We start from the raw sequence: 72,089 nt of genomic DNA on the forward strand, positions 1-72,089 counted from the left end.
GTTTAGTTTTCTGTTTCCTTTTAGGCACAGAGACCTTTGATTTAGAAATAACTGTTTTAATAAATCTATCTACCACATTGGACTTTTCGTTTTATTTTACTTCAAATACATATTTTCCTGATTTTTTTTTCTGATTTCTATTGAAGTCATTACTCTGAAAAACATATTTTTGCTGTTTTCCTGACAAGTCAGCCACTTGCGTCCCTGATATCATAGAACCATAAAATAACTTGGGTTGGAAGGGTCTTCAAGGATCATCAAGTACCAACGCTCCTGATGCACACAGGGCTGCCAATCTCCATATCTAATACTAGACCACGCTGCCCAGGGCCCCAACTAACCTGGCTTTGAACACATCTAGGTATGGGGCATCCACAACCTCTCTGGGCAGCCTGTTCCAGCACCTCACCACTCTCTCTGTAAAGAACTTCCCCCTGACATCCAACCTAAATCTTCCCTTCTTCAACTTAATACTGTTTCCCCATGTCCTGCCTTTATCTGCCCTTGTAAAGAGTTGACTGCCCTCCTGTCTATAGGCTCCCTTTAGGTAGTTAAAGGCTGCAGTGAGGTCACCCTTCAGCATTCTCTTCTCCAGGGTGGACAGGCACAGCTCCCTTAGCCTGCCTTTGTAGGAGAGGTGCTCCAGCCCTCTGATCTTCTTTGTGGCCCTCTTCTGGACTCTCTCCAACAGCTCCCTGTCTTATACTGGGGGTCACAGACCTGGACACAGTACTCCAGATGGGGCCTCACGAGGGCAGGGTAGAGTGGGATAATCACCTCCCAGTCCCTGCTGGCCACCCCTCTTCTGCTGGAGCCCAGGATGGCATTTGCTTTCCGAGCTGCAAAAGTACACTTGAAATCTTCTTACATTTTGGATATATTGCTGTTCTATCAGAGATACATTTTCCATTGTTTTCATAGTTTCCATTTTTTCCATTGTTTTGTAAGGTCATTAAAGCCAATTGAGAGTGAGGAAGAGAACAGAGACTAATCCGGGGACTGATGATCCCTCTCCTTTAATGTTTTCTGTTGGGTAAGGCATTGTAATGTAGAGGTCCTGCAGGTTTTCTAAATCAATGCCCTGTCACAAGAAACAAACAATAGGACTGTTGAGTTTCAGTGATGGTGTCCCCAGATAGTTATTTTCAAGGTTTTTGGCCATCAGTAACATCATTCCCAGCCCCTCACCTCCCCTCATGCTGACTGTGGGATCAAGTTGGTAAATTACTTCGTACTAGACTGACATACTACCATGTGCTGTGGTGCCAGCATTTTCTGTGGGTCATCATGAATGCAGTTTACCTTAGACTTTACCATGGACTTACCTTAGACTTACTATCTTTCAGCTAACCAGAAGCCTGAAGAAAATGGGAACTGTAAGGAGAGAAAACCAATTCAAGCTAATTCTGGAAGAGATCTGAAAGCTGTCAGCAAGAGGAAAACAATTTGAAGAAAGACAAGTATTTGCTGTCAAGAGCTGTTATACTTTAAGAGGGCTGCTCTCAGATACTTGCAATTTCTTGACAACTAAATGAAATCAGGAAGCCAGAATACTTATTTGGCAACTCAGAGATTTTTCCACTGTTTGATATCACCTCTGGACTCAAGCAGCATTATGATGTATGTTTTCTTGCTTCCAAGCACTAACATACCCAAGATTGCTTACAAAAGCCTGAGGAAACTCCTTTTCCTTTAACTTAAGAAAGCATTCCAAAGTCTAAAACTTTAAGGTGTTGGTTTCCCCCTGCTTCTATTTTTGTTTCAAGCTGACAATAAAAGGAAACAATACTGTATGAAAGTCTGAAGTCCATAGGCAGAATTGTTCATAAGCTACCCATGAACATGGAATCAAAAATAAATGTAACTTTAAAATAAATTGAATGCTTCCCTATACTGTATAGAAAAAAATAATAAAATTAATAAAATCAATTTTCAAAGCAGATGTTATCAAGTCAAATTTTATTTTGATAAATCTGAGCAACTTTTAAGATTTTTAAATATGATTCAGATACTTCACTGCTAATTACAGAATTAAGGTATTTTGTGAATTGGAACCCAATACAAAAAATGCAGCCTGTCCTTGTTTCTTACAAATTTTTTTCAGGTAATCTATTGCAGATAACACTGGAGTGTGATCTGAAATATTTCCATTTTAGGATTTGATCTTTAGAGAAATGTCTATATAAATGATTAAGTAAGAATTTTGCAATATATTTAATCTCGTGGCAGTACATATAATATGAGTATTTACAAATTCCACATTAGATTTATTTTCTCTAGGTTTATCATTCTTCAGGTATGCAAACAATGCATGAACTCATTAAAAATATTGCTTCACTTTTTAGGGAATGCTCAGTCTCTGAAGAAATTCCTGTTTCAGTTCCTGAGATTAAAAACATGAGGAATGCTCTGAAAGTGGTATGTCCTGTTTTATTATGTTGGACCATGACATCAGAGGTGGATGTTGGTGGTACGAAAGTAGAGGCTGTTACATTTTGTTGCCATGTAACAGATAGCAGCAGAGGGACAGTCTGACAAAATGGTGTCTGACATGAACTGGGTATGAAGCAGAAGTGTGTCACTGAATTCCTCTATGTGAAAAAAATGCATCCATTGAGAGCTTGTGTATAAGATCCAGTAAATTTAATTGTTAATAATAAAGAGATCTAAGATGTTTAGACTTGATACTAATGCTCTGAAGAGTAAAACAAGAAGTGCATTCACAATATTTTTGTTGCACAAGAAGTTTCATTTTAGGTTATTCTACATTTTACTGGTAGTAAGGGAGAAATTACAGAAACATAGGGGTTTGAAGGGACCTCTGAAGATCATGTTATCCAATTCCCCTGCTAAAGCATGTTCCCTAAAATAAGTTGCTCAGGAAAATGTTCAGATGGGTTTTGAATATCTCCAGAGAAGGAGATTCCGTAACCTCTCTGGACATCTTATTTCTAGTTTCTATGTTTTTCTTTTCTTTTCTTTTCTTTTCTTTTCTTTTCTTTTCTTTTCTTTTCTTTTCTTTTCTTTTCTTTTCTTTTCTCTTTTCTTTTCTTTTCTTTTCTTTTCTTTTCGTGTGTGTGTGTTGTAATTCACTAATTCACTTTGTAGGCAATTTCTAGCTCAAAAAGGCAAGCACGTACCTCCTATTTCTAAAATTTCTTCTGTGTGAGTAATCTCTGTAAATTTTCATACCAATCACCGCAAGTTGTTTTCTTCATGTATTCAGCATTGATTTATTAACACATGATTGGGCTAACTAATTCAAATCTTCGTCTTTGACATCTACCAAAACACTGAGCTGTGACCGGAATCAGTTTTTTGTCTTGTTTTGAATTGGTTTGTTTTCACTGTTTTGTTGTTGTTGATTTCTTTCTTAGCTCTTATTCTGATCTGTTCACAGATGTAGAGTTCTGCATTTTAGAAGTAAAATACTCAAATGTATTTAGATAAGAGGAGAAAATATACTATATGTCAATTTTGATTGCAGTGGAGTTAATACTGTTTTGAATACTGAAGATTCTATGGCAATTGCTTTGTGTAAAGTGACTGTTGTTTTAATTCTAAGCAAAGGGTCTAACAGAAAGTCAAATCTCATATTGTGTCAGATCATTTTAGATTGCCACAATGAATTAAGAAAATCATGCTTTAGCTCCAGAAGTTGTTACTAAGAAATGCTCCAAGATTTCTGAAACTTAGAATTTCTTTTTCCCTCTCCGTGTTCTACAGGAGTTTTAATACCTTCTTTTCCTGCTTATTCATCACTTCAGCTAAACCAATCTGCTTTACCTACAGTGCCTGTAGTTTAGCAACATCAGAGACAAGTAGAAATATTCTTATAATCCTGGCAAAACATCTCTCTCTTCAAGAAGCTTGTAGCTTCTTTCATATGTATTTTTTTCTTTCATTTTGTTACTTAGCCTAAGACATTTTTCAGGCTTTATGTTTTCATCAAAAAATTTTCCAGTCTAAAATCTCTGAAAGGAAAAAAAATCATGGTATGGCTCAAAACTGTAAGACTATCTTATATATGAACCTAATGGAACTGGAATCACTTCCTCGGAATTGATCGCCGAGGATCGCCGCTTCGGAGCTGTTTCAGCCAGAGCCGCAGCGGCTGATCGCGAAGAGCACGTGGATCTCGATCGGTTCCCTCTTCCGGGGGTCCCCGAGACAACAGAGAAGCCCGGCAGATCTCGCGAGAGCGGCTGACGCAGCGGGGGCGTTGCCAGGGCAACGGCGGGGGATTTAAACGGGCGCAAACCCCGAAGAAGCCCTTGATCGCCGAGGATCGCCACTTCGGAGCTGTTTCAGCCAGAGCCGCAGCGGCTGATCGCGAAGAGCACGTGGATCTCGATCGGTTCCCTCTTCCGGGGGTCCCCGAGCTGCCCACCAGGGCGGAGAGGAGAGGCGTTATCACTGTGAGGTAAGTGGCAGGTGCGGGATCACCCATTAACGACCTGGTAAGGGGGCGAGGGCAGAGCCAGCACTATCAGCAGCAGGGTAGGGCTTATCGGTCACGCCCTGTTAAGGCTATTCTAGTTGTGCTAATTAGTCTTCAGGTTCTCTATGGCTCCACCCCGGCGGAAGGCTACTGTCTCTAAAAATAATGTGGGGACCCAGACAGAGGCCCCCTGCACATGTGAAAGAAAGACTGCCAAGAAGAATGCAGAGGTGCAGACTGAGGTCCCAAAACAACATGCTAGTGTGCAGGTCACTGGCTGTGATGAGTGCCAGAACCTGGCCCTTGCAGTGCCAGGAGATGGAGGCAGCACTTGTGTAAGATGTGACCAGCTAAAGGACTTACTTTGCCTTGTGGTCAACCTGAAGGAGGAGGTGGAGAGGCTAAGGACCATAAAGGAATGTGAGAGGGAGATTGATTGGTGGTGCCAGTCCCTATCAGCCCCGAGATCTTGGCACACAGCTGAGGCTCTGCGTGGAGCGTGTCACCCCCTGCTGCCTTGCAAACAGGTAGTAGAGGGGAACCGGCAGGTAGACTGTGTTCCTGCTGCAGTGCAAGGCAATTTGAGAGCAGAGCAAGGCAATCTAAGGGAGGAGGAGGAGTGGAAAAGGATACCAGCTCAGCGAAGTGGGCGTCCTCCATCCCGACCATCCTCGGCTCCCCAGGTGCCTCTGCAAAATAGGTTTGAGGCCCTGAATCTCGAGGGAGAGGTGAGTGAGGGGGTGGAGGGAGGTCCACCCTCTGGAGGTCCCTTCCAACCCCTACGATTCTGTGATTCTGTGAACACCATTTACATCAGTGCATTTTTGTTAGGCTTGTGCCAGATTTTCAGATGTTCTTTTCTATATCCTTGTTCATATTGTCCTTTCTAGGTCTTCAAGCAATTAGTTTTCATTTGCATGCATCATTTCACTGCTCTGCTCCCAAGATAGAGTCCTTCCTGGCTGTACTATGATTTTATTCCCTTCAGTTTTTTCCATTTGGGCTTTTTATTCATTTTCTTCAGACTTTTCTTTGAGCTCTGTATCTTTGGGGCTTCTGGTTTACTTTCTCCTTTGTTAATTTTAGTTGCTGGCACATTGTGCTGCTTACAAATAGAAGAAGGCACAATATGGATTTTTATTTATTTATTTTTAGTTTCTGAACAATTACACCAGTCACTTAAGTCGATTTCCCTCCACAAACACTATCTATTATTGTTATTTATTTATATTATGATTTTGATTCTCTATTCCCCAAAATTCTGTATGAATAAACAAGTAATTTTCTCAGAAGGAATTTCTGAAATAAATTAATCAGTCAAAGGAGGCTTACATGTGAGAATCTATTACATACCAGATTTTATGTGTATACGTGTACATAGGTATATATAAAAAATAAGTACTCTTAATTGTTTACTGTTCAGTTGTGGGTTTTTTTTGTTTGTTTTGTTTCTAACTGTTTCACAATGGATCTTGGCATTTAAGTTATTAGAAATTAACCCTCTCACAAGACAATGAGGCCAATTAATCATGTTATAGTCATAGGCAAAACTCTTGAAAGTAAAACTAGAGAAGAAACAAAATATATTAGTCCTCATTTTTAAAAACTGATTGCCTTCTTTCAATATCTATTTTCAGTTATTTTTTGAGTTGTCTTTCACTAAATTCTTTGATTTTTTTTCCCTCACAATTACCTGAATCAAATTACAATCTATTCATATGTCTGATTTTAACTAAAAAATACTTAACACAATTTTTAATTACATGTATCTAGTAGCTTTTATTTTTTATATTTAACTTAAGTATTTATAACTTTAATAAAACATTATGTACTGTAGTATATTATATTTCCAAAGAATCATTTCAGCAATTATGTGAAAATTAATTATTTGTTTCCTGCTCAGCCACTCCGTTTAGGTATTCATGTGTATAAATAATGGAAATATTAAAACTGTCTTATATTTAGATATTAAAGGGTTTTGTTATAGGAAATTTTAGCCTCAAATGAGCAGATGTTGATTCCTGTGGGTTTACCATGTACAAGGATACGTTAATAATGGTTTGATTCTTTAATTGCAAACTTGTAAATTCATCACGACCCCCTTAAACTAAAACTTAAGGACTGTGCTCATTAATAAACTTCAGTATTTTAGTAAAGAAGAAAAAAAATGATAAAGTATTATTTAAAAAAAAAAAAAATTTCAGTTGTTTCTGGTAACTAATAGATTTGGTGCTAATAATGGTGACAATCAGTAAAACCAGTGGTATACATAGCTGTGAGAATAAACCTAGATAAAACAAAATATAGAGAGTGAATTCTTTTTTTTTTTTTTTTATCTTTTATCTGCCAAATTATTTACATTCAAGATTTTATTCGGCCTCAAAAGGTTTGTGGCCTTTGACATCTACAGTCTTCTGAACACTGGCTTGGATAAATAGATGTGGCAAAAAGAACTGGATGCAAGGAAAGAATAAGATGCTCTGGTATTGGGCTGTAGGACTTTCTTCAAGTATAAGTCAGATCTTAGATGGCACTAATGTTTTTCAGGTTAGTTTTGCAGTTTTTGTGACAAAAAGAAACTTCAGATACTGGAAAACAAACTTGGAAAACATTATTGTAACTGAAGATCTAATAACAATATAAAGTGAAGTGGTACTTAGAGTATTTGTGAAGATTGCCTTTAGATATTTAGAACAATCTAGACTAACTGGACGTAGACTATTGATCAACAGCTCATCTTTGCCCTGTACTTGATTTTCTGTTTCCATCAACATTATGTGCATAATTCCTTTCCTCTCACTGGTTTCTCATGAGCTGCAGCAGTGGGCAAAATAGGAGGATCAACATCATTAAAATTAAGAAAATTGAGTAATCAATGTAAATTAAATGGTCATTATCTTGCAAAGCTACAGCAGTGGCAAAATCTTTTTTTTTTTCCTGTATTTTAAATTAAGCAAAAATTGAGAATTGAAGCACTCTGGTATGCAATCATGTCCAAGTTAGAAGTGGCATTGGAAAACCTAACGCAAATTAGGACTACATTTTCTTTAAAAGGCATCAAATTGTATTCCTTCAGTTCCACTTGTGATTACAAGACTAATGCTCATTTTTGATTATTGATAATTTTCTTGAATATACTTTTTATTTTGAAAATAATAATCTTTTATCTTGCATTCAAGTACCCTCTCAGAGAGGCTATTCGTGAGATTACTAATTTCTCATCTCATTTGGGTTGTTTGTCTTAAACCACGTTGTTAAACATTTCTAAATACTATGCATGATAAAAATGCAGTGACCACGCGCTGATATTTAAGATTTTAGAAGTGCAAGGTAGCTTGCAGTAAGTACTTGAATTTGCAAAACTTTCATTCATATATGTAGGAGGTATTGAACTTTAGGACAATTTATTAGATAAAACTAGATTTGTCTAGTTTTGTTGTGTATATCATGGCATACTCTCTCTGCTTATTGCCCTGAAAGAGCTCTGGTGCAATGTGTTTTTGAGTTTTTTGACCTTTCTTAATGTGCTTAGTTTAGAGCACAGCTGGAGAGTGACAAATAATTACTAGGTTTTCTTATAGAGCAATTTCTTCAATCACTTATATGTGACTGGTAATACTATTTCTCCTCTTCTGTCATCAGATCCATGGTTCAGTCTGTATGCTTTATAGAATAGAGGAACAGCTCTTAGTCAAGCACCTGAATCACCTGGAGAAAAGTCTAACATATTATTGCTAATCACCAGCCAGTGTTTGGTTCTGCCAGTATCAACAACTCTTCTAAAACATCAAAAGGATATCTTCCATCCTTTGGCATCCCCCTCTCCTGGAAAGATTAGCAAGAATATCAGACCAAGAGACAGAAGTTTTTAAAGCCTGCAGTTAGAGCTTGTGTACTTTGTCCACGTTCATGTCTAATTTCATAGCATTACCCACAGATGATAACAACCACAGCCACTTAGCCTAATCATTCCTCTACGTCTTGGTAGCAAATTCAATAAAAATATGTCTATCATATGGTCATCAAGATTGTCATCAGGATTTCATATTTATTATTTTCTTAATTACTAAGATTTGGGGTGAAACTGATCAAGTTATTCTAGTGCCGCAGATTGCATGATCAGCAAAGGGTTCATCTTTATAGTATGTATATTATAATTAAGGATAAATTTACCTTTAGCTTACAAAGTCCGAACAACAGAACTAAATAAGCACAAATGGGTTAAAAGAAGTTACAAATCTGTTAACATATTTGGATGATATTTTGCTGAATAGGTTCACCAGGATGCTTAAATTCCTTTGCACACTGTATTCATAGTTAGGAGTAAAAAGTAGAAAACTCATTAAATCAAAGTAAATGGCCACTTGCACTCAGATATCCTAAACTGGGAAATAGTGAAAATTTTCAAGTTCATGGATTTATCTTATCCCAGATGACTTTTTTTTCTTCCTTAATTTCTATCCTACATTTTTTTTTTCTTTTTGTCAAAGAATTGCTTGAAGACTGACAAAATCTAGAAATAAAATCGAGTATATTAACATGTTAATGTGTAATATGGAAAGGCTTTTCCATTAATGTGCTGATAACAGCACATAATGTATTTTTTATAGAGTAGTCTGCTGACTTGAAGTACTGTAGCAGCCTTTGTGCTTGACAGCTTGGGAACTATAGAAATTACAGTGTATGTGGAGGCTCATTTACATACCTCAGTGCATCAGTTCAAATAGTTATTGTCACTTTAAAGCATTTGTAAAAAGGAATACATTTTCTGATATCTTGATTTTTTTATTATTACAAAATAATTAATATAGTTCTATGCTTTCTTAAAAAAAAAAAAATAGACATCTGTTCTGCATGAAAAGATATTTTTGTATGAGAAACTTTAACAAATAAAGTGGAAAAATCTTTAGGTAACTGCAAAATTGAACACCATAGATTTCTCCTCTTATCAGAGATTTGCTCTGTATTTTCACTCTTGCAATTTAATCTCCATTCATTCTTCATGCAGCAATTAAAAGGAACTGTTTCTTCAAAAAGCATCTTGACTTGTATTGTCTTTCTCTCTCTCTCTCTCTCTCTCTCTCTCTTTTTTTTCCTAGCTGGAAAAACTTGAAGAGTTAGACATCACTTTATTGCACTGTTTATTAACCAGAAAAATGAAACAGAACAAAACAAAGCAAAACAAACAAACAGAAAATCTATCAGACTAGGAGGAAGAATCCATCTGTGTATGTTTTGAGTTTTATTGAAGGGTGATGGTGGTGATTGTTTACAAAATCTATGGAACAAGCAAATAGATTTTAATATGGGATGGTCTGTTCATAAAGGGAAAGGTACAGACTTGAAATTTATCTTCTGTGAGTTTCTTATCATTCTGGGATTTTTTTCCACCATGTTTTTTGAGTATTCAGAAAGTATAAATATAGTTCTATAAATAACTCTTATTAGTTTGCTAAGTAAATCTCCATAATAAGCTGTAAATCATGCTTACAGATGAATGCCTAGGATGAAAGGTGGGAGAGTACACATACAGCCTGATTTACTTGACTGTGAGGAAATTAATATGTAGATAATACTAATGAGAAATCAAGGCTTACTGTTACTTTACAACTCTCTGTAGAAGAAAAAGTACATACAAGGCTTCCACTATGGTGCGTCTTATAAAATAGTTCTTACTTGCAACAGCAGGTTACCTACAGTTATCAATATGGATTATTAAATATTTAATCACAAATTATTTTAAATAGGCATACCAAGCTTTTAAAATTGCAGGAAAATAATGTGTTTCTTAACCAACATATTTCAGTTCTGATATTCATCAATAGTAATCTGATGGGGCAACTGATGAGAGTGCTTCATGTTTGTTGGTTCTGCAGTTATGAGACAAATCACCTAATGGTCATTCCTGTTGTCATGGTTTTATAATTTTTGTTATAAATATTCCACATCAAAGCATCATGTAAAGCACTGGGAATTAAAGAATTAATACTCCAATTCTGTGGACTTATGATTTTCTGGGTACCTGATTCTCTGAAGAGAAACACTACATACCCCAGAAGACTTTTGCACCCAAAGGGAAAGATTGCAAGTCACAAGATTCTCCCCTCTCTCTTGCTGCCTGGCAGTGTGTGGATGCTCCCCAGATGTTTCGCCTTCAATTTTAGAGTAAGGCGTTCGGTTTTGGACACTCTCTCTCATTTTATTTGATTTGTTGACCTCAATTCCAATTATATATTGTATTACATTGTGCTATCTTGCATTCTGATATCATATTTAGTAAATTAACTCCTCAGATCGTCGTGGCTGTTCTTAGTCTGATCTCCCGTTTTTTTTGCTCTTTTCTAAATCTCTCTCTCTTTCTTTCCCCCCCCCCCCCCCCCCCCCACAGTGTGCTTGGAATTTCTTACTGATGGGCATTTGTGAAACTGAACAAAGTTTATTTTCAACTCTTCCCCTTTTTTCCCTTTTTGCAGAGCCTGGGTCCAGGGGTCCCTTGCCCCATTAGTCACAGAACCAGTCTAAACCAGCCTGTAAACTCTCAACACCTGTCCCCGTCAAAGACACAGATAGATCTAGAGATAACAAGATAACTCCATGATACATGTAAATGTTTTTGTCCGTATTAACCTAGATATTTCCCTGGAGAGGTCTTCTAACAGTATTTTGAAAGTTCATTTTTTATCATCTTTTACCAGAGGCTTAATGAACAAAGATTATAATTTTATTAGCTTTTACCTTCTTCCTCCTTTCTTGCCAACTCCCTCTGGGGGAGTTTGTTTGAAGTTGCAGCAGCAACTTAAGATTTGAAAAGTTGTTCCTTCAAGAACTACTTTTTTCTTAGAATTCATTAATTTTATTCTGAATTCATCAGAAAAAATATTAGATGAAACAGACTTCTTTTTTATAGCTTCAGATTTTCTTTCTGACTTTACATGATGGTATTAGAACTATGAGTTCTTCACAGTAGAAAACATTTTTCTTCTTGAATAGAGAAAGATGTTGAATAGAAGATGTTGAATATTCTGATAGTTGATCAAGTTTTCATCTCTATTAAGTTGGTATTTTACAACTTAGAAAAATGAGAATATTTGATTTTGAACTTCAGACAGAGAAATAGCCGGCCTGTACGTTAGGTTAATAATTTCTTTGGTTTATTACTTTGTAATAAGAAACAAACAAAAAGAACAGTCAGGGGAACAAGGATTCTAGAGTCCTAGAAATAGCCCTGTATTGCACTCACAATTAGAATTGCAATAGTTTTACTCTGAAAGTTTGGACTCTTATAGACATATGAGAACTTATGCTTATTGTTTGGTCACTAATTCATAACATCATTTATAGAGACACATCTAACTTAAATTTAAGTATTTCTTTGATTAAATAATGATTAAAATAAATGATCCAAATAAAATTAGTAGTTTTGAGAAATGCTGGATCCTGCTGCATGATGGGTTTTACTTAATTCAATCTCTAATAGATGCTCAATATACTTAAATTATATTTCTCATTTTCCTGTTTTTTTTTTTTTTTTCATCACTAACTTGTTTCTGAGACTTTTCTGCCAGTCAGGTTAAATACATCTGCAAACTGCTTGCATTCCTGTTCCACATCATGTTCTAATTTCATTTTAGTTTTTTTGCTCTTTTCTAAATCTCTCTTTTTTTTTTTTTTTTTTCCCCACAGTGTGCTTGGAATTTCTTACTGATGGGAGTTTGTGAAACTGAACAAAGTTTATTTTCAAAATATATTCATCGAATCATTGCAGATGTAATTAAGTTCTTAAAAAGATAAATGCCAGGTTCTGAGTATAGTGTGTGGGGGTTCTTGCTCACTTCCTTCTGAAGTTGCTGTTCTTAACCATTACTTCTGCTTCTCTTACAAGGTGCCATGCATGACAAAGTCAACAGTAGTACTTATTTCTTCTTGAACCTACTTAGTAAGCATGCCCTTCAATACCAGTTTCCAGGTACCAAGAAAATGTCAGGAAAACAGTGGAATTTATAGAGTTCATAAGGCCACATGAGAATTTTGGTTCAGAATTCTTGCGTATTAAAATTAGTGTAAGGAAGATTATTTTTTGTTTCTAAGTGGATAATACCTTGGTAGTATTTTATTTTATTTTATTATTTTTATTATGTTACTGCACAGTAAGAGTCATTAGCTTGCATAAAGATTATATTTCTATAAAAAGAATATTGTTAATGCTTTAAGTAAACTTCCTACACCTTCTAATTCAGGGAAACATTAAGAGATTTTACTCTTAACAAGCAGCATTTTTCTCTTGGGATCAGCATTACGGAAAGCAAGCCAGCTCAGCTAATTTGTCCACTACAGTAGTTTAAGGCCAACACACTATATTAATGCAAAATAGCAACATTAAGAGAATTTATAATTCTCAGGCAGGTTTTCATACTGTTCAGAATGCAGAATGTGCAAATGTGCAATTGATTGTAATTTTTTTTTTGAGAGAGAGTGTAGTACATAATCTCTAGTGAATGTATTGACACGCTCTTCATTTCTTACTTTATTTTTCCTTACAGAAGCAAAATTCTTCTTTGAAATTGTAACCTAATTTCCAATGAAGTTTTGATAAAATAACTTCTAAATTAGTTCCCAGTGATGGATTTTATTATTTTCTTTCCTTCCACTTGTTAAAAGAAGCTTTATGTGTATTTTACTATTACATATGTGCTATCATTCATGTTTACTGCAATTCTGCAATAGCTGCTTCCACCGTGTAATTTACCATTCATTCATTTAGCTTCTGGAGAAGCTTTCACAAACTTCTAAATATTTATTTTGTGGTAGTTTCAGCTGCCAACTTGTACTCTGAGACTCTTGCTTGGTAACAGTTTCCCTGATTCTATGTTTTTTAAATAACTATCAGTGATGAGATTAGTCTGTGATATAAGGAGTTAATTTTCCATCTGTCTTGCAGGCATGACTTGCAGTGACTTCAAGAGGATCTATATCTCTGTAAATGGAATCAGAATTGCATCACAGAATAACAAATTATCTTTCTAGTTGTTTGTATCACCTACAATCATGGTTCTGGAAGCACTTACTAACAGAATTGTCCAAATTGTCATGCTTTTTTCTCCTTTTTTTTTTCCCCCCTTCTTGTTTCTTTTTTTTTTTGTTTTTTTGTTTTTTTTCTTTTTAAGTAGACGTAGATGTAGTCTTATGGGTTTTTTTTGTTGTTGTTTGTTTGTTTTAATTAGCCCATCTGTGCCAACTACCTAAAATGGTTGTCTTAGATATCTGTTCTTCTGATTGCAAGTCATTTGTTTTTAGTGTGTTATTTTCTTTTGGTTAGTTGCTGCTTTTAAAATTTTGTATGACATCGTCTTCATTTGAAAGAATTCTGGAGATCACATACCAACTGCAGAATCCCTCAGCCTGTCATATTTGTTGAGACATAATGGAGAATTTCTTCAAGAAATCAGTCAACTGCAGATAGTTTGGTCATAAGCAGTTCTTCATGACCAAACTTGTTTTATATTTTGAACTATGTTCTGAACCTGTGTTTACTTTCCGTATTGCTTTATAGAGAATAGAGGCTAATATTCCTCAAAACAATGAGAAATCTTAATAAATCTTAATTCTACACAAGGTCACATTACCAAGTTTTCAAAAGAGACAGCAATTTTTATTCCACTTACTGTGATGAAGTTCATGGCATGCAAGCTGAACCCTTACCCGTAAAATAGCAAAATCTATGACAGAAACTGAATGTACACATCTGGTTTGTGTAATATAGCTATGTGAGATTTAAACATACAGAAGTTCTGTTAAGGACTTCATTTAGTTGTCATAGAATCAGGAATATTTTGGGGATATTTACAGTGGTTTGTTTCCCTTAATGCAAATAATGAAGTCATAACTCAGAGCTGGATTTTCTTTTGAAGAATATTATCATTAATATGTATGCTTTTGAATTGCACTGTATATAACTTAGCTTGGAATTTAAATCAAAGTCTTAGACACTTTAATAGTTATTTCCATTACCTGCTTGTTCCCCTAGGTCTAACTTGCTGACAAATATTCTAAAAAAAAGTCTTTACCTTTAGTATTTCCCTATTGATATCAGAAATCTTAGTAGGTTAGAGACAGCAGCAAAATGTTCTTTCAGCTTTCTATCCTTCTGTTTTAAAGACGTTAAAATTCAGACATTTTGGAACTAATGAAAAAAATTATTGTTCCTATAAATTTTAAATGAGTTGGGGAATGTATAATTTTCTTGTTTGTATTTATATCATTGTTCAGTTAAACCTCCTTTTGTCAGTCAGGGTCCACTGAATGTTTATTTTCCCTCAAAGTCATAATTCTTACATCTCTTGTGACCTTTGTAGTTATTTTGTATGGCTTCAGAGTGACAGATTTAAGTCTTTTTATAGTTATTGAAGTTGAAATATATCTTGATTCTAGTTTCTCATTTTTTAGTGGAATCTGAAATAGAAATAAAACCTTGCATCTAGGAGAACTCTCTCATGAATTTTCCTACTATTTCAAATATAGAGTTTGATAAACCTTTTCTAATCGTCTGCTACAGATAGATCTTGGGTGAGATTTTACCTTTCTATAGCTGCATTTATTCTTTAACATGAGCATTCTAGCTTAAGTCATTTGAATTTTTGACTACATTCCTATCAGTAGTTCGCAGATAGAGAAAAGACTTGATTACTGTTGATGCTTTCGTAGACTACTTTTGATCTCCACTTTTCATGCTTTTGGAAAAGATAGACAAATTCTTCAGTAAACAGTTTTGAGGAGTAAACTATACATGTTACTGTGTTGTAGAAAAAGAGGATGAATATTAAGCCTAGTTTTTTGTTCTTGTTTTCTGATTTTTTTCTCTTGTGTTTATATTTGAGGGTGAATCTTCCCATGAATATTCTGCTCAATTTTGTTGCCATGTGACAGGTGGCAGCATAGGGGCAGTCTGACAAAATGGCATCTGACATGGAAAAGCACATGAAGTAGTGTGTCATTGACTTCACTCACGTGGAAAAAAATGTATCTATGGACATTCATCAAGGCTTGCTGAAGATTTCTGGAGGCAAAATAGTGAATGTGAGCAGAGTGTTGGTAGTTGATGTGTTTCAGCAGCGGTGAAAGCAACATGAAAGACAAGCCATGTTCTAGATGGCTATGCATATCTGTCACACCAGAAAATGTAGAGAATCTCAGTCAGCTCATCAGCATTGCCATGTGAATTGAAAGCTTTAAGTAATAACAAAATAGATCTCATTTTGTACTGTCTCTTTTGTCTTTTATGGTAGTATTGTAGGGCTTCTAATTTACAGGTAACTTTAATCTGCCGAATGATTTCTTGAGGAAAACTAATTCATTGATTATTTTTTTCAAGCTTCATGCTTTTCAGAAAAAATGCAGTAGGCACAGTATAAAACAGAAGAGGATCCTTCTGAAGATGAGGACTCCTTTTCATTATACGTGTAAAGGAATGCTAGCACAGGTTACTCAGATGTTGTGGAAACCTGTCTTTGGAAATCTTCAGAAGCCACCTGGATTTGGGCCTAGACAACATGCCTCCCTGCTCTAGGAGCAGATGAATAGAGAGATTTTCTTTAACATGAACCATTCTGTGATTCTGTCACTCATGTGAATGAGTAGCAATAATACACTTTGTTTTGAAAGTCACTGTAATGGTCATGAATCAGAGCTGTGGCTAATAATGGAGGAAGGTTTAAAGAAATCAGTGTGAAAACCTGAGAACCCTGTTTTGAAGATCTTTACATCTCTTCTGTTTTGCTAGTTTAAAATTACTGCTTTTTAAATGTCCTTTATGAAATGAAGAAATCACACATAACTAAATATTTTTTGAAGCTTTGTGTCTATTTGTAATGCTATTTTCTTAGGTAAAATTTTTCTTAGGTAAAAATACATCAAGAGTTTTACCAGACCCCAGAAGTCTTATAGATTTCAATTACTTTCCTACATGCACACACATAAACAAATAATGTATGCAACATTTTTCATCTAACTTTCTATGAAGGGGCATGCTTTTAGATCTTTGGTTTGTGCTTATTAACACCTACATTTTGCAGCATCAAGTGGTTTTGAAACCAGAGTTAATAGCTTGTTAGTTTTTTCATGTTATACTCTTAGATGACATGTGTTAAAGCTTTTAATGTGCCAACTGATTATTTCATCTTAGAAATTGTTTTTTGAGCCCTGGTCACAACTGTCTGGCAAATTTTTTTTTTAGGAAATCTGTAATTCATTACTGGCTGTGTTCTTTTATGTGTGGTAGAATTATTGTTCAGTTTGCTTAGGATAATAAACTGGTAGTGACAATTCTAACTGTATAGCATGCTTTACTACAAAAAAATCTTCAAGATATCTATAAAATCATAGTAATAGAAAAATAAAATAAGCCATATATTTTTTACTGATGCATTGCATAAAAAAAAATCTGGGTTTTAAGAATCTTAGCAGACTTCATCTAAGTCTCTAAATAAATGGACATGGTTATACAGCTATAAGCAGTCATATTTTACTCCTAAAGACTGTATTTGGAAAGTTTGTGGATACATTTAATTTATTAATAATTATTACCTCATAAATCCTGATATAAACAAATTAATAATTTAGTTTATTTGCTCAGGGGATACATTTCTCTTTGAATAGGGTAGAATATATTAGCAAGTTAATATCCCTACTGTAGTCAAAACTGAGGGAGAATTAATGAAGATAATAAGATTTACTCTGGTTATTTTGTTATTGTCATTGCTTTACCTGCCCTCTTTTATGAATGCCTTATTGTCAGTAGTGGCTTTATTACCTTAGCTCTGCCTGAATTCCTTTACAAAACAGATAAAAGAAATCAAATTTTATAGACTGTTTTCTTACATCTTGTTACTTTCATTCGCTACTTGGATGTGTTTTTTCTTGTGGCTTTCCTGATTTTTATTTTTTTTTTTAAAGTGCATTTGAGATGGGGGTAAAAACTTGGCTGAATTTTTCTTTTGGTTGACATGATGGATACATAAATACAAATAATATTTTTCTATCTTGAGAACTCCAATTCCTCAACTTTCAATGGACCAAGTAACTGTAGTCAAAAGTTAGGTTCCCCCCCAAAAATTTGCAGCTTCCTCCTTTCTTAGACAATTGGCTCCTCTGGGTCACTGATCTGAGGGATGCCAAGGTTTATCTGTCTCTGCTAGGATATGAAAATAAAGATGTGTGCATCGGTTGACAAAGACTCCTTAAATAATTATTTGCAAGGGCACTCAAGGATTCTATCGAAAATAGCACTAAACAATGAGACAAGTTTAAATTATGACCTTTAGGGCATACAGAGTTATTTTTTGCTTTAAACTTTGCTGAAGTATTTAAATATCTCAAATAATTCTCTTCTCATGAAATATCAGATTTGTCTCCAAAACACAATCAAAAGGAGAAAAATGGCCCAAGTGATTTCATTTATTTTCCACTATCTAATAGAAAATGGAGATGCTTAGGCAAAAAGAAAATGACATTGATTATGGAAAACTCTTTCTTGGTAGTCATAATCCACTGTAGGAATTAAAAAAAGCTTTTGAACCAGAAAATTTACTACTAATTCTCTGGGGGTAAGTTATTAAACCTTTTCTGCTGTTATTGTTGCGTTAGTTCAATAAAATACAATAATATCATTGCATCTACAACTTTTTTCTATGTGACATAAAATGCTCCCATTACATTTGATTCAAATAAGATCACTACTTGCTGGTAGTGGCCAGCGCTTGGCTGGTGTTGCCAGCCAGCATGTTTTTTATATTTAGTTTGCTAGGCATGTTTGTTTTCCTATCAGCTTTTTTCTTCATGGCCTGCCAGAGTTTCTAAATTCCATCATAGGTCTTATGCTCGCTTTCAGTTTGCATTTTTTGTCATGCCAAATTTTTTTGCCAAAACTTCTGTTTCCTGTATGGATGTGACTGCAGTAGTCTCTTTCCAAGTGTCTATGTTTCATATTTGAACAGCTCATCAGTGGTCTTATCAACTTAGCTTGCTGAGAATGTTTTCCTCCTCAAAGAGATCTTTGCATCTTGATGTTGACAGCTTTTGTCTTCCCCTGAGGCAATTTTCTTTAGGGTCTCTGGGTAGTCTGTCAGCTGCTTTTGTAGAAATAAAAAGGAAAACAACTATGCCGATTACTTCAAATATGGCTTGCACGTAAAAGTGATGAGGGCATTGTTTTGACCTTTTTTTTTCTGGACATAAGCATTCAGAATGTGTATGTGTCTTCATCTTGCAGTTATCTAAGTTCCTTTCATAAAAATGATTTTAAATAATAGTATTTACTAGGGTTTTAGTTTCTTAGTAAAGCTTGCAGCATCTGCTGATTTGAAATTCTCCTTTAACCAGGATGAAAGTTGTAATATTTTTGTTCTTCTTCCTTTCTCTTTTTCTGAAATGTCTATCAGATAAGTGACAAAAGAGGGCGTAGGAGTGAGGAAGGATCCTTAGCACACTGACAGCCCTCGGTCACTTTTTGTTCACAGATCCACAGAAAAAGTTTTGTGACACAGCAGGGCACGACGTGGAGAAATATGAATAGTTTGACTTCTTCATGTCATTGGAGGAGGTGTTATGTGGCAGGTGGCAATGTAGCAGTCTTGTGGAGACCACTCAGGAGTAATGGGCTGGAAAATCCAAGGTCACCAGTGCCGTATCTTCCTAGCACATGCTATTGCTATTGCATAAAGAAGTGGCTCTGATTATTTAAAGTAAATAATTTAAAACAAGAAAGAAAAATGGCTGAAGTTGGTGGTATGTGTTGGGGGGACATTATTCAGCATGATGCTCTTTTCTGCAGAGCCTCAGTTGGTCTCTAGGTAAGGTTGATTTCACTTTTCTTTTTAAAGGATGCTCATCTGGTCTCTCCTTTGACAGCTGTGTTATACATGGTAACAAATGTATTTTCCTGAAGTAATGAAGGCTCTGGTGCCTGGAAAAAGGAAATCCAGCTCAGAGTCTGTTAGACTGTTTAGAACAGGATTGACTTTTCAAAAGGAAATAATTAGTCTGCTCCCTAATTTCAGAAGTATTTACTTACTATGGACAGAAAATGAAAATGACCGCTAAGTTATAAAAACAAGTACCTGTCTGCAAAAGGTAAAGTTCAAAATCCCAAATCATTTTTTCCAAGCAAAACTTTTCATTTCATTTGAGCACTGTGAGTGTCTTAGTGTTAGCTTCCTCCTACATTTGTGTAGGCTGGAATATCACTCTGTAGTCTGATGTGTTACTGTATTTCTGAGGGATGATGAAAGGTATCAGACTAAAAGGCGGGTAGAAGGAGGAACATTTCTGATCCAGAGAAGCACTTTTTCTGTTTGAAGAGCTAATTATAAAACACTTTCCAAATTTTGCTTAACTGTAACAACAGAGATTTGCAAATTCTAGCAGCAGATGATATAAACTATCACTCTATCTATTTAAATAGTTTGGAATACATTTTTACTTTTAAGGCCTGAACAGTTTTATGTTTATAGGAAGACTGGGAGTGTTGGGGAAGGAAGGGGGTATTAAATAAATAAATAAAAAGAAGGATCACATTTGTAGTGGAGCTGTCTAACAAGAAGTTTCTAGCTTGTACATGTGGACACTTGAGGGGCAACAAGATTTGGTTTAATGCTAAATCTGAGAAATCACACATCTGAATCCTCTGACAAATAAGAACTTTCTGTCTTTTGGATTTTTAGTTGAAACCGATATCCTTGTCAGCTTTCCAGGTAAAAACCAGTAATAAAACCGCCAGCACTGTCAGTTCCATTGGGCTTGCTGTAAGTTTCCCTCCAGGTCTCAGGCTCCAGGACAGCCTTGCTAGCAGAATCCCTGGGGCTATTGCTCTGCAGCTTGAAGAGACCCTGTCTTTGGAGCAGACTAATAAATAATGTCTGACCTAGGCCAAAAGCTGCAATTGACTCTGGCCTCTAGGCAGATATACATCAGGATTCCAGGTAAAGAAATGAAGTAAGATCTGTGGTGCCCAGAAATGCTTAAAACGCTATGTTTATGGATTAGCTCTTCTGAATACATTGAAGAAACTTGGTTTCATACATAGTAATGACTAGTTCTACCTTTCAAACTGTGTCAGGAAGGTCTACCTTTCAAACATATCAGGAAGGAATGGCTGCTAGGGGTGGACTGTATAGCAGAGTAAGATTCTCACATCTATCATACATGTTTCTACCCTTCAAATCAGAACGGTTCATCTGGCTGGATATATGAAACATAGAGACTCTGCCTATGTTTTGAAACTTATGCAATTGAAACGTGTGTTTGCTAAATTCCACATATTCTTTTGACGATTTTTAATGACCTGCTATGACTCAGGGAGGGTAACATAAGCTTGCTACATCAGCTTGTCTTTCACATCTACCTCTCTGTCTTTCCTTGTTCTCACCTAAATCTATGTACTCAGAAGATAAGACAAAAATTTGTCTAACCCTAACCCATAAACCAACCCTGTGGATCAAAGAACTCAATTCTGTGTTGTTTCATCTTTCCTTTTCATTGCTTCATTTACATTTTTGTTTACTTTCTTGCACCTGCAAGTTTCCAGAAACAAACTCTTACTACATTTTCCCTTCATCCCCTGCCCAAAGAAATAGCATAGTAACTACCCTGGAAGTTGTTACAAATTTCTCGAGAAGTCCAGAGAACGTCCAGAGTACCTCTGCTATTGACTTCTGAGGCCTGCATACAGTACACTTATGATACTTTTGTGTTGACTTGGCTGAAGATGCCATTCAACATAATTATGTACATTTTAAAATTTAAAAGAAATAATTTTATTTCTTTACCCAAAAATTAGAGGACCCAAGACAGCTCATTTGACATGGCAGCATTCCAATGAGCTGAAAAGTAATTTTCAGGGACTGTATCTTTGGTAAGGATTTGTGCATCAGTGGGGTAGTGATTTTAATGTGTGTGCAGCATTTTAGTAGCCAATTGAGATGGCAGTTAAGATATAGCATTGTACATTAACATCACTGTTGCACAGGAAGCAGCTGGTCTTCAGATGATGGTGCTCACTGCATTCTGCTTCATGAGTTTCTTAGTAGCTCTTTTGATCTCTTACAAGGAAATCATTCTCTTGTTAATATTTCACTGTTTTCTGCATCCAGGTCCCAAGGACAGAGAGGAGAGTAGAGCAGGGAGGGAGGCAGAGGATGAAAGAGCATGTAAGAGAAAATACCCTTGAAAAAAGATTGTTCCTTGGTTTTCTCTTAATTGACTCAAGTTAGCTCAAGAAAAACGTGGATGTGGTTCGCTAATCCTGAGATGTGGAATACAGTTCTCAGGGGAGGATTCTGTAGCAGTGTATAAACAGTCAGTAAGATGCTGAAAACTCATAGATCTTGGGAAATATTAGAATGTTCAAGAAATAAGGTACATATGCTACCTGTACATACTTGAATACTTATCAGAATTGTGTAAGAGAATGTTGCAGCTTCAGACCTTGCTCTTAGAAGAAGATAAATAAAAGCCTAATCAGTTAACTGTCCTGAGATTAGTCATTTTCTTACTTATTTTCTGCTCTGCTCTCATGTGAAAATGTTTTACTTATTGACAATCAGTGAAGTTTACAAGACATGTCTCCACATTAGCCCTCCTGAGATTTCAAAAGTCTGCTGGGTTAAACTGCAACCCCTATAAAAAAACCCTGTATTGCACCTGAACATCCCTCACAAAAATGTGGAAATCATTGTGAGAAAGAATTGTGATGTTAGTCTTCCATCTGGGTTATAATACTTGTGTGGTGACTTTCAGAGCAGGAAATACAATTAGTCCTTGTAACATCCTTCTGCCTGCAACTTTATGTCCACAGAAGACATGGACTAAATTTGCAGATAGCCTTGAATAAGGGAAGATCCAGCTGCAGGAGTTTGGGAGAAAGATATATTCAGAAGCTCCTTGATTAGCCTTACCGTATTCTTTTATCTTTAAAATTTTCTTGGGAATGAGCTAAGGCAATTACCTATCTTGTGACTTAGCTTGAAGCAGAGCTACAGAGGATGCTGACTGAGATCAGTAGCTCCGCTTTTCAACTTCTTTTAAATTATCTTCTGTTTAATATAAATGTTTGTGAGTTTGTTAGTCAACAGATTCTTAAAAGTAAGACATAGAAACTTTCCAGAAAAAAAATGTGAACTGCTTAATTTGGAATATATATATATACATATATACACACATTTTATATCTATAGTTGCATAAAAAGAAACTTGTATCTGCGAATTCTCATATTTATTACAAAAACACACAAAAATCTTCAGACTGAAATTACTGCCTATTTCAAACCATTACTATTTATATTTTTTTGCTTATATTGTTGAAATTTAATTTAAAAATGGGATTGATCATGTAGAACTAAAACTTTCAAGTCTAATAAATTTAAGAGGGAATATTTTTCAAGTTTCTATCAAAATAAGCGTTTCTATAATTCTATGATAAATAGCTGTTCAATATTCAACTTACTGATGAAGATATTATTGTTTATTTGATTATTCATCTGTATTTTCTAAAATGACAATACCTTCTGTCAGCTGTGTCTCTTAGAGTTCTCTGACTTAAGTAGTAATAAGGGAAACTTAGCTAATATGGTAACATTTTATTTTAGTATTTTCACTATTAGTAATAAATGTACCAAGAACTGTCTTTCTCTTAAAGTAATTCACAAAGGCAGTAATGAAGCTCTTTAAAATGCGAAGGATTAATTCAGGATGAAAAAAATATCTACTCTGTAAGGCCCTTCTCTGTGGAAAGTAAATGGATTTTATCCAGTTCAGTATCTGTCCTATCCCCAGTGGTGTATTGACTGATAGTATTAGCAGGCTAAATTTTAGCTATGTTTTGTAATCAAAAGTCAAAGGAGAAAAAAAGAGTGTAATTGTAAAGGTTTGGAATGTTTCTTAATTTTTTTAATACATTAGTATTGACTGAATGATTTTTTACAGTTTTTGTTTGTCAGTAAGCAAAAAGTGATGAAACATTCACATTCTCTGCTGTGTGTCATATTCTGCTGTTTTTCTAATCTAGAAGATCCAATTCAAATGTACATTTGTTTTTTCCTTTATATTAACTTTAAAGTACTGAGGAAATGAAACAAAGTTCAGCATTTTTATGCTGATACGCACCACTAGAGGCCATCATATACCTCCTTAAATATTAGATAAATATGCAAATGATTCTAGAGATAATGTGAATACTCAGTGAATGTAAAAGTCTATATGAAAGAACATGAGAAAAAATCTTAATTGAAGCAGGACTTCATCACAAGTTATTAGTATGAGCACTTCTCAGGCCAATTGTAATTGATTCAAAGCACCCATATTCTCTTCTACATTCCTACAAAACCTTTCAGTAGATCACCAAGTATAAATAATAAGTGATATCTGGAAACTGTAACTGTTCTGCACAATATGCAGATTTACTAAATCAGGAAACTTGGAAAACAGGGTTGGTTTTAATATGCTTGCATAAAATATTTTTCCCTCATGTTTCTAATCTGAAAAATAGTATGTCATTCTACATCTCACACAGACCTTTGTAAGGGTTGATTGATGAACTGACATTTAGCTACTGTTTCAGGTAAATAAGTAATATGCAATGTAGTCTCAGTGGTTCAGATTCGAGTTCTGGAAATGAATGGTCTTATATGTAAGGAATAAGAGGTAGCAATTTTAATTTGAAAAATTTAAAAATTAGCATTCATTTTACAAAGTCAGGAGATGATACCAGAAGACATAACACAGAACTTGAGGGAAAATAGTTACTGTTACAATGGATCTGGATGACTTGACAATAAAAGCCGTGCTGTGGCATGGCCATTGTCCAAGAGATTTCTTCTCATCCTTTGTTTTTCAATTTGCCTCTGCAGAGAAACCAGCTCTTCAAAGAAACAGAACTTTTCTTCATGTACAACATTTACAACTTATCAAAACTTTTAATGTGTGCTTGAGAAGGAAATAATTAAAATAAAAATGTACTGAATTATTGTAACCAGCTTGGTAGGTAATATTTTTTGAACAAAATGTTGAATGGAGAGAAAAATTAAAGATAAATATAAAATGTAAGTACTAGTAAGTATCTCCACGCTACTTGTTTGATAGTATAAGCAGCAGTAATCATGCATTTTTTATTTTTTTTTATTTTTAAATAAGACAAAGATAGTATAGCATATATGGACAAGCATGAAATTCACAAGATGTAATAAGTGGTAAAACAGTTTCCCTTCTTTTTTTTTGGGGGGAGGGGGTGGAGGATTGGGGGGTTATTGAGGGAAGGAGATGGAACTTATCTCATAACTCCTAATGAAATTATGAATGTGTATTTATGATTCAAAAATGTAATGGAAAACTACTCCAGATTATTACAAATGTTTACTAGGTAACCTAGACGAGCAGAAAAAAAAGTCCTGCACAAGAACAGCATGAGACAAATTATATATTGTTCCACTAGATCTGAGAAAAATAAAAATAAATAAATAAATAAATTTTATGAAGCTCAGGATTACTAATAAATCTCTTGATAAAATAACTGAAATTTTACATGCTAGTATTCAGATGAAGGAAAGAAGTGATAGATTTTTCCAAGGCTAATGTAACAGTATATTTCAGTATCGAGTGGCTTCAAAACTGAAGAATAACATGGAAAATTTTATAAATAAAACCATTTCAGAAATATATACATTTTTCCTCCAGAGAGATTAAAGCTATATTCTATCATATCTTGTTCTTTAGCTTACTGTAATCTTTTTCAAATATTTATAATATTATTCATTTTAAACAGGTCTCCCAGGCTGGCATGAAAAACCTGATGTGCCACACACTACTTGGCTTCACTTTCAGATTTTTACTGCTATGAAAAATGAGAGGTTTCTTCCCATGCTCTGTAGTCTGCTGAGAAAGTAAATCTGTAATCGAGGACAAGTTCCCACTTTGGGAATAAGTAACTTAATAAAACAAATAAAGGTAAGTTTTAAAGAAATTTATTAGATTGGGTGTTTAAGAATTTCCATGCCTGGACTATGAACTTTCTTTCCATGAGAATCTATGCATGTTCTCCCAGACTGAACAGGAATGAAACTGCAGTACAGATGTTTGACTTGGAGGTACTGTAAGAGCACAGAGTGCAACACTTTCTGGGCTTGTAGTCTTGGCCAAGATGGTGCAGGTCTTCTGGACTGAAACTGACAAATCAGCACTCCTTTCCAATTTATCATTTTAAACACTTGTTAATTCAGAGAGGACTGAACCATCCTTCACTGTATGGTGTAGATGTGATTTTGAACATGTTGCTTTTCATCTTTGTGACTCAATTTCCCACCTGGGACAATGTGATAATAATGCTAATGTGTCTCATTATTGTCTTGTCTATTTAAACTGTAAGCTCTTCAGGGTGAGGACTGTCTCATACCATATGTCTTCACAGAGACTGGCAGAATGAGTCACTGATTGCATTTGGGGTCTCTTGGTGCTACTATAATTAAAAGAGAGACAATAATATTAAAAAGGAAGAAAAGGGGAAGGTAGGTCTGGTATCAGGAGACTTTGAAATTTCCTGGTTGCAACCCAAAAGTAAGGGAAAGACTTCTCTCTAAGGAGAGAGTCTTGCTTTTTCAACTTTCTCAACTCCAAACGTCATATTGTTTTTTGAGGAAGTACAGTCAAAGATTTGCAAGCTGTATGATCTAGAAGCTAGTGGGTGGTATACCACTGTAGATGCTAACTGCAAGGGAAGGATTGTTGCTGTGAGCTGCACTAAGGGCTTCAGTTGGAAAACAGATCAAATTTTTAATACAGCTTTGCTATAAAATAAGAGCATTGCCTCCTTCCTTGTTAGAAGACAAAAAGATGTTCCTGACAATTTGTAACTACAGGTAGAGAAAGGGAAGATGATGTGAGGGAGGCTGTTTCATGTGTTGCAAGAGCACATCCGTTACTAAGAGAGTTATATTCTGTTTGAGTTAATGGGAAGAAGTCTTTCACCTGTCGTTCCATGTAGTAGGATAGGAAGACTAATGAATGTTATTCATGGAGGTGCTAGAAATGAGTACTGAAATATTTTTTCATGTACTAATAACTCCTGCTCTACTTTTGCATTTGTAGTTTCTAAACTAACATTTTATCCAAAAATGATACAAAGATTTGACTCCAGTACCTGTTATCTACAGCATCTGAGGACTACTCCACAGGACCAATTTTTTTCCTTCCTTTCAACACTTAGTCACATATGCTATGTGATTTACACTTCACACTTTATATTGCTTATTTAAATCTTAACATTGTTTCAACATAGTCTGTCTTATCACTGACGATAAAAGCAAGAAACACTCTCTACGTTACAAGAGCGGCTTTCCTACCTGTTTGTTTTTTTTTTTTCTAGAAAATATTTTGTTAGATTTGACTCTTATAGGCTACAAGGCTGAATTCCATGGATAAACATAAAGTGGGAAGGAAATCAAAGTTGTTCTAAAGGTATTTATGAACTTCTGTCTACATCCAAGGTGTTCATCTTGGCAAAGAGAGCAAAAACACATCACTTGTTACTTGACTACACTAATGCAGACTTCAAGACCTGGATGAGAGAACTTCTTGCTCAAGTAAGATATCTTCTGTATTTGGCTTGTTAACAAGTTGTTGGGTTTTGTTTGTTTGTTTGTTTTTAAACAAACAACAACAAATCTTACTGCCTGAGAGAAAACTTAATTATCAAGAATTTAAATGACCTTTCCATTTCTTTTTGCTAGTGTGTTGAGCTTCAGAATTGGAAAGCAATACTTATTGTCTGTCAGCAACTGTAAAAATGTTACAGTTATACTTCATTTTATTCTTTAACATTTTAATCCAAGTTTGTGACATTGCCTTCTCAATTAAGGGAGAATTTTAATTACAGGATATTTAAAACATTTAGAGAAAAGTTATATTACTGAATGTAACTTTTCCTCTTGACTTCAGTGGAAAATTATTTTTTTATAGTGAAACATAGTATATATGTTATGTTTAAGAGGGATCTCTAATGGAGGCACAATTCCTTTAAAAATGAAGTTGCTCTAATCTGTCCATCCTACTCTCAGCAGTGCTTGTACAAACTGTAATTCTGCATCCTGTAATACCTTTTCAGCACTTTTTCAGGTTGTGGGAGGGTTTACCAAATCTCTTTTCTTGTAAGTAGCTGCAGCATTGTCCTTGTGATTGTAATTTATTTATCAAATATCTCCATTCCTATAGGAATTCACTAGGTTTCATTGTTTCTATTGTATCTATGGATTTTTGGAGGGATAATTCAAAGCAAAAAACAGGTCTTGCACTGGTGAAACTGAGTGAGAGCCAGCACTGTAAATGATGTCTGTCTCCGTACAATGATGTATTACAGTTCACTTGCTACTTACTCCAGAAACAAAATATTTCTACTTCTATTCATTGTAAATGTAATTAATTTTCATTTGTCAACCATCCTGTGCCAACCAAAGCATTTTATGATTATCAGTAAATGCTCTCATCATGTGTTCCTTTTTCTACTCTTCCCTAATTATTCCAGAAAGTAAACTTTTTACTTTGGAAACATTGTTACCTCCATTGAAAAGTGTATCTGAAAAATAAAAACAAAGAGCATGTTGAGAGGAAAGAAGGTAGATACAGTGTATATGAGCCTATAATATCTATCTTTATAATAAGTCTTTGTAAATTGGGTGATTGTAGAAAGGGTAACAACACCTTAGTCACATTTTTATTCTATTTGTTTATCTACAGGTTTTCTTTGGGTACTTCATGACTATTATTCAGGAATCTTATACATTTCTATTATTAGTTTAATATTAACCTTTTATTCATGACCATAGAAAGTGGATTTATTTTATGGCTGCAGAAATTTAGAAAAGCACAATAATAGTACCAAGACCTCATTCTGAATTTTCCTAGTGTCTAAAGGTTGTAAATGATACACATTTGATTTGTTAATGTGCAGCTACAGAAAGTAGTATCAATTATTTGCTGATTCCTTTTTTAATAATTTATCTCCTTTACCCAGGTCACAATAGATTGTTATAATCAATATACTTTTCAAATAAAAAGTGAAGACCAAATTATTCATAAGATCTAAACACATGCTTAAGCTAATTTACTTTTATGAGAATGCCTATTGATTTCTATAGAATTATTTATTATTCTTAAAGGTGATTATTTTGTTGGTGAGGGGCTATTATCACATAATTCTAATGAAAATGACCGTATTTGTTATGTTTACCTAATTAAATTTAGTTAAAGTTTAACAGTAAAATTTAGAAGTTTAGCAGGAGAATTCAAATTTTCTTGGCATTTGGAATTCTGTGGTTTGTTGGAGATCATCTGTAGAATAAATTTAAATTTTTTAAAAGCTTTCATTATAATGCATGTTTATTTATCCACAATGAACCTCTTTAATATCCATAAGAGCTTAATATCATAATTTCTTTTAATGTCTTGGCCAAATGTGAATTAACAAATCCCTTTGGAAAATGTGATTATCTCCATCCTTATTTGTAGGGTGACTCCTCTCTTTGTGAATTCCAAATCACTTCATTATACTCAAGTCCTACGTAGGTAACACTGCTGGGAAAGTTGTTATGGGTCTCCTAAAATAACAATTAAAATTAGTAATAACAATCACTAAAGAAAATAGATTGGTTAGCTTGTTATGTAACCAAGGCACTGATGTTGGATATTTTTTTCTACTTTACTATACCTACTAAGCTTAACTGCTTAAGTTTATATTTTACTGTACATAAAACATTATTTTATACCACACTATATAAAATATACGTATCTATTATATAAAATACTTTACCATAATAGACAGACTCTAAAAGCATGTGTATGCCATGAGAAAAAAAAAATCCAGAAAAATCCATACAATGAAGAGACTGGGCAAGAACAGCATAGGAAAACTTCATCTCTTGGCTTTTACCTCATTTGATCAGATTTATTTCAGTAACAAATCCCTGATTATCATAATAGACTTCCACTGATTGACCATGAAGCTAGGATATGAGCCTTCACGGATCAAGAAATCAAAAATTTCCAAAACTAAAATTTTGGAAACAGCTGCAATTTCTGTTCTGCTGACTTAAATATCCAACCCAAACCAGCATGAGTAGATTTTTTTTTTATTTAGAACTGGTATTGGGTGCATAATAATAATAATGATAATAATAATAATGCATATACGATAATTGTATCATTAAAAGTGGTGTTTTTATAAATTTTTCAGACTGGGCTTCAATACATCATTGGTGTCTTCCCCCTTTCCAACCAGTATGGGCTTTTTGCTCTTGAAAACCCACGTCTAGCAGATAGCCAGAAGAAGATCCAATGATCTTCCTTGCTACAAAACTGAAGTTCATTCATGATGAAGGTAAGATATGTGCCTGCAATGAGGTTTTCGTGTTGTCTCAGTTGTGCACAGCCACTAAAAACATTCAGTGAAAACTATTGAAAACTACTGTTTTGTCACTGTGTTATATTAAGGAGCCACATGCCACATTATTATGCCATACATAAAAAAAAAAAAAAAAAAAAAAAAAGACTTGGAAGAGCACTGTCTCCTGGGGTAGAAAGCTGTGATAAGCAAGAATAGCACTAATATTACCAAAGCATTTACCCTGAAACCATAGCCATTATCTGAATTCTTGACTTCCCTCACACCCAGAGTTCTTTTTCTCTATTGTTAAGCATGAATCAGGTTTTATTTTTAACCAGAAATCTCAAAGCAATATTAAATGAAACTTTATTAATAAAATCTCATAAAGTATTATTCAGAAGTTATGTAGAAAAGCTTTACTATACTCCATTAGGCAGAGAAAATGTTGAAAGGATATAGGTAATGTTCATTTTCAAACAGTTTCTCTTTTCATTACAAGACTTTGCTATTGTCTTCAATAGGAAGAAAACCAGCCTCTGGTGAGGTGATGTAAAACTGTGGGTACCACACTCCTGAATCACTAGAAATGCATTTTATATTAAACTAAAACTGAAGTGTGGCATTTCTTATCACATAGGAAATAAAGTACATATTAAAAAGGTAGAAGCATGGTTTTAGTACTGAGTCGGTTCCAGATTTTGGGTGTCTCACCTCTCCACAGTGTGGTATTGTGGTGATGCATGCTGATCATGGAGGAAAGAAGACAAGCTAGGTACTGAAGCACTTGTGTCACCTTCACCTTTAAGGTGAAGAGAGAGCATAGCTTTTCCCAGCTCAGGTGAAAATAGCAGTAATGGGGAGGGTGAGTTCAGCCTCCTTTCTTAAGTGTTTTCTCAGGATTGTATGGAAAGGAAAAGAGGAGGAAAGGATAAAACCTAATGAAGTATAGAATGCTTTATCTTCCTTTTCTAAGGACTGGAAACATGGTCGTAGTAAAGTCTTAAAATTACTGGAAGTGCTAAGATCAGTGGGCAAACCTGGCAGCTTCAAGTAGCGCTGTGTCTAAGGAATGTATGCTCTGCTGAAATGTGTTAAAGCATGTCTACCATACACTTCAGTAGTGTATAGATTACTTGTTTCTTTCTTATAATCAGCTAAGTGTTTTATTCAAAACCCTCAGTCTTCTACCTTATAAGTTTTTTGGCAAATATTTATATATTTATATATATGCCAAATATTTGGCAAAGATTTTTAAGGAAGAAAAAAATACAGGATTTTTCATTAATTTCCATTTTCCCACAGGTCTGTAGTTACCTATTCTTTTTGACATTCACAATAAGTACACTTATATCTCCAGCCTGAAGAGAAGAATGACTTTAGGGCCTGTATTTACCAGAACTGTTTATGTGTTTACTTCATTGTTACTACTCCTGTACAGAGAAAGGGTACAGCAAAAAAACACAAAATGCTGTACACAGGCAAAGGAACTTCTGTAGTGTGCTCCTAGAAGTGAGCCTTTGGGACTGAGACCTCAGTAGAAGAGATCTTCAACAGAGATACTTTCTCCTCTTGTCTGACTTTCAGCAGAAATAACAAAGAACAAAGACCAGTTTTCAAGAAAATTAAAGTAACGGACAACTTGAATTTAGAAAGAAAGTGATCAACTGTGAACACTTCTAAGGAAGAAGATAGTAGTGTGTACAGACTCAGAAGACAAGAAGAACTGGGAGAGTATGCTACCCGAGTTTTTGCTGCACAGTAAGTGTCTTAAAGAGAGGTAGCTTATAAGACTTTGTTATTGAATTTCACAGTTTCTTGCATTTCATCTCCTATCTAATATCAGATCTGCAAATCTATTTAACAATTCTTGGTACTCTGGTTTCCAAAATGGCACAACTCTGACTGCTTTCTTTTCCTTGGAGATTTCATTTATAGTTTTTCCTTTCTTTTGCTCTGTACATACAACTAGGGGAAAAAAAAAAAAAAAAAAAAAAAAAAAAGAGATGTTCAGTGTTGACTAAAGAATAAACAAAACCAAAGAGATGGAATTCAGAAGTCTCAGCTTGAAATCAATGGGTAATTGTGAGGTTCTTGATAACGTATGGGTGTTCTTTATTCTCATTTAATGGAAATCAGTGTGAAAGAAAAGCCTTGGAACAAGTAGTTGACAGTGCTTCATTTTCATATAAATTATTGCTATTGTCAATGGCTCAAGCAGTGATCAAGACAGAATGTTGAAACTGGGAAGAAGACCAAAAGAGCTAGTAACACTTTTTTTTATGTGGGAACTGAGATAAATGTATAATAGGAAGTAGGTTGTAATACAAAGGTAAAAGGGCTAAAAAAATGCTGATGTTACTGGTTAAATAAATCAGTAATGTCACTACAGTAGTTACAGTACTATTCTTTGTAATTCCTTGCAAGATGTTGCCCAGTGTTCTGTCTTTAAATGGTACCATAAGCAGCATGTGTATAAATTCTGTACCCAATAAGAACCATTTATTTTACTAAGTTAAAATGAAACATTAAATTGTTGTAGCAAGAAGAATTGAGTTAGAGCACTCCTTTTTGTTCAAATGAGAGAAACTGCTTAATAGCACCCTTGAACTATTAGTCTGCAAAGGTTTACTTTGAAGCCATACAGAGAAAGAAAAAGCACTCTTTCTTGATCTCTCTAAAGTTTTAAATGCTTTTCACATATAAAGGCTCATTGTCATTAGAACAGTAACCTCGTCATATTTCAAACGTACTATTACAGACACAGCTGTGATTTAACAGGTCAGCTGTTACGCAGATGTCTCATGAAAGCTAAGTGGCATTGGTAGGGTTGAAGGTTTAAAGCCTTCGAAGTCCTAAAAAGCACTAACAATAGTCAAATATAACATGCTTAGTAAGATCTGGCTCTTTTTTCTGTATATCTTGAAAAAATGTTGGACTACTATACAAGTAGTGATACAACATGAAAGTATGAAAAAATCTTGTAAGAAATTCTACCTTTCTACTCTCATATTTATGATAGTCCATGGCTGGTATTCCTTAGCATTAGCTGATAAGGATTTTGTCTCTTTTGTCTGTTGCCAGAAATTAGAGATGCCTATTATTTTGTTTTAAGTGTATGACTAAACTAGCCTTTAAAAATAAACTATATCATCTAGTATGTAATCAGCTGGGGGATGGGAAGAGCCCATTAAACTAAATGAACCTCTTGAACTGAATGAGCCTGGACAGAAGGATTGGGCCTGAAATTTAAAAAGTGTTCTCTATTTACTGATGGAAATTTGGTTCCTAGGACAAAATCGCTAATAAGCTGATTTTGCTGAATTTCTTTTCTTAGTGGAAGGAATTTAGCACTGCTGAGGAGATTTCAATCCAGTACAAATTTTTACTTTTTCTTATTTTTTTTCTTTTTTGATAATTGATGAGAACAAGAAGTTTTTCTTTTGCCAACCCATAAATTATGAGGGCAAAGAGGAATCTATAATGCTATCATTATTCCAGATAGTTCTTAAGAGAAGTAATGTTCTCTGGGTTTGTCATACCACTTATTGCTACCAGTATTAAGAGCTTTTCAGTTATGATCAATTCATGCACAAGCAGTATGTGTGATTTGGCACAGCCCCAGTATGAATTTGTGGGATATTTAGAAGCTTGTTATGAAATCACTTGCATTACAAGACTGGATTTCTCTATATTACTAAAGTTTAAAGATTTTTTATCTTTTTTTTTTTAATTTGCATTCTGAGTTGTTTTGTTTTTCAGGGACACGTTTTTTATGTTTTTATAAAGAAAGGCAGATTAATTGCAGGCTCTCATGTTTTAGTTTTCAGGACAAATGTCCAAAATTCAGAATAAATTAAGTAATTTGTACTCAGCACAGAAAAGTAGTACTGCATTTCCCTGGATGACTTCTCCTTTACCATCTAAAAATAGGCATCTTCTCAGATTATGCATTGATGTTTAATTAACATTTTAATATTATTTTGAGTGATGTTCTTTGAACTACTGTATTGTCTCTTTTCTCTTCATAGGAAACTTTGAATTGTTATTCTGCACCATCTCTGTGGCTACAGACCAGTCTCCAAGCTGCTTGAAGAAGAGCTGTGCCCTGATTTTTTGCCACTTGTGTCATAATATAGTTGCTACAACTTGCAATTAAGCTTTACCTTAAAAATACATTCCTAATCCATATAATTATATGAACAGAAGATTAAAAAATTGTAATCACATATTTCCACCACTCATCTCACTAAAAAACAAGCCTTCTGACTAACCAGCAAATTGGCAAATTTTTATTATCTTATTTTTCCAGAACATCTTGAACTAATACCTATCCTGGAAAAACTGATGAGACACTCCTTGGTGTCAAAAAAAGAAAAAAAAAAAAAAACAATGCACAGAGCTTGTAACACAGTGTGGACTTTATATATAACCCATGAGTTAGAAGGAAAAAAAGAACGTGAGGAAAGTATTAAAACTTTATTTGAAGTTCTATAGGTCACTAAGTGCAATACATGCTCCTCACACTGTAGAAATATTTTAAAAAAACATCAGACTTGAAAGAGGTGAAGAGAGAACTGTTCACCTTTGATACCAGAGTCATAAGCTGAAGGCACATACTTCTGTGACCTGTAGCACCTATTGGTGTAAGTCTTATTGGGTATGGTTCCTTTTGGCGGTGAAGTTTTGGAAGTGAAAGGACTTTTTTTATGCCAGTCCAGCTTGGAAGCATAATTCCCTTACTACACGAGAACACCTTGTTCTATGTAATACCCTTTGTAAGGTGAAGTGGGGTTTTTCCATGTTATTTCAACTGCCCTGGTCATTATAGTGGGAAGATGCAACATGACTGGGAACGTCCTTTAACATGGAAGTAATTACCAGCATCAAGGATGAACTGTGATTCTGCAAAGCACAGCAAGATTCTCAACGGACTATCTGGACTTTAACCACGGTAAGAAAAGCCTTGAATCTAAGAAAATGGGAAAAAGCATTCTCAATTATTTGATGTGTTGGGTATATTCTGCTCGACATGAAACTGCTTTTTTCTTTTTAATCACTGGAAATCAACAACTCAATCATGTATTTATTAAATAAATATTCTGTGCTGTTTTTTAAATTTAATTAATGTATTAAAAAAAGATCCTTGCACCACTATTGGCTCTGATAAACATACATGATATTCTATGTGTGAAAATAAAGGAGGTAGAAAAATATTCCCTGAAATATTGCATTGTCAAACTACTGTCTAGAAAGCTATTAAATTGATCTAAATCTTTGGTTATCTAAGAAAGGTCCTAAATGAGTTCCATTCTTGAAAGTGGAATAGCCACTATGTGTACTGTGTTTATATTTCTCTATGAAGGAATTTTGAAAGGAATTATGAAAATATAACTGTTTTTTGAGTAATTCTAGGGGAAAAAAACCCACAAGTATACAAAAGTGAAAAAGTTCTGTCTGAAGAAAAAAAAAAAGAAATTGGAAAACAAGATTTTATTGCTTTAATCTACAAGAATAAGCTATGCTGAAGTTAGTCGGACCTTACTTGACCCTCAAACATGCATTAATTATTTTATATAAAATTTAATTTCCTTTGCAACTATAAATAGTTCTTCTCACTGACATCCGTCAGAGACAGAGGGTTTTTAAAAACTTTTTGTAGTGTTATTTAACACACCTCCTAGATGATTTTTTAAGGTCCTTCTTATTCTACTTTGTTATGATTCTGAAATAATGTTATAATTCTGCAAAAATAATGATTCTGCAAAAATAATTCAGTGATTAATGAATTCTACAGATATAGTACTGCAGTCAAGAAATAGTTGAGGAGAAAAAGCAAAAATAATAAAAAAGAAGAGGGTTAGGGACATAAAAAAAAAAAAGATATATGGAAATAAACTAGACTTTAGCATAAGACTAGTTCTTTGGGGAAAATCTGAGAAATATCTGAGACAACTCAGTAGTTATAAAGTCAGTTTCCTGGGTGCTGAAGATAAACATCTGTAAAGCTCTGCATAGCTATAGGGTGGATATGGAATAGTCTGAAAAGTATTCATTTTACTAATTCATGATTTTCATGCCCCTGCTGACTTTCTCGAGGCAGTTAAAGAGTCTGAGAATTGACATATATTATGCTTAAACTTCAGGAATCAACAGATCTAGATTGAAGAGAACTAGCTTTCATTTGGGTAACAATGGATATTTTCACTTTTGATTGTCTCACTGCACCACCCTTTATAAAATGATAGACTTTGCCCAGCTATTGAGACTTCAAATTTTGCAGTCAGACTAGGTCAGTGAAATCTTTTATTCTGATATCTCCTCCATAGGAACAGCTCCTCTTTTTTTTTTTTTTTTTCCCCAGTAAGTATCTGGAGCTGTCTACTCTTTGATTTTTCTTTCATGGTACTATATTTCTTATACTCAGTAGTGGCTGAAATAAATATTCTGAAGGTGACTTATGTGTCTAAATGATAGCATGCATCAGATCCCCATAACTCTTAGGTCTGGAAGTTATGCTGTACATACTTAAGAAGCATGTTTTGGAGAACGAAACAAAAAGGCAGGAGAACAAACCCCAAGCCTTCTTTTTTTTTCTTTCTCTACTTCAAGAACCATCACATTTATGTTATTCTAGTACTTACAGTTCCAGGTCAAAGTAAAAAACAATGCATCAACCATTCTATTGATTAAAACCTAGCAAACTAGTGAAGATCTTGAGAAGATTAAAAATTCAGTCGCATATTTATGTGGTCTCACGTTTATAGGTACGCTTAATAAGGTATGTTTGTTTAGATTTGTGAGTTTAAGATGGAAAAACCTCATGACCTTGCACAAATTATGAAATATTTCAGTTCAAATGTAAATTTTTTTTTAAGATTTTATTTGATCATGTTCATACTACTGAAAAAAATGTTGCATTATTTACAGACCATGATCTGATTTTTCTTTCTATCTTGCATAATGCAAAAAAAAAAAAAAAAAAACTCTCATGAGAATTACTGATGTATTGTCTAAATTATATTTTACTTAATAAGTAGATTGAATACTGAGAGCTTTGTCTCTTCATTTTCTCATATGTCATACAAAAATTATTTTTTACAGGTTGTTCCTATGTTTTGTTTAAATGACCCAAATCTGAATGCAAACTAAGATAAAGAACAGAAACATTCCAAAATTAGCATCAAAGGAAGTGATAGTTAATTATCTGCTCTGCTTCCAAAAGCTTACAAGTAATGGAAAGTTCTTTTTTCAATATGATAGTTATAGAAAGAAGGAAGAAGCTGGAAAACAGCCATACACATGATATAATTCCCTCAAAGACTGGAGGGTGTCCAGACAGGAACATCAAGAGGCTTTTAGTGCGGTTAAATTAGAATCAATTTCCCTTGTGGAAGGGGGCTAATTTGCAGACAGAAAAAAAAAACAAGCTGCAGTGGAGATTATACCTAGTAGGTATGGCATAGTCAATTACTGAATTTCTCCATTTCCATCTCTTCTCAAGATGCTGCTGCTATGAAATAAAAAAATAAATAATAAAATAAGTTCACTTCAATGTATTGTTTATTAATTTATTTCACTAGTTAATTTAGGCAATATGATAAAAGGCAAAGGGCTAATATAATAAAAATTGCAATAATTATAGTAAGTTGCTTTCAAGTATGTTCAGTTAGTTTTATCTGGAAACAGAAATACATCTTAGGATCCATGAGAAGCATGTTTCAATAAAGACTTCAAGTGAAATGAAAATACACTGAATCTTTCCCTTGCAAAGTATGAAGGAGAAAAGATTTTCAAGGTGATGGCAAGTTAGTTACGTGAATTTCAGTTATTATACCTGCTAGCTAAAACCTAAGCACAGACAAGATACCAGTGTGAATATTTAGATATAGAGGTTCTCCGTATCTGAAGTTCACTAAACAGGTAGTCATGTAATGAACTGTTAATGTTGTGTATTAAGCCATAAAATAGGTATGAACTGAATTAACTAGCTAATTAAAAAATGCATTGAAAGGTTTCCTCGTTCTTGTGTTCTGTATTAAATGCTTTCCAAACTTCTAACTTCTTTAAAAACTGTGAGATTTAAACACACAAAATGTCATAAAATCACAGACTATTATGATTTGGAAGGGACCTTCGAATATCATCCAGTTTCAACCCCCTGCCATGGGCAGGGCTGCTACCCACCAGGTCAGGCTGTCCAGGGCCACATCCAACCAGGCCCTGTGCATCTCCAGAGTCAGAGCATCCACAGCTCCTCTGGGCAACCTGTGCCAGTGCCTCACCACCCTCTGACTAAAGAATTTCTGACTGAAGAATTTCCTCCAAACATCTAGCATGACTTTTAATAGAAAAAGACTTCTAGTTTATGTAAACAGGATTTATCCTCCAAAATTCAGTTCTCAAAACAAGGTACATATTGAAATGAGCAGGATGACAATATGCAATCTGTGGAGTAGTTTGACATTATTTCCTAGAAGAAATAACTGGGAAATCTGTTTCTATTATAAAACCCATTCTCGGATAAACCAAAATTATCAGAGACAGGATATGTAATGTTTAATGCTAGGAATGAACTCCATTCGGTTGGAAAATGCCTATCAGCACAGTATTTTGTTGCGTACTGCAATTACAAAGTTAATTTTGCAAATCTCATAAGCTGAGCACTTTGAAGATTCTTTTTACATTCCTTAAATGCTGGTTCTAATAATGTTATGAGTATTTTGAACAACTTTATTAAACTCAAGTAAGTTATTCTTTTAAAAAATATTTTGTGAACTGTTACTACTTTTCTGTCACTAAGAAGTAGATCTAGGGGTAAAGATAAGAAAACTTTGAAGGAAGCCACTTCTATTTAAAATGAATGATACGTTACTGAATCTTATGTTTTTTTTTAATCCTCTTCCTGTTTCATGCAATACATACTGCTTTAGAAATGTCTGTTATTCTGATTGTTAAATCTCAAAGTTGAAAAATGTTGAAAGGTCTTGGTAGTAAGCAAGATATTATTCTGGTATTCTGTCCTTGGGACAGGAAAGGAGAAGAGTTAAAAAACAAAAACCAAACCAAACAAACAACAACAACAACAAAAAAAAAAACAGGCAAGTAAGGTGGACAGGAGAGAAGACTAGGACATTAGCACCGACCCATCAGGAATCTGTTCCTACTGTAAAGGAAGCCATGATAACTGAAACTGGGTGATGAGACCTAAGGCTGAACTTCATTTGTGCACAGAAAGGTTGTTTCGTTTAGCTGTTCTTCAGGAAGCAACTTCAAGATTTATATCATACATAGGGATAGAAAGGTATCCAGGCTAAGAAATAGGTAAACCTGAATATAATCTCTAGCTCTATGCTAAAAAATATATATATATATTTTTAATTGAGCTCATTGTCAATTACTGACTGAAAAAAAATCAGTATTTGTATAGGAATTAATTATAATCAGCAGAATTAAAAATAAATTTTAAAAAAACATAATTCTAAGTGATATGAGGGTATTACTAAATTGAAATAACTACTTGAATATATTATACATCTGCATTCACTTTCATTGGAATTCCACTGTTAAAAGCAATAAATTTTTTTGAGTTATTACGCCTTGCCTTAGAGTATGTAAGATGGAGGACGATAGAGTCTCAGGCGTATTTATCTCAACAACAGAATTTACGAGGATACTTGAAATACTGTATAAAGGACATACAAAGGAGCTTTGAAGGTTTTCTTCCTAATGTAAGCGTGGCCCAGAAAACTAACTATTGAAGCACTTCTAAGCTGCACAGGATTCAAAGCTGGAGATTTCATTTTCAGAGAGAGCTATCTAGAACTGATCAGAGATGTCTGAGTAAAATATATTTGGAAAACATGGATTTCCCTTATACTGATTTTTATTAACCATCAGGAGATTTTTCAAGAAAGATACAAGTAAGAAGGGGAAATTATTAAAATAGCCTCTTTCATAGAGATCAGTTTGTAAAACAAAGAGCAAGAGCCTGCTTTTGGACAAGGCAGAGAATCTAACTGACTTTTGTATAAATCATAGATACTGAAATCCAAAAGCTATAGGGTTGCTTTTTCAATCTGAATGACTGGATGCTTAAGTGTAATGGATCTCATTAAAAAGCATGAGAGTAAGACCAAAGCTAAGTAAATGTCAGTATATGTTGGGTCAGTATAATCTGGATTAAGTAAAAAACAACTCTTTCTCAAGCATATATTATGAACTCCAGGCAAACAGGATTATTTCCCAGAGTTTTAAAAGAACTCTTTATTTGCTCCCATCTAATGAACTATAAATCCAAATTGCAATGTTTTTTATTTTGCTTTCTGAGAAAAAAGATTTTTCAGAACAAAAGTGAATGCATGCAAAGTAAATTCTAGCTATTCAGCTCGGTAAATTATGATTAGTTTATGCCATGGGGCAAGATTTACATCTTAAAAGTCTTTTGTTCCTCTCTTTCATGCCCAAAGGTTCAGTTTCTGATATTTTCTGTGCTGTTCAGGAGTTAGGAACCAAAGGAGGACAAAGACTATGATGGCCTCATTCATTTGGCTATAAAATAAAGATGTCTACTTATGCTTAAAGTATGGTTTCTGGTAATCTTTTCTGGAAATCAATATATATAGTACACAAGACTGTTTTTGATGAGGAACCCTAATTCATCAAGACCTCACTCACAGCCAAGAAAGAGGCAGAGGTCACCTTATTCTGTTTCTGGTCACGTGGAGAAATATTATGCTATACAATGAAAATATCTTGCTACTGGACTTTACAAGAATCTCTGAACATGCTGTTGTGTATAGCTTAGAACAGCAGAACTAAACAGAGTGGGTTGAGTAAATATTTTCTTGAACTGATAGATTGGTGATTCTTCCTCTGGGATGTTAGAGAAAGGTTGTACTAAATGTTTCTGCTGATTGAATGCTATGTGCAGCCATAGAATAACTGTATGTTAACAAAATGAGGGGTTATTAAACAGGTATTTAAACAAATACTGTAACTGTTACGTTCCCAAAACAAGTATGATTACAGACTGGTTTTCCACTGCTTCTTCAAATCCTGTTTTATTTTCTCTCTCTCACAGTCAGTACAACAGGGTGTGGAAATTTAAGTCCACCTTTCGCTTTATAATTTAAGTTGGGTTGAGTATGGAACACAATTATTTAGATTTCAAAAGAAATGCAATCTCCTATACTAAATGAATTTTAATTTAATTGTACCCCAAAATGTTGTTCTTCACACTTAAAGAGAGGCTAATTTTTAAATACTTTCAGCTCATTATTTCCCTTTAAGAATTTAATTACAGATTTTGTCAGGCAAAAGTACTCCTTTCTGACAGAATCTTGCTTTAGTGTAAGCCTAATTTTCATTCTCACAGCAAATGTAGACAGCAATGCATGCTGTCCCAAATCAAGATGCACATGTGATAAGCTAGGAAATAAGAGGGAATCAAATCAATTTTTCCCTATTAGAATCAAATTAAAAGCAAACTAAGTAACAGTTGAAACAAGTGTTCTGAACAAACAAACAAACAAGAATCTATTTTAACTTGATTAGGAAAAAAGACCTTTCCTATTGGTGATTTTACATGCAGAAGAGAATATCTGTCCAAGTTCCAAGCAGCAACCAACCACTCCACATCACTAGAAAGTTAAAGACATAAAAATGGTGAAAATTAATTGGAAATTACTTTTACAGAATTGAAACTCTTTATGCAGCTTAATATAAACGTCATTAAGATTTACTGCTTATTTGAAATCTCTCACATCTTCAAAAACTGAAAGAAGAAATAGCATAGAAATCTAGTTTATTTTTCCTATTTTTTTTCTCCTCTCTTTTTCTCCAGTTTTTCTGACTTTCTTCCAACTCTCTTAATTTATTCTATGTACTTTGAGGATATTAAGCAACACTTTTTTCCTTCTCCTCCCCCTTACCTATGGTGCTCATTTTCTCTATCTAAATTAAATTCTGCTAGCTGATTGTCTTTCTTACTTGTGGTTGATGCCTCTATTTATTTACAACAGTTCCAGTTTCATAGCTTCCTTCATGATATTAGCGGCAATACCTCTTCCTCCTGGCTTATGTCCAAGCATGTCGGCCTAAATACCGTGTGCCACCAAGGGCAGGAGCCAGAAACATGGTAGAGCAGATCTGCCCACACGGCCTGTAAGTAATCTAATTGCTGCTTAGCTAGAAGTTTGGATAGATGACTGTGTGAGAGCTCATTATACTGCTCTGATGATGAGAGGTTGACACTTGTGGTAAGCTGTGATGTACGTTAGGGATATATCCCATTCTTTGATGTTCTTTCAGACACAGGAGTTCTCAAAAAGTATTTTTCTTGTGCAAGAATAAGAGTAAAATCCTATACTCAGTTTGCTTTCTTTCACTTAGAACAAACTTCCAGCCAGCCACTTTCATCTCTAAAACGGGCATGGGAAAGTATCTGAACAATTCTAATTAAAAGATCTAATAATCTCTAAAGCAGTCTTTGTAACTAAATATCAGCCTATTAAAATTAGGCCAATCAACCCACATTTTCTGTTGGTTGCCTTGCACTTTTCCAGCTCACAACAAAAGGATATACCTATGATCAGTATAGTCCAAGCATGGTTATATGCTTAGCATTCAGAATCACTGTTCTATAAGTGATGGCACACTAACAGTATGGACACTTCATTTATTTCATTTACTGAATATTTCCCACATTACACATGGAATATTTTTGTAACTGTGCTTTCACAGAACTAGAGAACAGTTATTAACTTTATGAAGAGATCCCAATAATTACGTGATCACCAGATCACAAAACATATGCTCAAAGTGTTCTTAATTTTTTTCAATATCATGAGATTGAAGCAGTTTTACTGTACTATCAATCTAACATTTTCTCTCCATCTGCTACAACTAGTACAACAAAATACATGTGTTAAATTCAAGAAAAAAGGATTTTTTGTAATGTGCTGTTGAGGGCTGAAGGAGTTTTTCAGCTATAAATTCAGTTGCTGCATAATTAACACAAATTGACATAACCAACATTTTGTAATTAGATTCTTTATTAATAAATTCTAATTGTAAAAACACATGGATTTAATTGACATTTAACATGTTAGCTATTGCAAGCTTGATATCAATTAACACACTTATCAAATGTCAATTACCAGTTTTTCAGTTTTAATTGCTGTGAAATTGACTTGCCATGGGCTACCTTTTTAAATGTTAATGTATTAACAATGTTCACACATTTAATGTAATAAATATGACATCTAATATGCTATTATTGCTTACACAATTTCACTACGTTATGTGAAAATTTAAGGATATTTTCTTCATACTTATTAAATAACAGTAAGATTAACTCATTAATTTACCATTTAATTAATTTTTAGGCCATTTTGAAGTAGTTATCTCACAGCATTCAAAATAGTTAGTCAGAAAGGCAAGTCACCATTTTAAGCCAGCATCAGCAGACATGTTAGAACTATTTCTGAAAATTGTATTTTACAGTCAGCTTGCTTTTCAATAGAAAATTCTGTCATGCATCTCTTATGTTCTCTTGTGTTATCTATATAAAATCTATATAAAATATCCTTCCCAGTTATACCACATTCATTTAAAACAAAACAACAAATCCAGCACATGCACTACCAGTGATGGTCCTGTCAAATGGATTGAACAAATGTCCTTTCCCTTCTTTTATGACCCGTTGATGGCATTCAGCCATAATAGTGATATAAGATTTTGGTGGTCAGGATTGGTTTTGAGTTGACAGCTTTACCACTGGCATCATCTTAAAGGATGAAGATTCCATTGTGTGTAAAATAATTATACCAAGTTCATATATAACATTTTATTTTAATCTTTAAAACTGACATATTTTATGGAGCTAAGCACTATCCCCGATTTAATGGAAAGTGAGATGCAATAAGGTCAAATGATTTGCCTAAAGTCTTGAAGCTTGGCAGTAGCAATATTGAAAATAAGTTCAAGTTAAATTTTTGGAGTGGCAAGAGGATCAGGCTTCCCCAAAGGCTGTGCATAGTGGTGACAGATGAAAGGAGTATTAATCACAGGCCTCCTGGAAAGGAGAGCTGCTTATTTAGCAGAATAGAATGAATATTTAAAAAGACCTTTCAGAGCATTGTAGAATAAATGCATATATCTGTAAGTTATTATGTCTTAAGGGCTAGCTATTAAGTGAGAGGATCAATGCATCAAATAGTGGATGCAGAACTTTCTGAACTAGACCTACATGAATCATGATCTTCCAGTCTGCTAGTGAAACATACACACACAAAGCCAGAGTTCAGACTTCACATCAGACTGAACTGTTGGATTGGACTTCTCTTTCTGGATTGCTAAAAAAAGTCATGCTTTTATCCATAATGGAGGCAAATTCCCTCTCTGGTTTCTGGGCTAAAGGCCAGCCCTTACTATGCTTTGATAGTCAGGAACATAAGGAGATGCTTTGCAGGTGTCAGGCAAGGAATTTAGATTAGCTAGCACTTGGCCAAAGGAGGTCGAATGACATACAGATCAGTTCTATATTTCCCAGTGTCTCTAGGAGCAACATCTAATTGAGCTTTTTTATTGCTTACTCCTCATGACTTTCATTCATGCTTTTGTTCCTTCATTCTGTGCACTAAAACCTAGTCAGATCAGGATTTTAGCATTGACACTTTCTACTCCTGCTGGCAGAAAGCACTTTAATGCTAATTGCTGAACCATTCTAGTTCCTTAGGGATTTGTAGCACTTCTGAGATCTAATAAGATAAAAATTCAATTTTTAGCACTTTCTATAAGTTGGTGGACCTGCAAGATCCAGATCCTTTAACAGGCAGGAAGTCATCCTTATTAAGTTTCTCCTAATACACAGAAACTCATCTCATACTATAATGCAGTAACCTTAATCTTGTCACTCCTTCATATGAGTAAGTGTTTTCTTGAGGACTAGTTTGCTCTCCTCTAGAGATTTGATCCCTTTCTTTGTATCTGGTTAGAGTCTACTAGGACGAAGTTGCTCAGTTGTCTGCAGTAACTGTTCATGCTTCTTTGTAGGCTTCCAGGCTCCTGCTGGCAGGAGAATCTCATCTGTATTACAAATTAAAAACTATTCTGATCCGTTAATTGATAAATGATCTCTCTTACACATCTTTCCAGAGAAAGTTAATCACCTCCATCTTTTACCTCCTTGCATAAAGAAAGAACATAGAGGTGTCATAATTAAGAAATATACAGGAAAGTCTGGCTAAATAAGATTTTTGCAACAGGAAGATAATAAATAGAAAACATTTACCAATGTTGTAGGTTTGCAATGGGATCTAGGAGAGGTGGAGCCAGGCTCTACCCCTTCTGGTAGCACAGGTGAATTACCTTCACCTGTGCTCCCATGGCTGACTCATTGCTTGCCTCTGGTGGTCAATCAGAGGTTCAGGCTGTGATTCAGTAGTTCCCATATACTCCCTCTCCTCAAATAAACATTACTTAGAGGTTCATAGAGGTGTAAGTATGAAAAAGAAGGGAATAAGTGGGAGAAAAGAAATCAGAAAGATGATTCACTAAAGATCAATAGCTTTTCCATCTACTAAGGAATAATTTCCTAAAATGCTCACACCTACTTTCTCATCTATGATTTTCACATATGTTGTATCAATATTGCATGTAAAAGTTATGACAAGATGAATGTAATGAATTAGTGAAAGAGTGATATCCAATTGTCTCTTGTCTATTATCTCTTTCTATTCCCAAAAATCTCAAGGTGCCAATAGAGTTTCTTTGCATCTATTAGTTTACTGTAGCAGTTTGACTGCTATTACTTTATCAAAAGTATTTTAGGGGAAACAATGATATCAAGTCAAAGAATCATATTAAACTATCAGCTCTACAATACTCTTGTGTCTCTGTTTATTAAGAATCGTGTTTCATCTGAACTCTTTTAGTGGGATTTTTGGAAGTGAAAATGTTGAATTTTCATCAACAATGAGTGCACTTAATTAGAATGTCTCTCTTTGCTCGTTCCTTCTAAAAATGTCTCAGAAATAATACTATCATTAAAGATTTTATTTTTAAATAATATAGCTGAAAAATTGAAGGGCTACTGCAGCAATCTTATTGGTTGGAAAAAAAGATTAAATGTATTTTAAGCAACAGTACATGACAAATATGTAGCATTTCCATAGCTTAGATTTTATTTCATTAAGTAGTTTTAGTAAAAGCCACCGACAGAACAGTAATAGAGTTAAGTAGAATATTCCAGAATATTGAATACTCATACTGTATACTTATGAATGCTAGCAGTATGACAGGAAGTATTCTTGTGTGTGCACATAATTATGATGCATGATTGTATAAAAAAATGTAATTAACAAATCACAAAAAAACTCTGTGATAGATTCTCAGAACCATAGGATTAAACACTTACACTGTGAACTTTTGATTGACTTCCTGGCAGTCTATCCACTAATCCATCTCTCCTGAGACTTAATTTCACGCTCCAAACACTGAACAGCTTCGGACAGCTGCCATTTAAAAATAAACAAACATAAATAAACCATCAGTAAAAAAGTCCTTCAGTTCTCCAAACCACCAAACAGAAGCACATCCTGATTAGAAATGGCTGCTTTTTCCTTCGTAGGCAGAAATTTCCCCAAATGTAAGCAGAATCCAGGTGTGTGACATCTTACACTCTTACCATGTTTGTGGCCTGTCATTTAGAAATGATATGTCTCCCCTGTTAGGAGATGCATGTAGAGTCTATAGACTGGCAAGTCTATCTCTTCAGCGAAAGAAGGTGCAGAGCAGGGGACATGCTGGAAGGATTAATGACTTCTGTTATTTTCAGATTAGTTACATGGCTGGAAAGTCAGAATTCACTGTTTGATAGACCAATATTCTTATCTACACATGAAAGCAAGGAATCTTTAGGTTTTTGTTATTTCATCTTTCCTCTTTTTTTTTCTATCACACTCAAATTGAACAGATTATGAACCATGAAGTGTCATAGTGCAGAAGAGACTACAAGGTAAATAGTATGACTAACTACAAGGGCAGCTGAAAAGTACTGCCTCCTATTTTATTATTTTGGCCCACAGCATGAGAGGCAGATGTCAGTGGAACAGCAGTAGAGGCTGAACCTTCCCACGAATATTCCATTACACTTTCTTGCTTTGTGACAGGTGGCAGCAGAGGGAGATCCTGGCAAAATGGTATTTGACATGGAAGTGGGTATTAAAAAAGGTGTGTCACTGAAATCCTCCATGCAGAAACTATGTACCCACTGACATTCATCAGCGCTCGCTGAACATTGATAAGCAGTAGATGTGAACACAGTGAGGTGACAGGTGCTGCATTTCAGCAGTGGTGACAGTGATGTGAAAGACAGGCCACCTGTAAAGCTAATTTATATCCTTTGGGTCTGGCTGAGTTTCATTTTGAAAACAGTTAGATGATGGCTCAAGTATAGCCATTCAAATCATAACTGCAATGATCTTTCAGAATTTCAAGTAGAATATGTGACTCAGACAGCAAGATTGCCATTGCAGTTTTACTGAATTCTCAGTAAAACCTGAAATAAGTGACAGCTAACAAAATGTTACTGTTGCAGCATGTCACATATCAGGACTGCGTACCCACTGATATCAGGGTCGACTTAAATATTTAGTGTGTTCTAAATGTTTCTATCAGTGTTAGTTGATGACAATAAATCTTGCCCTGATTCTTTTCTGCATAGATAAAAATGGAAGGAAAGAAAGAAGGGAGGAAGGGAGGAAGGGAGGGAAATGTCCAGTTAAAATGCCAGTTTCTAGTTAATCCATTAAGCACATTTATGAAGACATTATCTTTTGTCAGCACTGTATATGTTAACTAATGAGCACAAATTAGCCCTCCTAGTTTTAAATAGCTATATAGACATACGCATAAAATTTTCCTTTCATTTTTGTTTGTATATTTGGTTGAATTTTGGGTGTTTTTGTTTGTTTGGTTGGTTGATTGTGGGGTTATTTTGTGTGGCTTTTGAAGTTAGTGTCTTTGGATATATGGAAACAACTTAAAATACTTACTAAAACTCCAACTATACCAAGATTAGTTGACATAGTTACTAGTCATGTACTTGTTGCAGGTCAACATGCTAAGAGTAGTAATAAAGGGACACGTTATGATCAAGCTATTTTATTTCTTAATAATTTAAAAATCATGTTTGTCTGGTTCATATAGTGCAAAATACTTGACACAGCTTACTCTTAACATTGTCTTTCTTCTTCAGAAATTCAGAAGTTTTCTTATACTGTATTTTAAATACTTTTTATATTGGCATGTATTTTTGAAATATTTCACATATTTTGATAAGGCCACACCCTTAATAAAGTTTTGAGCACTCAGTAAAGTTCAGGGCCCTAGAACAAGCTTCCTAGAGAAGCTGTGGACTCTCCTCTGAAGTTATTCAAAATCTGTCTGAATGATTTCTTCTGCAACCTACTCTAGAACTGCTTTAGCAGGGGACTAGATGAACTCCAGAGGTTCTTTCAAGCCCCTACAATTCTGTGATTCTTTAAAAATGAAAAATACCATTCCTATTTTATTGTTTGGCAGTTAATCCCAAATCTTAGTACTGTGCAGAGTTAAATGTATTTCTTTTGAGACAGCTTTGAAACATTAAACATATCCTTTAGTGTGTTCCTTTTCATAGCAACATGTGTTTACACTAGCCTTATTTCAAGAGCAAATCTTACCTGTAGATTATGATAGCTGAATGTAGATGAATAGGACAAATAAATTTCAATAAGAGAAGCAATCCAGAATTTTGGAGGCTCAAAGCGTGCCTTGCCCAATGGACTTAGCTTTTATTGAGGACAGTCATAAATAACTTTAAAATATTCCAGTGTGATAGGATGGAGCTGAAGATTAGGTCATTATGGAATTATAGTTCCCTTGCTTAATGATTTTACAAAATTGCTTGGCAATCCAACAAAGAGAAGGAGCACAATGTGGTGAATGCAGGCTAATTAAACCAATAATTGCTTCCTGTTGTGCTCCCAGATAATGTGCCCCTGATAATTTTAAATGAAGTCTTGAAGCTGACTTCTTGAATGAAATGCTGTGCTAGTTAAAGCTTCACTAACTTTCTGTGTGCTTAGAAACTGGCCTACTTCTCAAGGTCCCTTGCATTTCTCAGACAAATATTGCTATGGTATGTGAAGAATACAAGAATAACTTTCCTGTATCTCAGGTAACAGGGCTCTGAATTTCTGTGTTTTCCCTCTTTGCAGTAGTGTAACTAGATGGTCTGATGTCCCCAAACAATTCTGAAATTAGAAGCTGTAAATTAAGCCTTTGGTGTTCAAAGTTCTATTTCCTTTCTGTTTTAAGACTTAGGAGAAGATGCAAACTTCTATGTACCTCAGGAATGCTAGCTTGAATCTAGAGTAACTCCATTGGGATTTACCACAGCTTTTTGAGTTATATCTGTGTCAAATGCAAAGTATGTGACTGTTGACTGGCAGCTATGTTTAGAACTTGGGAAATAATTCATGAAGTCCCCAAGAATTTCAAGGTGATCTTCAAAGTGATCTGAAGAATAATTTGGAAACTTTTAATATGGAATTTGGAGGAAGAGTCTTTAGCAGTTAATCAGGTAAAAGAAATTCTTCTGACAATATCTAGTTATAAATTCTGCTAGAGTTATATATGCTGATTCTGAAGGCTCACTTTTGAAAATAATTTTTTGTCATTTATATTTATTAAAAAAATATGCATTTTAGGTCCAACAGTAATAAAGATAATATGTTTTAATATAAGTGATAATTCTATTAAACCACAAAAGAGAAAGAATTACTCTTTTATTTCAATGCTACTTGTTATTCATACGTAATCTCAGGTAAATGTATTTAATTTCCTTTTTGGTCCTTAATGATTTTTTTCTGAAATATTTATCTGATATGTCTAAATCTATTTTTTTTTTTTTTTTTTAATTCAAATGACAAATTAAAGAAAAATAAAGGTTTTCAAAAGCGTTAGTGAACCGTTATGCTCAGGGTCATCAAAGTTAAAAAAAAAATCTAGTATTGTTTCGATTCTGTCTAAGAGGAAGCATGATGCTATTTGAACTGTATGTTTTGGGGCATATGAATGCATTTTAATTATTTTAAAAATATATTTATTTAGGAAACTAACCTTACAAATAAAAGCATAGGTACATTTTTGAAAGCTTATTTTCTAGTACTGAGAACCTACCTAGAATAGGTGAAGACAGAGTTGCCAACTATTGCTAATACTATATTGCAAAATGCACGTATTGTATGTCCACTGCAGTCTGTTGTAACATTCTTAAAAATAAGATCAGGATCTTTCAGTTCACATAAGCTGAAATTCCTATTGGTATTCACAAAGTTGTAGAAGTAAAGTCTGGTAGAACTAGCTAGTAGTCACTTTCCTATTAAACCTTGCAGTAGATGTTCATGACTGAAATCCACGGTTATTCAGCCCAGAAGTATATCTCAGAATTAGCACTCTTTTAAATTGTTAAGTACACGCTTAGGAATTGTGAAACTGCATTTTTTCTTGTCTTTTTAATGAGGGATAGGTCCAATATATTTTAGTTGGCAGCAACTGGGCAATGAAAAACAATATTGCTAGTGAAGATTTTATTTCTATTTGCTATGTGTCTTGTTAAGCTTTACTGATCTAAAACCATCTGTTTAAAAAGCTGTAAAAAAATAGGCTGCCAACACACATAAAAGCAAAGCAAAACAAAATAGGCTTAATATCCACAAGCTGATAGTTCACTGCAATATAAAATTGCCTAAAGATGGATGAAGAGTAAGACGATGATCTTTATAGTGACAAAACTTGATTTCTACTGCATATGATTGATAATAATTGCCTTCTTTAGTGAATATTTACTTGCATTCTCATAGTATCTTTTTATTTTCTATTGTCTTGAAATAGTTTTAAGTATGACATGCAAGTGTATTTTTATCATCACCTTTACTATATAAACTCTAAACATAATAAAAGCCAGAAGTAATTTAAACTGATAATGAAAATGTTATAAGATGCATATAAGAGCAACAACATCACTTGTGTTAAGACATTCAGATGTGCTGTCAAGTAACTGACTTCATTTCAGAGACAAGCTGCAATTATGTAATAAACTCTCAATGAGAAGATTTTCCAATATATTTGAACACTGCATAATTTAAGATAATATTGGCAAAATGAATTATTTACAGCATTTTATGTAAAGTTTTAATTTAATTTCTCATTGAAAATTTAAAAACAATTGGAATCGGCTGTAATCTTTTCCACAAAATCTAATCATATATCCAAAAATGAAAAAATGGATAAACAAGTGTTGCTTTATAGTTGCAAGATTTTAACAACAAACATATTTCAATAATACAATATTTATATAAATCTACTATAGAATAGTACACAGTAGTTAGATTTTTCCTAAGCACTTTTCACATTAAAGATGATTTACTAACCAATGAATTACTTGCAATGATTATCAAACCCTAGAATTAACTACAAATAATAAAGATTCCAATTCATAAAAATTACACATCTAAATTTAACCCTCTCACCTACATTCCACTGGATAAAAATGTCAGCATACAACTAAAGGACAAAATAAAAGAAGTGGGAAATAAAGAGAATAGCAATCATTATACAAATCACCATCGGAAGATGCAGAAAAATCAATGTCTTATGGAATTAGAGACTTTGGTTTTGATTGATACTTTTGAATATAAGAGTTTGAAGTTAAGAAAATATATCCAATAAAGTGTGTGTCCCCAATGCAGTATGTGATTTGTGAAGGAAAATATAAGAGCAGAAGTAACAGTGGCAAGAAATGACAATATGCCTGAATACGGTTTTGGGATAGAATTATTAGAATACTGTATCTACTTATGTCCATACATCACAAGGCAACAGAGATTTTCAGGAGAAAATAATGACATGAATAGTTCCATCTGAGAAATATGTTTTATATGAAGAAGATTGATCTATTTCATTTTTCTAAGAGAAAATGAAGTGACTTGACAGTCTTATAACTAACTTCCACAAACTTCTGATGGTGTATTTCTTATTATTCAAATAGAAAGGACAGAATGAAATCTTGAGTCAGACTAAAAATGAAGTGACAAAAGTTCAGGTAATTAAGCATTAAGAATTTGGATATTTTTTTATAAGCAACAAGATTTGAAGACTTGTAAATCTCTCTTTACACAGACTTTAATTATGTATTTAATTTTAACTTTGAAGGTTATAGATTTTAAATACATATTCTTTAATGTCTTACAGTGGATTTAATGCTTTTAGACTGTGACTTAGTGATTTTTACATAGTGTTTTCCCTTACATAGTATTTCTTTCTAAAAGATTACTTCTTAAAATCAATAGGTATACAGACATTTATTTTTCAACAAGAGTCTAATGTATATTTGCACTTATTTTAAAGATGCTTAGACTTAAAGCAGTTCTCCCCTGCTTTTTAAGGTATTTTAAGTAGGCAAAGGTAGCAGAAGAAAGGGAGAAGAGGAAAGAAGATGTTGTGAAGCGACAGAAGATGGTATGACATAAGAGGATGAACAGATGTCTTCAAGATTTACCAGTCAGTTTTGGAAAGGTATTGACCACTTGTGTGAGATTATACTATGTAACTTGTTTCTCTGAACGTGGATGAAATATTTGTCTAGGCTTTGAATGTAAATTAAAAGAAAATAGGCAAACAAGCTCTTCTTATTTCAGTCTATGCAGACACATTAAAAAGAATGCCACCTGTAGTTTCAAATTATTTTCATGCTTTGAATATTTATAGACGATACTTTTTACGCAGTTCCTTGGAAACTGTTAAGTTCAGTAATAGTTTAGACTTACAAAATGGTTAAATACTCTTTTATTTGATAAGTTTCATAAAATAAAAATACAAATTACATTTTTGACTTAAAAATGAGTGAGAATATTTAATATATTGACAGTTAACACAGATAATGTATTGAGTCCTGTGTATTCAAACTTAGGATATGACTGTATGGTTAGGATTAAATAGTTGCTTATTTACATAGCTTACATGTATACATGGTGGTATGTAAGCCAGCTATGCTACTGAAGCTACTTGAACTATTTAGCATAGTGTGTTATATTCAATGGATTTTTCTGAGTGGACACAGTCTCTAGTTATTATAGCTACACAAATTCAGGATGGTGAATGAACTAGTTCTCCTTGACGGGTGAGTAAAACTATAATGATGTCATGTAACAAAGTGGCTAGTATTTCAGATTTCACCTTATGAAAGCTTACCTAAAATTTAGGTTTTGCATTACTCAGTGTTATATCGCTAAACTTCGTCTTTTAATCCCAATCTTTCCCACTAATTACCTCTCAAACCCACATTATATGTATAGATAGCTGACAGATTTAGAAAGCCTTCTTTGAGAAAGCAAAGGTGTTTGCTAGTTCAGTGATTACATTTGCTTTAGTCTTCATAATTTCGATGAGAATGTTCTTCCTATAATCTTGAACTGTCTTGTACACATACGAAGGAAAGAATATATTGTACAGGCAAAATGATGTTGTTATTTCCCTCTCCTTCTCCCTCCATGATATCAGATTATTTCAGGTTATATTTAGTTACTCTTTCTCTACTGTGTAAACTTTCTGGTAGATAATGCTGTAGGTTCAGGTAACTGTCTTGGTTTCAAAGTCACATAGTTTCCTAAGATAATCCTGTTTTTGAAAATTAACAGTGTGTTTATGAAGTATATGAAGAGGAAATGTCTAATATCTTTATGATTTTCCTCTTTCTGTACCTAAGTTTTGGCCTGAATTTGTATCTATTTACTTAACAGTGTTTTGTGCTAATGTAAAATGTCAGTTCCTGAATCATGATGTTTTAAATGTGCATAGCACCATCTAACTCATGTGCCAAGATCAAACTGACCTTTAGCTTAGTACACAGTTTGTGACATGCAGAAGATTTTGATAGTATCAAAAACAGTATTTGTCTATTTATTGCATAATGAACATCTAGCCAGCCATGCAGAACTAACAGTGCACAGGTAATCCGTGAACAGCATAGCTAGAGGGAGAAGACAGAGATTAAGACCAGCATTTCTGATTGTGCTAAAAATATTCCTATTAATTCTAAGAACTGATCTAAACTGCATTTACATTCTTTGTGAACTTTCAAAATTTATTATGGCATTCTACACATGAAGAGATAATACAGTAGAAAAATTAATACTAAGTGGGAAAACTTAATCAACGTTGAATAAAACCACAGAATGTTACTGACAGGTTATCTTCTATTAAAATATCAATATGCAATGCTGAAGTCTGCAAATAACAAACTGAAAATAACTTCAGCAACTTAATTTCTCTCTTATCTCTAAGATGCATGAGGTACTAATATTTATTTTCTTCCTGAAATCCAAGGAAGTTACAGATCATCCTGTTACAGGGTTATACGTTAAGTATCAAATATTTGGAAATGATTTATGGTCTGTTTAATTCATAGAATCTCCTGCAGAGAGTGAGATAAAAAGAAAGGAGCTATGGGAGAGAAGGGGGGAATTTTCATGAGACTATCACTGTTTATATTTAAATATTAAATATATATATATATATTAAAAACATATTTGATATTAGATTGTGGACACCTTGGGGAGAGTCACAAAAGTAAAATAAAGCAAAGCATCAATGAAGTTTAATTAAAAAAAAAAAAAAAAAAAGAAAAAGCAACAGAAATAAAGACTGCTTCCCAGCTTTTTAAGAATTGATAAAGTTTGAATGAATAAGCATTTTTCTTGATGCTATAGTTTTGCTAGGAAAACTTTGTCTGAGAGCTGAAAATGACCGATTCAGTTGCATCCTTTTCTGACCCTTAATGTCAAATTTAACGTACCAACACTTTGTCATTCAGTCACACACTATGCATACAAAACAAAGCTATTATAAATGTCCTCTGAACTTCTGTTAAACATGAATTCTGAATCTGGGACACTCTTGCTGTGTGTGTCTGTAATTAGAGCAACTACTGCTGTTATATTTCCTGCTTTTTTAATTCACCGTGTCCCAAGATCTAATGTCATTGCTTTCTATTTTCAATAGTCTAAACAGCATTATCATCCTGCTTTAATTAGTAATATTTTCCATGATAAATTTACAATTTGGTCCATTTACAAAGCAAAAAGGATTTCAGAAAACAGTCTTGAATGCCTCCAGATTTTAGGAGTAGAGAAACTCTTTGCAGTATACTCACCACGTTACTGTGCAGACTTCTTTTCTCCACATGGCTCAACTCTATAGATCATCTTCTTGAGAATTTTTTTCTGACTGTTACCAAATTAGTACTAAAAAATGCAGAGATTTGATGTTGAGAGATAAATATTTATTTCTTTTATTTGGAGTCTAGACATTGAAATACTATGGAAAACATTGTCTAGTAATAAGAGGAACACTAATATAAATAAATATACAACCTATACAAATTGTTACACTTCTTTTAAATGAGGAGTAGGTACTAAGGTAAACAATAGAGGTTCTTCAAAAAGGAGTCTGTGGGTAGAAATATTCTCTTCAGAATGGTGATTAGAAAAGCACAGCAAACAGAAGTGTTCCTCCTGTTCAGGCAAAGCTGGATGTGGATCTGGGCAGCTTGATCTACAGGTTGGCAACCCTGCCCACAGCAGAAGGGTTGAAACTAGGTGATCATTAGGGTTCTTTTCAACCCAGGTCATTTCATGGTTCTGTGATATGATTCTCTGAAAACATTCTGAGATCCATTTTTATATGATTTTTATCATATAAAATAGGGCATGGTACATAAGCATGGATTTAAGAAAATATAATCTAAATCTTGAACTATGTATTTTAGTGTAAATATAACATCACAGAAGTTGCCATCATTTCAATAGATTTTCTATTTAAAATCAGTGATTTTAACTGTTATTTTTTAATTCTAATTTTTATCCTGCTTTCTCTTCCTTGGAAAGAAATGTATCCAAACCTTTTGCTTTGTCTAAGATGAGGTTAAATACAGAATATAATATTTTTTTTAAGATGAAAAAAACCCTATGCTTTTTAGGAAAAGTTTAGGAATATTTTAGCTAAGATTAAATTTAGTGTTTACCATGATCACAAAGGCTATATTTTTGGCTAGTGAATTGTACTTTGCAAGTAGTAAAAAGAAGAATCTATTTGCATATAAAATGAACAGAGTATCACCGTGTTTTAACCTTTTTTTTTTTTTTTGTACAATTTCAAAATCATTATTTATTACCACATTATCTTAGTAACTTCATTTTCCAAAAGTAAAATTAATATAATAATTATAGTAATAATAATAGTAATAATAATAACATGATACGCTGAGCTAGTTATGCCAAGCCCCTTAGAGCCAATCTTATAAACATGTTGTATAAACAACTATTATGCATATTTTATTCATATTTTGTCAGCAGTCTTATCAGAATATGAGTACTGACATGAATATTTATTGTAGAGCAAGAGAAAAAAACACTCAAAAAATAAAACTATTACATAGTGCTACTCTTTTAAGAGGGTGACAGTAGCAATTCAGTTTACCTGTTTCATTTTCGAGTGGGTTTCATTTATTGTGTTTTTTGTTGTTGTTATTGTTTGTTTGGTTTGTTTGTTTGTTTCTGTCTCCGCAAAGGAACAAAGGTCCATGGATTCATGGAAATATGCTTTTTTATGTATCTTTATAATTTTATAGTAGATTCTTTGTATTGCAGCTGACAGGCTTTCTTCTTTTCTATGTTAAAACTGTCACATTTAACTTAAAATGTAAAACAAACTCCTAAGCTAAGCCTTTCTATACTAGAGATAAGTGTAGTATATATTTTTTTTATATTTAAGTGGTTCATATATCATTCAGTAGCCACTGAATTCCAGTCTTGGAATATAACAATTCATAATTCTTTGTATACCTCCTGAAATTATGTACCTTAGCAATCTTCTTACGCTCATCATTTGTCCATTTGAAAGCATTGAAACTTACCAATTTCATAAGAATGTGTTTGTTTGCAAAATTAAAGATCTAGGCTGCAAAAATTTACATTAAATTTGTATCAAATACATGCAAAACATAACTTTATGTCAGTACACCAACTGATTTAATAACTAAATTTTAAACTAAAATATTTTTCTCCTAAAAATAGCAATAGAAGCAAAATTTAAGTTATAAAATGAATTCTATAACAAGCACAGTAATAGCTGAAAATTGGCTACTGGTTGGTCAAATGATATATACATATTGAAAATCAAATACATATACATAGTGAAAATCAAATTGTGTGTCTTTGAGAGCATTATCTCATGAGAAGGATTCAAGAGAGTTTCATGCTTCATATTTTCAGTGGCATATCAACAATGCTTAGATATCTCTTTCAACTCATTTATCACTATTAAACTAGTGAGAAAAACTTGAAGAGACTGGACAGTTTGTTTGTACATATATATTTTCACTTCAGTGTGTATCACTATTAAAATATTTTAATTTTTTTCCCATGGTTATCCGTGTATAAGAAACACTTAGCATCAGTTTCTAGTGAAGTAGACAATTTGACCTCAGAATCTCCATATGTAAGAGTTATGTAAGAATTACATTTTTGTAGGTTCAGTTGAGAGCACACTTAAAGCACTGGTAAATTAAAGGTTAATACTTTAGATGAAGTGCAGAAGCATTTCCTCACTGCCTGCATGTGGGAGATGAATTTGCTACTTGGGCAAGCCCGATGTTTACCAGGTGAAAATGTAACTGGCAATAATTAAAAGCTAATTACCTTTGGGAAGCAATGGGGGTTCAGGTGCTCTAAATCATAAGAGAAAAATTTTTATTTTATGGTGGTAAAATATTTAGGGGTGAGAATGATGAATGAGGGTGAATTGTATTATTCTCTGGCCTTGCTTTTTTTGGAAAGAGAGGACAGATATGAGATAATAAAACATAACAGTTCTTGTAGATTTGGGGGATTTGTTTTCTCTTACTATCATCATTTTCCTTAAGGGATGAAAAAAGGGTTAAGCAGTAATTCTGGAAATATTTGTGCTATTTACATATTACTGATATTACCATCACAGCCAACATAGTGTTATGAATCCTATTTTAAAAACAGCTCTGTAAGAGATACTCATTAATAATTAACTTTTAGAAATCTGTACTACTGATGAATCTCAAAGAGTGAACGTTCAGACAGATTTCGAGCATTACAACATCCTACTTTTTTCAATGCTGCCTTTATTGTAGGATGCATTAGGTTTTTTGGTTCATCTTTCACTTCAAGGGTCTTGGATACAGCAAGTTTGGTCTTTTGCACTCAGGATTATTTTGTTGCTTATGTGCCAGCCTGCTTACTCTCACAAGTAGTGTGATGAAAATATTTTCTTTTTAGATTATGAGCTACACCATTTACTTAAGGGGTAAACCTATGCCTCCTTGTTGCTGCTTGACATATTTATATTGAAAACTAATCATTTCCTCAATGAGCACTGTTTTTTCTAGTAAGGTATTGGACTCACAGTCATATGACCCACCTCAGGTATCTATGATAAACTTTTAGGCCATATTGTATCACTTATTAGTTCTCTACATAGTCTCTAGATTATCTGTTGGACTTAGGTATTTGTTATTCCTTAATAGGACAAGCGGGTTGTTGCTGAATTCTTAAGAACTAGTCAAATAACTCTCTATTTTTACATTATCTTCTTTTAAAACGTGGTTTCTCCTGGCAATGTTATTTTATTGTATGCCATCTGCTAGATTGGTTTCTTACTACTCCGAATCTACCCAATGAGGGAAAAGAACAGTGGAACCAGTGTTTTGTTTGGGTCCTGTCCTATGAAGCTAGACAAGCAGGCCAACAATCCTTCTCAGCCTTTCATTAAAAATGTCAACAGAATGATGAATCATTTGGAATTTTTTTGATGATACTGTGTCAACACCTTCTGCAGAGTAAATGTTTTATGTGTACACCTTATTTATTTATTTCTTAGATCTAACTGCAATTCTGAATTTCACCAGAAAGAGATTGTATGTTCTTATAGCTGTACTTCTTGATGAAGGGAATTATTGATCTTTCATTTTCATGGACAAGTATATAAAAATAATTGTAGAATTCAATACTGCATAATTATATTTATCACTAAGCCTGATGTGGCTTATTCCTATAAGTTTCTCCTGAAATATTTCACAGATAGTTGTAATCAAAAAGTACAATTAAACAGAACCATTAGCAATAGCAATGATACTTTTTATGTTCTTATTTATTAAAGCATTGAAACATTCAGATTCCATCTTTCAAATCAAATGGGCTTTGCAAGCTGAAGGGCAAAAATTAAATTACTATCTCTGTATTGAGAATTCCTTACATCGATAAACTACAATTTCTGTAATTAGTTGAACAGATTATGAAGAAGTCATTTCATGAAAACTTAGCTAAGCTTTGGAATTTTCATGTGAAATTTATCTTGTCCTATAGGAACAATTTATTTGTTTGTTCTTATCCTATTCTTAGACACGTTATCTCTGGAATCTTTAATGGGAAGGAAAAGGATATATTTTCCTAACATTATCCTAACTAATGAGTCAAATGGCTGTTCAAATTTTGTCAAAGCTGTTTTATATGAGAAGATGCAGCCTGTTATTGAACAACCCAAAGCAGGGATTCTCCCATGTTACTTCAATTTTTGTGCACTGCCTTCACACCCAAGGAAAATTAAAAGTATCTGCAATTCTTAAAAAATAAATTTCCTTTTTTTTTTTTCCCCTCCTGTAGGGAGGTTAACAAAACTCAAATATGTTTGTACTGAATATAATAAATATAGTGTTGCTAATAAAAATGCTATATTTAAATAACAGTATAGAACTTAATAAATAAATTGCTGGTTTTAGTTTACAGTTTCTGTTCAGGAAAAAAAAAAAAAAATCTGGATAGAAAGCTTTCTTGTTCCTCTGATACACATGTCCTTGAATTTCATAGGTACTGGAAAACTAGTTTATCACACTTCAGTACGTTTCTTGAGTCTTTGTTTTCACAGTGATAACTTAATATTCTCAGCAAAGTCTTGAAAAATGCAGAACTTGACAAAACAAATTACAACAAAGAAATAGGAAACAATAGCCAGGATATTTTCCTTTTCATCACAGAATCATAGTTTGAGTAAGAAGGGAAATTTATAGTTCATGCAGTCCAGCTCCCCTTCAGTGAACAAGAATATCCACAGCTGCTCAGAGTCCCCTCCAGCCTGACCTTGAATGTATTCAGGGATGAGGCATTCTCTACCTCTCTGGGCAACCTGTTCCAGTGCCTTACCACACATCGCAAAAAAACCTTATTACTTGTAATCAACCTAAATCTCCCCTCTTTTAGTTAGAAAACTTTTCCTGTTTTCCTGTCAAAACAGATCCTGCTAAAGAATCTGTCCCCTTCTTTCTCACAGGCCCTCCTTTTAAATATTGAAATGCAACAATCAGGTCTCCCTGGAGCCTTCTCTTCTCCATGCTGAACAGCCCCAGCTATCTCAGCCTGTCCTTATAGAGGAGATATTCCATCCCTTCGATCATTTTTGTGGCCCTCCTCTGGATGCACTCGAAATGGTCTGTCTCTCCTGCATTAGGGACTCCACATCTGGAAACAGTACTCCAGGTGAGGTCTCATCAGAGCAGAGTAGAGGGGCGGGATCACCTCCCTCAACCTACTGAGCATGCTTCTTTTGATGTAGTCCAGGATATGTTTGGCTTTTGGGGCTGCAAGGGCACACTGCTGGCTTTTGTCCAGCTTGACATCCACAACTACCCCTAAGTCCTTTTTGGCAGGGCTGTGCTCCAGCCTGTATTGGTAGCGAGGTTTGTTGTGACTCAGGTACAAAACCTTGCACTTGGCTTTGAACCTCACCTCATGAGATTTACCATTTGAGCCTGTCTTGGACTTTCTGGGTGGCATCCCATCTCTCAGATATGTCAATGCTATCACACAGCTTGGTGTCATTTGCAGACTCAGTTTCCCTGTTGATGTCATTGATGAAGATATTAAAGAGCATTGACCTCAGTGGTACTTGTTGGGGACCACATTAAAAATCTTAATAAAATCAAGATAGATGTACTCAGTGGAAATTATACCATCATAAAAAGGCAATTAGGTTTGTTAGGCACGATCTGCCTTTGTTGAAGCCATGCTGGTTATCCCTTGTCATCGCCTTCCTTTCCATGTTCCATAGAACAGCTTCCAGAAAGATCTGTTCTGTGATCTCACCAAGCACAGATATGAGACTGACAGATTGGTAGTTTCCTGGATCTACCCTTCTTAAAAATAGGAATGATCTTGCCTGAAGTAACCAGGGACTTCCCTGACCTTTATGACTTTTCAAATATCATTGAGAGTGGTTTGGTGACTACATCAGCCAATTCCCTCGGGACTCAGGGTTACATCTCATTGGGACCCACAGACTTATGGATGCTCATATTCCTCAGGTAGTCACAAACCTGATCTTCACTTACAGGAGGGACATAGCTCCCTTAGTCCCATAGTCCATTCTTGATCAGGAGGTTTTCATTATTATTAATGCTTTAAATAACACTGAAATTTGAAGAATTTTTTGTTGTTGTTGTTGTTCTTGATTGTTTAATTTTATCTTCAGGGAAGGAAGCAGAAACAAACTTTGGTATTTTAGTAGGTGTCTCATAGATCAACTGCTTAAAAACAGATGAGGCTGGAGAAAAGGAAAAGTTGTTCTCTGAGGATAATGTTTTGTTATTTTCTGAAAAATATTTGGTAAAAATTTTATAACAGTTTTCTGCCATGACTACAGTTTCAAAATAAATCATGTAGGCAACTTTTTCTGCATGTTTTGCAGACTCTGTCTCATCTATGGAGGCTAAATAAAATGTGATTGTTTTTTTCAGAGATAGGTGGGAAATGCATCTAGGTAATATGGTTGGTTCTAGACACAGTTTTGAGAGCTAATATAGGCTGTGTATCTAGAGTTTTCTGTCCAGAATTTTTGCAAGTAAATTATCTAAATATGCCCATTAAGGTGAGAGAGAGAAATATCTTGTTTGGTCATTGAGAGTGAGGGTATAAGGAAAGCCTCAAAATAGAATCCAATTGCTAGATCAAGTGATTTTTCTCTTTTATTTTAATAGTTATTAGGTACAACACAGTTTTTGCCATTAAGAAGACAGAAATAAAGACATTTAATTCTTCCTCTTGGCATTTTTTTTTAGAAACTGCCTTATACTTTATGATGTTGAAGAAAACAGGCAGACACTACAATAGAATACTTATTGTAGTAGATGAAATAGAGAAAGCCTTGTCATTATAATTATATCTAACTCTCTGTGTTGTTTCATGTTGCTTCAAGTAATTGCTAGTGAATTTCCAGATCCCAGGAGTTGCTTTTATTTGCAGTGATTTATAGAATCTTTTTTGATGGGTTAGCTATGGCTGCTAGGCTCCCACCCGGCTGTTCTCTCACTCCTACTCTTTAAGAGGACAGGATGGGAAAATCAAGCAGAAACACTCATGAGTTGAAATAAAGTTGGAGAGATTGCTCTTTACTTTACTGGGCTTCCCTTATGGGGTTACACTTCCTGACAGGAGTCTGTTTCGTAATGGTCTTTCAACTGCTGCACCCAGACAATGTTCAGTTGAAATGAATGTTATACTTACACATCCAAATAGAAAATACAATATCGGCAAAAGACAGAGAACTGTCTGAGGAGAGCAGGTGGATTGCTTTGGTTTGAACTGCAGTATCCTGAAATATTGATACATTAAAATCAATTTTGTGAGAAATAACACATTAATGAAAATTGTATTAATAATTAAGAACACACAAAACTTCAATAATTAGTTGGAAGTTGTTTGCATGGCTTTTTCTTTTCTTGAAAAATTTAGCTACAAGCTGAAATAACATTTATTCATTTCTTTCCATGTATTATAAACATTTTTTGTTGCTTTTTTAAAATATGTGTTTTATTAATACAGCTGTCCCTTTGGTTTTCAATCGTGAATATTCCCTAGTGGTTTTCTAATTGTCCATGAGCACCCTTATATGTATACTGATTTTTCCCTCTTTTCATGACAAACCAGTCCTGTAAATTAGAGACCCAAAACTAAGTGGCATTCAGTAGCTGCACTGCAAATCTGTAAAGCAGTGCATAAGGAGATAAGTGAAGAAAAGCAATGTTCCTTGAATAAGGAATAGATTTAGGAATACCAACTTTGCAAGATCTCTAGCGATACTTTACATAAGCAGAATACTTAAACAGTATCTATGACTTCTTTGCCCTCTCGCTGTGATCTGAATGTGTGTGAACACTAGAGATGACTAGGCTAGTCAAAACCTGATTTTGGCCAATTGCCCTGGGCATATTCTGTTTAGCATGGTATTAAAAGGTCAGGTTGCTAAATTTGGTGAAAAGTGGCAAACATGTTCTGTATGTTCACAGAACGCAGGGCTACCCAAAAAAATGTTAACACTGATCTATTTTGTGCTTGCCTTGTACTCTGTGTTGCTTTAGGTAACGATGTACACAGTCTCGTCTCCCAACTGGGCCAGAAGCTCTGTGTTACAAAAAGTTCATTTCCCTTCATTAGTGGCTCCTGCTGCCTTTTAAATTTTGCCAAGGGTCACTCTTCTACTATGTCACAGGAGCTTCATCCCTTATGCGTATTACCAATGGAATTTATATAGCTATGCTGCAGATTTTATCAATGGAGTTTATATAGCTCTGCTGCAAATTTTATCAGTTTCAACTTAAGAAGGGAAAAGTGGCTTGATTATAATAATACATATAGTCACAGTGTAGGAAGGAGCATACATTTTTAGTTCCATACTTGTTCCTAAAGTTTTTCTTGGATGAGGGTGCTGTTTGTCATAAGAAGATGAAAATGTTTCAAATTTAGTTTAGAGTTATATCAGATAACCTTCAGAAAGTTGTGAGCTTCAGAAAATGTTGTTAACATTTTTACACACATGAAATATTTATTATTAATCGATTCAGATAAAATAACTTTTTTCTCCTAGGACTAGAGAAAGCACTGTGCTGTTTATTTCGCTTATTCACAATAACATCTCCTGGGGAGAAAGAGGAAAATCTAAATATTTAATTTTAGAATTATATTCTGATTATATTCTGAGTCTACTTAATTCTACCAATTATTAGGCAATAGATGTTCACAATTGCAAATAGAGCTAAGCATGTCCATTTCATATGCCATCACTTTTTGTGAAAGTAAATGAATCAAATTACAGCCTGAAGGTATTTAGAACACTTCAGTAATTTGTTGTTGTTTATTACATACTTGGTATAGGTTTTGGAGTAATGAAAAGAAAGTTTTGAGGTTTTTTTGTTTTTTTGTTTTGTTTTGTTGTTGTTATTATTATTATTATTATTATTTTAATAACACTATAATCTATAAGTTCATAAAAGTCATTTCTAGTGTGGGATCATAGCAACAACATGGCCATGATAACACAGCTAGATTTGTATTTTCTGCTGCTCCAGTGTTCAGTGACTTGGTATGTTGTGCTCCTGTGTGAAGTTATGGGCCAAACACAGGACATCATGCAAATGGAAATCACTTATTTCTGAGTTGGCTGTGCCTTGATAGTTTAATTCAGCGCCAGTAGAAAGCAGAGCTAACAAAGAAACTGTCTACAGAAATCTATTCTACATAGTGATCATTATATTGAATGCAGTAATGTGTATAAATTGTTTGTATGTTATTACCCACTTTTTATGAAAAACATGGAAAATATGCTTCAAAAAGAGTATGCAGTATTACATAGAAGAGTTAATACAATTAAATTCCTACAGCTTTAGAGTGACCATAGATTTACTGATTTAAATAATTAGAAACCACATGAAAGCTGTATGTGACAGTTTATTTTAGGCTTATAGTAATTTCTTGGCCATGACCCCTTGTTTCCTAAATGTCTGCTGCTTTTGAAATGCTAACTGGTGTTAGCATACTGAGCCTAAGCTGCTTGCTTTGAGCCCATTATTCTGATCAGCCTCTGGCCAACTAAGGCTTCACAAACCACATGTCTGCTCCTCTGCTTCACAGGAGTTGTATCACTACAACTTTTGATGTGGCTGACAATATTCATTCTGATTGTAGTTCTTCATGTATTTTCAAGGTTGTTCCAATTATACGTTTTCCTGGGGAAGCGAAAGGGGATTTTGAATGAAGGTAAAACTTGGTTTTCTTTAAGTAATTCTGTCAGTCTAACTCCTTATGTCTGAAAATTGCTATAACATAGATGAGTATTTACATTGCTTAATGAATGCTTTCATTTTTGGATCATTTCTCCATTTCTGAATAAATCAGAATCATTTCTGGTCAGTAGTAAAATAAACTCCTAAGTTTTAATAACGTTTTTGAACAACAACAAAAAAAAACATTCAGATAGAGATATAAGTTTTATTCTAAGTGAATATGTCTTTTTTCTTTTGAATTCTCTTGCAATATCACAGTACTTAAAGAGATGCACCAGTACTTTCTTCACCTATTCCTTAACTAGTGGAGCTTGTCTTTTTGCGTTAAAAGTGTTTGGAAAAGTATATTAATTGTCAAGTATGTGATGTATGTCTTAAGGTTTTTTTCTCCACATTGAAAGGGGACTTCAAGTAGTACTCTCAAAAAGAAGACAGTTATATTAAGAGTAGCCTAATGATGATATTCTCATAGATTACTTTCTGTCAAGACTTTATTTCTGTTAAGTTTCTGATTGTATCTTTATTAAGACTGGTGAACTTCAGATAAAAGAAAGTGCACAGTGTTGGCCTTTGGGGAGCTAGGAAGTTCAAAAAAGACAAATTATCTGAGGCATTTCACCGTTAGTCCTCACACAGCTGTCTCAGATGATATCAGCTTTAACAAGCTGCTTTTCATGAAAATGATAATTGTGACTAGCAAAGCTGGATGCATACGTCCAGAAAATTCAGAGCTGAGAGTCTGACTGCCTTTCTATTTACTACGCTGTGTAAGAGAAGCTGTGAGTATCAGCTGTAGTGCTCAACTTTCTGCAGGGGTGCAGAAAGGAACAGCCTCTACACAAGTGAGAGGTTTCCTGAGATGTGAATAAGTGTATTTAATGATTTAGCAATTATCTGGTTTCATGTCATCTTAGAATGATTAGTACTAGATGTGCTGATATGGTCTGTGAGCAATTGCAGTAGTACTGGTTTCGCTATTGCTACTGGTTTCACTATTGCTGCCTCAATACTCAGTAACAAGGGTATATGCTAGGACTTCTAGCATCTGTGGTTTTTTTTTGTCTGAGTGACTCATATATTGCAGGCAAAAGTTTTGAGGAGTTGAAATGTCTATGTTTTGATAGCCAATAACATCTAGGAGAACTTCAGGTTCTCCATTAATTTCACTGCACTTTAATTGGGCATCTTACGTTACTATTATCTTCATCAAGTATATGGGGATGTATCACTCATGACCTAAACTAGTGTCTGAATACCAGGTGTGAAGGCATGGCTAACCCACATCTCATAGGAGCAAGTAATGCATCTGGGCAACCAAAAGGGGTGGGCTTCCTCACTGTCATTTAAGGATTAATCCTTCCAAAGGCTTCATTGCCTTTTGGAAAGGGTGAGCTACTTGTTCCTATATCATTTTTTGAACTATGTATTGTTGAATAACTTTAAGTGCTTGTTCATATCCAGGTAGAAGGAAATATCATTACTTTTCCTTGTTTGATATCAAGTAATGTTTTCTACCTTAAATTCTTTTAAGTTTTCAAAAGGTGGAGTGTGCAACTGACAGGTGAGGCTTCTGTCACAGCTGTGTGGTGGGAAAGGGAGGGACCTTAATACTACTGAAAGTTATCAGGATAAAATTACTGAGGATGAAAATTCAAGTGTAGTTGTCCACATCTAGAGTGTAGTTGGCTATTATATCAGATATTCAGAGTTAGGATTGCTTTTTCACTTTTTTTAGAGTTTGAATGGACAAAAAATCAGCCATTTCTTTTAGTGGGTCTGAAATTTATCAGTCTGGGATAGCAGCATCTTAACGAATTAGAATTTAAATAAAAGATGGTTCCAATGACAGTACTGTAATCTGCAATTTAGAAAACTTATTTTACTTAGTGTATGTCTGAATCCTTCTTTTTTTTTGGCTCAAAGCTTTCTTTCTGAGGCATTTCATGCGATAAGACTGACTTATCTAGGAGATAAGAGGTGGGTGTTGCCGCATGGCAATCAACATCACTTTATGGACAATTTTACATTTTAAAGCATTTCTTTGAAGCTGTTTGTCTACAGAAGAGAGTGTTCAAGACTATTTATTGGTGGAAGATCTAGACAGTGACCAAAACCTCCAGCTTGGTATGGGAGAACTGGGGAATCATACCATCTTATCCTGTGAAGAACAGGATGCAAGTGGGCACCTGCCTTCTCTCTCTTATTTGCTGGGAAGGCCCAGAAAATGGGAACAAAGAAGTTTCTTCTGAGAAAATGTTGCTCCAAAGAGAGCTGACTTGACCACTTTGGATTTATAAATAAGTTTGTTCTGTCATTGTCATCAACTGAACAACCCCTGACTACTGAAGATCAATGTCTGAACTACGAGCAATACTGGAATTTGTGGTAGTTACTATCCCTCTCTATCTCTTACTTCCTACAAAGTTTCCTCGCTTTTATTTCCTATCTTTTCTATCGCTTGACTTCCCTTCCCCATTTCCCTTAGTGACTGGGACTTGTAATAAACTGGTTGGGCTAACATTTGAATCGTTGTTTCTTAATCTTGCTGTCAGGTATACATATATTAAAAGAACCTCCTCTCCGTCCTATAAATTGGAGTGTGACAATGTACTCCTTTATTGTTGCAAAATCAAGAAAATATATTTGAATTACATTATTCCTGAATTTCTTTCTAAGTACCTACTGCGGGGAAGTTGCTCTAGCAGGGGAGTTGGACTCAATGACCTCTAGAATTCCCTTCCAACCCCTACAGTACTATGATACTTATCAGATTAGATATTTCCTTCTAGTATTTCATAAAATATCAGTTCTTTTGATCTTTATTACTTGAGACAGCTCTCGTGTTGCTGATTCATCTGTTATTTCTGACTTTTTTTTTTTTCCAGTTCACCAATTCTTTTGTCTTTTCCAATAGTAAGGATAACTGAATAGTTAATTTGTGAACTAACTCTAGCTGTTTGTATCTAGGGATATTCATTACAGTTTTCAGTGCCCATAAATAGTCATAAAAAACATTTGACATTCATGCAAATTTAAACTTAGTTGAAAAGGTGATAAATCACTCTGATTTGATTTTTTTAAACTTTTATCTTTTAGATCTCTATTGCATTCACTAAACAGAAATACATCTTATTGCCTATTACTATTCCTGCCTGATTTAGCACTAACAAATCTCTAAATTTATGTTTTCACATTAATAACATTTTTTCTGGCGATCAAAATATTTGATCTGAGACAGGTGTTTAATATTATTGTCACTGATACATAGAAAGCTCCTCTAAATTTTTCTGGTTGCATTTATTCATCATCAAAACAGATATTCTACTTTTTGCAGTTAGATAAGCTCCTTCATAAGGAGCACCAACTCTGCCAGCTCTTGAGGGATGAATCGTGCCTGCCTACTACCACTGTGTTCACTGCGTAGAAAGCAAACTCTTTTTCATAACCATCCAAGTATGACTCACCTTGCTTAAGAGAGATGTCTCAGCTGTACATCCTTAGCTTCTCTGAACATGTACGTGGTTGTATGACTCTGGGATCTAAAGTTCTCCCAGAAACATTCCTGGTTTTGTCGGAAGAAACCCACACCTTTCATTTAAGCTTGTTATTGCACTGTTTTGTGATATATACTTTTCCTGGGTCTGACTAGAAGAACAAAGAGGAATAATAATTTTAAATCGCTAATTTTCTCTTTATTATTACATGAAAACCTGAGGGTTTTAAACATACTAAATTAGAATATAAGTTCGTTATTTTCAGTCATGAATATTTCAGTGATACTCATGATATTCTACATTCCTTTCTTGCTGTGCAACTTGGTTCATAACCATAAATGTTTCTGCTGATAAATTTGTCTCTCATAGGATGATTAATATATACTTAGCAGTTACAATCACATTTTCCTTGTTTGAGTACCAGTTTTCTTCTCTGACACCTTTTACAGTATTTAAATATGAAGCATGGAATTCAGAAACATTTCAAGTTATTTTTTGGTGCACAGAATATATTATTTCTTAAAACTCAGTGCAGATGAAACTAAGTTATCTTTTCTGTTGTAATTTTAGTGAGGAAAACAAATCTGATTAACTTGTACCAGGAAAAAATAAATAAATTTACAATCCGGAAATATGTTGTAAGTAGAGTCATGGCTCTATTTTACTTCAAAACTCACATCTTTATACCAAAAACAGTGCTAAAACTGCAAGAGCTTGACTGATTTCTGAAGTGAAACTTCTTTTTTTCCTAATGCAAGATTCATGCAAGTAAACAGCAGATGTTAAGATTTTCAGATATTTAAGGCATCAAAGTTTTCTTCCCGTAATGGATATGGGAGATTTAAATAGATATCTCATTTTAAAGTCAGCAGGAGATATTTGAGAAACATATTGCTGAGAAAGATATAAGAAATTTTGCCTAGTACAATCTAGTCAATAAATTATTGTATGCCAATGATGTGAGAAAAATAAGATTGATATCTGAAAGCTCTTCTCTGGTAGTATCAAGTCAATACCTAAATCTGAACTTTTGCTTCTTAAAAATAAATAACACCTTCTCAAATGAACTGTATTGATTATGAGACGTGTGTGTGTATGTCTTGACCAGAGCATTAAGATTTTAATCTTGAGCATACTTTCTCCTCAGTATAATACCAGCTTTTAAATCCCCAGTTTCTCTCTAAGTCAGAACTACCAATTATAAATAAATATATGTATTCAATAAAGAATTGTTAGAAACAGTTCCAATGGGAGAGTATCTACTCTCTCCCTTGATATATTTTTTTTTCTTAAGGTTAATTACCTATGCTGTTTGAAGTTTGCTGTGAATCAGAGTACAGCTTATCTGAAGAACACAGATCTCAGCTGCTTGTGTTTTCTTGTCTCAATTCATTTTCCTAAGCTGTATTTAAACAGGGGGCCAGGAGGGCAGAAACAAGCACACCTTTACTTCTGTGTTAGAACCTACCATCTGATCTCTTATTTTCCTTTTGTGCTGTACAGAGCCAGTTAAAACTGTTTTAGTTTAGAAGTGTATCCCATTGATCTTCTGGAACAGTGCTAGTTTGAACCTTCAGTTCTCAGTGAGAGTTTGGCATCATGCTGGTTGCTTCTGTGCTGTGTAATGGATTTGTCACACCAGTATTTATAAAAAATCTTTCCTTGAAAATAAAGAGACATCTTCACCCCATCTCCCAAAAAAGGAGGAGGAGGGAGAAGGAAGGGGAGGAAAGAGGAAAAAAAGTAAAAGTAGACTGGAAAAGCCACTGCTAAACACTGTGGGAAGACAAAAAGAAGCAAGCCAAGTGAGAAGAAAATTTGCTAAATCTGGTGCTTATGTAACAGGAACTTCTAAATAGCAATATAGGACAAGATAATGAGGAGTCTGATAACTCATGCTATTTTTTCAAAATAAAAACAGAATATGCGAAAAGTTAGTTCTAATGCCTTCATATATCTAGGAAGTCTTTGAAAGAAAAATATTCTGAAGGCTGTAGCTTCTTCAGGCTGGTTTTCACCTATGTGTTTCCAGACACAGCTCTTTTTACCCTCAAGGTGCTGTTTTTTAGTGGTTCTGTCTGACAGAGTATAGGGAATATATATATATGTTGATAAATCAATGGTGTTTTTTTTTTTTAAAGTCACTTCATAATCAAAGAATTTCTGTTTAAATGCATAGTTTCTAGCTTTGCTGTAAGAATATATATAATTCATTTCCTTTACACTGTCGTTCTCCTTAGAAGCGCATGGATAATTATAATTGTAAATAAGCATTATGTAATTAAAATATAAATCAGCATTAAAAAATTTAGTTTTTCATTTGAATGCTTTCATTACTGCTCCATTATAGATGATGGATTAATTTATACTTTCTCTTTTTGAAAATCTTTGAACAAGAGCAATGTTTTCATTGCTTAAAATCTTAATCTTAATTCCTGCAGCAATTTATTTCTTTTTATTATTCAATTGCTAGTGAAGTGCAGACTACTCTCTCTTAAGTTTTATTTCCAGGGGTGAAAATGTATAAAACCTTTCCAGATTCTTTAGTTTACTTTTTTTCTTTTTCATGTCAGAAAAGAAACAGATAGTAAAAAGAGATTCAATAACTCTTTTAATTTCTGAAGCTCTCACCTCTTGCTACCAAAATGTTTCAGTCAAACATCAGTACACAAGATCTGATTGCAAAACTGGATTTAATCTTGAAAGTCTCCATGTTCTCAAGGATTTCTGTGGTCATTTTTGTTATTCACAAAACCATTACATCGCAGAATGGTACTTCAGAGTACGTCAGGTTTTTACCTCAGAAACAGTAGCCCAAAAAGCAAAGGAAAATCAGAGCAGGTCCCTAGGTCACTAAAAACTTTCTCCAAGCTGAATCAGGCAAGAGTTGAAGGAACATATGTGTTCCTCTAGGCCTACACATATTCTGTTGGCAGTGATAACACATTATCATGATAAGGATGAAAATTTACAGAAGGAGTTTGAGACATATTTATCAGGATTACCTCTCAAATATATGTACCTTGATAAGCACTAGGAACTAAGGTTCCTCAGCCCTGACTTATCTGTAACATAGAGAATTCTAGAAAGATGTGTTCTTTATTATACCCCTTAAATAGGGTTTTGGGCAGTTCTTGGTTGAATATTATTCCTTGCAACATAAGATAGTATCTATTTTGGTCCACTGGATGCAGATATTTCTAGGGACAGCCACCCCTACAGAATGAGCTAATCATTCTAGTCACTATCACTACATGGATTTTTCAGAACAGGGAGAGGTTCAATAAAATTTCAGGGTTGTATCAAGATGTTTTTGAGACTTCTCATTCCTACTGTTCAGTTTCTGTCTCACTTAGGACATGCTTTCATAGGCTCTTAGCTAAAATGCTTCTCAGTTCAGTATTTTGTAAAATGTTTTCTGTACTGAGGTGAAAGCTTTACTCCCTAAGTATTCCTTTTCACAGGTAATTCTAAGTGATGAATACTGAATGAGCTACAA

The 72,089-nt window shown here is 34.2% G+C and overlaps 1 long non-coding RNA gene across 4 annotated transcripts; it reads left to right on the forward strand.

Annotated features, from left to right (window-relative positions):
* Positions 1-4,076: 4,076 nt before the first annotated feature.
* Positions 4,077-52,627, forward strand: LOC149918062 (uncharacterized). Of its 4 annotated transcripts, none has more exons than XR_016466340.1 (9): positions 4,077-4,423; positions 24,336-24,527; positions 25,247-25,428; positions 26,843-27,059; positions 29,705-29,848; positions 31,439-31,612; positions 33,883-34,805; positions 49,217-49,481; positions 52,348-52,627. It is a non-coding gene; the product is annotated as an uncharacterized LOC149918062 (long non-coding RNA). The 4 variants fall into 4 exon arrangements; XR_016466343.1 differs by having other exon boundaries at positions 31,442-31,612; XR_016466341.1 differs by having other exon boundaries at positions 26,964-27,059.
* Positions 52,628-72,089: the final 19,462 nt, after the last annotated feature.

This window comes from Phasianus colchicus, chromosome 4 (genome assembly GCF_987193195.1).
Source record: "Phasianus colchicus chromosome 4, bPhaCol1.hap1.1, whole genome shotgun sequence".
NCBI classification, from domain to species: domain Eukaryota; kingdom Metazoa; phylum Chordata; class Aves; order Galliformes; family Phasianidae; genus Phasianus; species Phasianus colchicus.